Source organism: Xyrauchen texanus, chromosome 27 (assembly GCF_025860055.1).
Source record: "Xyrauchen texanus isolate HMW12.3.18 chromosome 27, RBS_HiC_50CHRs, whole genome shotgun sequence".
Lineage (NCBI taxonomy): Eukaryota > Metazoa > Chordata > Actinopteri > Cypriniformes > Catostomidae > Xyrauchen > Xyrauchen texanus.
The window spans coordinates 38,360,360-38,432,448 of NC_068302.1; the positions used below are offsets into that span (position 1 = coordinate 38,360,360).

General features: G+C 40.5%; 1 protein-coding gene across 1 annotated transcript; it reads left to right on the top strand.

Moving 5' to 3' along the window:
* The first annotated feature begins 30,497 nt into the window (after positions 1 to 30,497).
* LOC127621170 (leucine-rich repeat transmembrane neuronal protein 4-like) lies at positions 30,498 to 47,744 on the top strand. Its single transcript, XM_052094672.1, has 2 exons — positions 30,498 to 30,554; positions 46,198 to 47,744. Exons 1-2 carry the CDS (start codon positions 30,551 to 30,553, stop codon positions 47,742 to 47,744), a joined length of 1,551 nt encoding a protein of 516 aa, XP_051950632.1. The 5' UTR covers positions 30,498 to 30,550.
* Positions 47,745 to 72,089: the final 24,345 nt, after the last annotated feature.

Genomic DNA, 72,089 nt, shown 5'->3' on the forward strand with positions numbered 1-72,089 from the left:
GCCTGAAATAACCACTCGTTACAACCGAGGTATGCAGCAAAGCATTTGTGAAGCCACAACAGGCACAACCTTGAGGCGGATGGGGTACAACAGCAGAAGACCCCACCGGGTACCACTCATCTCCACTACAAATAGGAAAAAGAGGCTACAATTTGCAAGAGCTCACCAAAATTGGACAGTTGAAGACTGGAAAAATGTTTCCTGGTCTGATGAGTCTCGATTTCTGTTGAGACATTCAGATGGTAGAGTCAGAATTTGGCGTAAACAGAATGAGAACATGGATCCATCATGCCTTGTTACCACTGTGCAGGCTGCTGGTGGTGGTGTAATGGTGTGGGGGATGTTTTCTTGGCACACTTTAGGCCCCTTAGTGCCAATTGGGCATCGTTTAAATGCCACGGCCTACCTGAGCATTGTTTCTGACCACGTCCATCCCTTTATGGCCACCATGTACCCATCCTCTGATGGCTACTTCCAACAGGATAATGCACCATGTCACAAAGCTCGAATCATTTCAAATTGGTTTCTTGAACATGACAATGAGTTCACTGTACTAAAATGGCCCCCACAGTCACCAGATCTCAACCCAATAGAGCATCTTTGGGATGTGGTGGACCGGGAGCTTCGTGCCCTGGATGTGCATCCCACAAATCTCCATCAACTGCAAGATGCTATCCTATCAATATGGGCCAACATTTCTAAAGAATGCTTTCAGCACCTTGTTGAATCAATGCCACGTAGAATTAAGGCAGTTCTGAAGGCGAAAGGGGGTCAAACGCAGTATTAGTATGGTGTTCCTATAATCCTTTAGGTGAGTGTAAGTTAAAATTAAAATTAAACTGTGTATTGCACATCATTATTGCTCAATGGGGCAATTTAATTGTTCATTAGATGGATGGCCTGAAGGAAAAAACTGTTCCTGTGTCTGGCGGTTCTGGTGTTCAGAGCTCTGAAGTGCCGGCCAGAAGGCAACAGTTCAAAAAGGTAGTGGGCAGGGTGAGTGGTATCCAGAGTGATTTTACCAGCCTTTTTCCTCACTCTGGAAGTGTATAGTTCTTGAAGGGGGGGGCAGGGAGCAACCAATAATCCTCTCAGCAGACCGAACTGTCCTTTGTAGTCTTCTGATGTCTGATTTCGTAGCTGCACCAAACCAGACAGTTATTGAAGTGCAGAGGACAGACTCAATGACTGCTGATAGAACTGTTTCAGCAGCACTGGTGGCAGGTTGAACTTCCTCAGCTGGCAAAGGAAGTACAACCTCTGCTGGGCCTTTTTCACAATGGAGTCGATGTGTATCTCCCACTTCAGGTCCTGTGAGATGGTAGTGCCCAGGAACCTGAATGACTCCACTGCTGCCACAGTGCTGTTTAGAATGGTGAGGGGGGACAATGATGGGGTGTTCCTCCTAAAGTCCACAATCATCTCCACCGTTTTGAGCGTGTTCAGCTCCAGGTTGTTTTGACTGCACCAGAAAGCCAGCCGTTCAACCTCCTGTCAGTTACAGTGTGTGTGTGTGTGTGTGTGTGTGTGTGTGTGTGTGTGTGTGTGTGTGTGTGTGTGTGTGTGTGTGTGTGTGTGTGATGTGTCTGATGAACTTGGTCATGAACAGTAGGTAAAAGTCAAAGTGCGAACTGTCAATTAATGTTCGTTGGGCTCACTGATAACAAAATGAATTTATATTTGAAGTCAGAATTGTGGCCTGCCTTTTTGCTTTTGTACCCTGATGCAATTAACATTAAGCCTTACATTCTTCCTCCAGACATTACTTTTGGGTGGAGGGGGGCCCTTGGAGATAATTGTCCCCAGGGCCTTCGCAATTCATAATCCGTCCCTGCATAAAGCCCAGATCGGCAGAGTGATGCAGTGATGATTGTCCTTCTTCAAGTTTCTCCCATCTCCACACAAGATCTCTGGAGCTCAACTGGAGTGACCATCGGGTTCTTGGTCACCTCTCTTATCAAGGCCTTTCTCCCCATCAGCAAGCTCTAGGAAGAGTCCTGGTTGTTTCAGACTTCCATTTAAGAATTACGGAGGCCACTTTGCTCTTGGGAACTATCAATGACCTTTGACCTCATGGCTTGTTTTTTGCTCTGATATGCATTTTCAGCTGTGAGACCTTATATAGACAGGTGTGTGCCTTTTCAAATCATGTCGTCAATTGAATTTGTCACAGGTGGACTCCAATCAAAGTGTAGAAAAATCTCAAAGTTAATCCAGAGAAATGGGATACACCTGAGCTATTTATTTATTTATTTAAATGAGAAGAAAATGTTGTGTCTATTAACAAACGTTCCTGGGCTTCAGCCCTATCAGCCAGGGTCTAGCTACACCGCTGCTACACCGCTGCTTTAAACTCCTTTTACTGATGTTGAATACCACGGACAATAATTTTGTTCAATCTGGTCTTGCTGTACTTGCTAGTAGATGTGCTGCAACAATTACTTTTATTTCCTTTCATTCAAATCACAAGTAAAATGTTAGAATATTAGTTCACAAACACTTACTTTTCACTCTGTTCCTCAAACAATATTATATAGCACTTAACTTGTAATGTGATAACAATTAACATATGAATTACATAACCAACTACATTTAAAAGCTTGTTCAAGTGTGATCAAATTGCACAGAAGCTCAACTCTAGAGCATTGCACTTGCGATGTATACGACCAATGTACGAGTCCTGAAGAGCATACAGGTGTTTATAAGCCGAAAGTGTCTTATAAATACCATTAAATTACATGGATGCTTAAGCAATTGTGTTTTTCATCTCACATTTGCTTTTTATGACACTATCCGTTAGTTTAGGTTCAAGGTTTAGGGCATGGAGGTCGGTAATGATGATTTAAAACTCAAAAGATCATTATTCTTAAAAACCTCATCTACTTGGGAGAATGTTTAACTCTCTTTTATTGACACACAGTGGACATTTCACCTCATAACTGTTAGGAACCATGTATTCAAATGTTGCTAAAATATCGCCATGGTCCCATATTTGAAGCTGGACTAGTTTGCAGACTGTCTGCATGAGTTTAAATAATTTTTCTGTGTTAATAACTGCATGCCATGGATGTTCAACTTGTATTTAACCTGGTTTATTCCTTTAATATTCAATCCAAGGATACACCATCTTTACCTGCTAAATGCTACAATGCTCCATGGGAACCCCTAAAAAAACATACATGTCCCTGTAGAGTTGGAGTCTCACATTTTTGCCAACCTGTTCTAATGACCACAAACTTGCCAGACTAAGATGCCTCACTTTCACACATTTTATTTAAAAAGCACAAATCACGGCCAGAGGGGAGAAAACTAATTCGGCTGCATCACAGAACACTGGAGTGGCTTTCTGTTTTTTGCACCTTACAGCACGCTGGCCTTTACAAACTCCATGCAATTATCAGCGGAGCAATGCCTTGCCGCGAGCTTTGATGCTCAATAATGAGCCTGTGTGGCTAGATTAACTTTGTTTTATGATGCAGAACATGAAGTTATGAGGCTGCTCTGACTGCCTCTAACACTGTAATTATTAAGGAAAGGTAAATCATGATAATGGCTTCAGTGAAATGCCACAAGAGAACTTCTAGGATTTATTTATAAATGTATTTGTGAAGAGAATACCCTTCAAAACTAATGATACTTGTGAGGATGAAGTGAAGTGTACTGAGCAGAACTTAGTACAGTTTGCATCATATCGGTCACAAATTTGGTGGTCAAAATGCGGAATTATGATGTTGTATATTTCACATATCAGAGGATAAAGACACAGTTTATTAAATACAAAACATTTAAATTACATTTTATGAAATGATGATGTAGTATGTTTCTTGTTGAGATTATGTGAATCAAAGTGTAGACTCAATGCACATTTGTTCTTTTCAAAGCTGATCAAGAGAGACCTTGAATTTTATTATTAACCAATCAAACAATTGGTGCTAAAAACATTTGTAAATTATGGAACATTTATAAAGAATATTTAGCTGTATTTAAACAACGCTCTTTCAAAGCTGTCTGACAGAAATCAGAGTTGGTATTACAAATAGTTCAACAATTAGTGAATTTAATTGTGTAGCTGAGGAAAACTGTGAATGCAGAAAACTGTGCAATTTATTAGGCAGGTTTCTTAATTATAATAATCAAGTTAATGAGATTAATTATCATATTATATTTTCATATTATATTATCATATTATACATATCAGTATTTTCCCCATCTACATGTATGTATGTATAACCCGAATAAATGGAAACTGATCATGCACCCTCTTTTCATGGACATGTCCTCTTTTATGAACCTTAATAAAGCATCCGGTTGGATTTTTTGATTCCCTAAATGTCCGCGATTTGGGTTAGGGTTAGATTAGGGTTAGAGTTGGGTTAGGGTTAGATTAGGGTTAGGGTTAGATTTGGGTTAGGGTTAGATTTGGGTTAGGGTTATATTAGGGTTTGATTTGGGTTAGGGTTAGATTTGGGATAGGGTTAGATTAGGGTTAGGGTTAGGGTTAGATTTGGGTTAGGGTTAGAATAGGGTTAGGGTTAGATTAGGGTTAGATTTGGGTTAGGGTTAGATTTGGGTTAGGGTTATATTAGGGTTTGATTTGGGTTAGGGTTAGATTTGGGATAGGGTTAGATTAGGGTTAGGGTTAGATTTGGGTTAGGGTTAGATTTGGGTTAGGGTTAGATTAGGGTTAGGTAGGGTTAAGGTTTTCATATTGAAGTGCACAACAAGAAATACAATTAAACCTAGCGCATCATATTTGTGGATTCTCTCTCTCTCTCTCTCTCTCTTTCTCTCTCTCTCTGCATGCTGTATGTTTGTGTCTCTCTCTTTTTCACACACACACACACATACAGGGTGCATGCAGCGAGCGCTAGAGTCCAGTAACTTTACTATGCAAATTTGTGTGTGATTGTGTTCGCATCTATTCGGGATTGCCGTCAAAAACTAATGTCCATATGCAGACATTAGTGAGAAAGTGATTTACATTAAGTAAACACAGACTGTGCTTCCGTTTTCGACTGTTGTTAGTGATATTATAGTGCTGGGTAATGGGAATAAGCTGCGAAGCAGAAGTATGTTGGATACGCATTGAAAGAACATGCTAAGCATAATGGGTTATTTTGCTGTCTGTAAAAAAGGTGGATATATACACAAAGAGCCAAAACGTTATGACCAAAACATAAACCACCTTTCCTAATATGCTGTTGGTCCTCCGTGTTCCTCCTTCACAGTGCCGACCTGTGGAGGCATGGACTCTACAAGACCTCTGAAGGTGTTCTGTGGTATCTGGCACCAAGACATTAGCAGCAGATCCTTCAAGTCCTGTAAGAATGTGAGGATTGGACTTGTTGGTCCAGCACATCCCACAGATGCTCAATGTGATTGAGATCCGGGGAATTTGGAGGCCAAGGCAAAACCTTGAACTCTTCATCATGTTCCTTAAACCATTCCCGAACAATGTGTGCAGTGTGGCAGGGCACATTATCCTGCTGAAAGAGGCCACTGCCATCAGGAAATACAATTGCCATGAAAGGGTGTACTTGGTCTGCAATTATGTTTAGGTAGGTAGCGGGTGTAAAATTGACATGTACATAACTGGCTGGACCAAAGGTTTCCCAGCAAAACATTTCCCTGTGCATCACTCTCCCGCCACCGGTTTGTCGTCTTCCCACAGTGCATCATGGTGCCATCGCTTCCCCTGGTAAATGGTGCACACATACTGAGCCATCCACGTGATGTAAAAGAAAATGTGACTCATCAGACCAGTTGACCTTCTTCCATTGCTCCATAATACATTCCGATGCTCTCGTGCCCACTATAGGCTCACAATCCTTGCTTCAGAGATGCCCGGACCCAGTCATCTGGCCATAACAATTTGCCCCTTGTCAAAGTCGCTCAGGTCTTTACTCCTGGCCATTTATCCTTAATTCAACATGATGACTGTGAGAACTGATTGTTCGCTTGGCATCTAATCTACCCAGACCTTGACATGTTGCCTGATTATCAACGTAATTCGCTTCACCCGGTCATAATGTTTTGGCTCATCAGTTCATCGGTGTGTGTGTGTGTGTGTGTGTGTGTGTATATATATATATATATATTTACACACACATACACACACACATACTTTTATGAAAAACAAAATAATAAATACATTATAACACAAGTAATACTTCCATTCATCCATCCATCCATCCTAACAAAATTACACTCTCACTTTAATCACTTAAAGGTCACTTTAAAGTCTGTGACCATGAATGCATTTCATTACAAACCCTTATCTTAATGCTAGAGACAATACACACTGTGATCACAGATGGGACATTTCTAATCAGTCCTGGACCTACATGTAATTACTCTGGGACTGCTGTATCTCATTTCTGTGGCCTTGTTGAAGACTCTGGCCCTTCTATTGGGGTAGATAGGAAAATGATTAAAAGGGCTTTTTGTGCTTGATGGAGCAAAGCTGAATCAATCCACACTGATGTATCACCGGGGTGTAATTAGCATGAGTCCATAGGGCAAAGAAGATAATTTAGGTTGATGCAAGTAGGTGTGCTCCATCTGAAACACTACGGTGCCTCTACCGCCAAATCTACATGAGTTAGCTACCTCTTTGTGCTGACTGTCCCTCGTCACTCATCAGCAGGGTTATGAAGAACCTGCTGTCTGGCCATACTACGTGCCATAGTTACAATCTCTAATGACTACAAAAGACACTCATTTAAAATTGAATGCAGAAAAATCTTTCATGTTTCTTGATTGGAGTTTTTTTTTTTTTTTGCAACCACATTGTCTTAAAGTTAGATGCTTGTAGAAACAAAACAGTTTGAAGAAATGTAATCTTTGTGTCACTGCTGGTTTCATAGATTTTTCAAAGAAATGTATAACATTTAGCACAAAAAAATTATTTAAATGACTTTAAAAATGTCAAATTGTGCAGCCATCAAATAAAAGGTATTACAAAACTTTCCTTACTCCTTTAATACATGTTAGTGAATATAAATTAATCATTGATTAAAAAAAAATAAAAAAAATACAAAAAAAAGGTTTCTAACATAAGGTAAAACATACAAAAATAAAAATACATAATCAAGAATTTTTGACTCACAAATATCACATTTTCTTAGGGTTACTCAAGGTTCAATGATCATTCCCAAAAGGTTTTTCAAGAAGGGGGGGGGATAACCAAACTAGATTGACTGCCCCAGGCAGTCAAGGGCCCCCTGGTAATCAATGGCACCTGGACACAGGCCCCATTGGCCCGGTCGGTAATCCATCCCTTAATGAAATAGATATATCCTTAATATATCCTGGTCCAGAGCACTCAGGACCTCAGACTGGGCCCTGAAAAGGGCTGTACACTGACGGCTCCCATCCAACCTGACAGAACTTGAGGGGATCTGCTTTAATATGAGTCCCCAAATACAGGTGTGCATGGTCAAGCGCCCATCCGGGAGAGAAAAGCGGTAAGGGCGCTTACACCTGAGCTAAATTATGTCTAACACCTGTGTTTATTTGCAGTAAGCATGAGGAGAGCGGCATAAATAGCAGGAGCCACAGAGCCTCGAGAGAGAGTGCCTACACCCAGACCAGTCATGTTAGAGAAATTCTGCTGTACAATTCAAAAAGTGTGTACATTAAATAAGTCTTACCGTGAGCAAGAAGCTGTTGCCCGTGTCATCCTTTGGGGAAACCTTGTTACATACCCAAAAAGACTTGAGGCAGTAATTTCTGCCAAAGGTCCTTCAACTAAGGCTGCAACAGAACAAAATATGAAAAAAATGAAGGGGTCTGAATATGCACTGTATTATATATATATATATATATATATATATCGGGGCTGTGGCTCAGGTGGTAGAGTGGGTTGGCCACCAATTGCAGGGTTGGCGGTTCGATTCCTGGTCCACATGCCGAAGTGTCCTTGGGCACATAACCCCAAGTTGCTCCCAATGGCAGGCTAGCACATTACTCTGCCATCATTGGTTTGTGTGAGTGTGTGAATGGGTGAATGAGTCACAGTGTAAAGTGCTTTGAAAACCGCTAAGGTTAAAAAAGCACTATATACAGTAAGTGCAGACCATTTACCATATATATACATACCCATACATACATACACTACATATCTTTTTTCATTCTTTTCATCTTTTAGTATAAACTTTTTAGTAAAATTTTTATTAATTTAGTTACTTTCTTATTTATTAATTTCTGTTACTAGATGTGTGACGTGGGAGATAAGGAATGAGGATATAAACACAGCTTTTAATGAAACGAAAGATAAACAAGGTAACTTAGAATAAAGGGAAACAAAACACAGGGAACTAGGCACAGAACATGACAGCATATGTGAAGACTGACAAAGACATCAGGGGAAACAAGGGCTTAAATACACAAGGGCAAACAAGGGAAGGAGGGACACCTGGGGAAAACAATCAGGGGAAACCAATCATGAAAGGAAACTACAAAGGACTACAAAACTAACAGGAACAGGGAACTAAACACATTTTTAAAAATAAAAGTATAAGCACAAAAACAGGGAATACGTGACAGGATGGTTACACCACTTAGACAATTTTTTAACTTTAAACCTCAAAAAAAATATAAAAATGACTTTGAACATGTGCAAACACATATGACTAATACACATCATAATAGAGGTGATTAGAGTAATTTTTTTGTGTGAACTGCATTTTTTTATGTATTTTTTGAATAACTCAATAGATCTGGACAAGATTTTTATAATATAAATGTATATTTTATTTTACAGTCTGAATTATGCACGGTTATACTGTATGGTTAGTTCCATTTTATTATTTGCATTTATTATAGTTTTTCTCAGCTGTCCAAAACCATTTTTGGGTTGCGAGCCATCAGTTAAGAGCCATTGTTTTTCTATTCAGTCTATGCCATATTAAAGTGACAGTTAACCCAAAATTGTCATCATTTACTCCCCTCATGTTTTTGTAACATGTATGCTGTTCTTTCTTCCATGAAACACAAAAGGAGATGTTAGGCAGAATGACAGCCTACACATCTCCACATGACAATATTTGAGCGAGCTGTCCCTTTAATAATTTTGAATATTGTTGGGCCCATGCAATTTATAATAATGGTGACACTTTACAATACGGTTCCATTCATTAACATTAGTAAATTCATTATTGCATATTATACAGCATTTATAATTTTTTGTTAATGTTATTTAATAAAAATGAAATTGTTCACAGTGCATTAACTAATGTAACATATACAACTTTTGATTTTGAAAATGTATTAGTATATGCTGAAATTACCATTAACATTAAGTATTGTTCATTGATAGTTAATGTTAATTAACGTTGTTTACTATTGTTAACAAATGCAGCCTTGTTGTAAAGTGCTACTATAAAAATAATACATTTGTAAGGACATTTTTGTTGACATTTCATACAATTTTGGTAATGTATAATCTAGGTTGTGAAGCATTAAGAACCATTGTTTTAGAAAACCTCTTCAAGCAATCAAAACAACATTATTTTACAATGAATTATTTACATAGCCTCTTTTCTCTTTATCTGTAATGCATTGTTTTTCTTGGGTGTTACATATTGCACAGGAAAGTCACAGATGCCAGAGGAGTGTTGCCACTGTAGGAGGTTTGTGCGGCTAAAGCAATGTTGAAGGAGCAACACAGAAACATACTCACATTAGTGCTGTTGCCAGGGAGATTGATAGTCCCTGTAGAAACGTAGCTGGCAGTTATCAAGGATGTTATGTTCCCACATGCTAGAACAACACTGAAATCACAGAGGGCACAGAAACACAGCATTATGCTGCTGCAGTGATCAAAGTGCTCACATAGGCAGAATAGAAAAAGTAAATAAATAAAAAAAGCAGGCATATAAACATCTAAATTAAGATCATAAAGTAATTATGAATTCTACCAATAAAATTAGTTTTGGATAGTAGGATATGTATAATATGATTAACAAGATTTACAACTAAATAAATACTGTTTGAACAGTTTAGTAGTTTTGGAGATTTAATGGAGTTCTCATTTGTTTTTCAACTCAGTTGTTTCTCCCCTAGGAAAAATATAAAAATATACACAAATGAGACTTTTGATGCACAGTAAGAGTACAAAAATATCAAATGCATGTGTATAGCATGGCTCAGATCATTTGCCATTAGAGGAATTTGATGCATTTGATGAGAAATGTTTGGGTTCACATTGAAATCTCTAACATTGCACTGCAGATTTTGGTGTCTCAGCAGATCTGAGCACAGTTTGAGACATTGTTGAGATCTCCTATGAAACTCTTGAGACACATATGAGTTTCCCTTCTGTCGCTCTCTCCACGTTGTGTAGGAGAAGCGACACTAGGGGTCTCTCTTGAGCGCCGATATTCACCTCTGACCTATTGAAAAGGGCCAATGAGAGTTGGCAGTCAGTATTTGCATACCCCACCCCCGCATACGGGTATTTAAGCGGGGCAAATACGGAAGTTTAGTCAGAAAATTTCTTCGGAGCCGATGGTCTGTTTGCAGTCTGCTGCGAGAATACACACCCTGAACGTTCCTGTATCTCTGACGATCTGCTTGCTGTTGGATTTGACGGCGCACAATAGCGGCTTTCTCTGTACTTTGCACGGCGTGCATTGTTGCCCCTGAGCGCTTCGACAGCGCAGACACACACACACTGTGTATTAAAAGAGTGATTTCCTTTAAAAGAGCAAATTTCTCTAAAAGAGCAAACACAGCGGCGTTGAACGTCCTTTTAAGGACGCGTCTTTTTCAAGATGCCTTTCCGCCCCTGTGTCATTCCTGCATGCGATAGAAGTCTCTCTGCTTCAGACGGCCACAGGCGCTGTCTCGTGTGTTTGGGCCGCGATCACACCGAGGCAGCATTTGTGGATGGTTCATGTTCTCACTGCGAGAACATGACCATGACCACGTTGCGGTCGCGGCTTGCTTTCAATAGAAAGCAAGCCACCCCAGCCGCACTCCGCATTGCTCCTTTTTCCCACGGGATTGAGGACGATGCGGTTGGCGCTGGGGGCGATTTGGGGGCGGCAGCGGGTGCGGTTTCGCCGGGTAGCCCCCCGCGAACCTCCCGTTCCCCGACACGCTCGCTGGTCCCCGTCCAAGCTCGCGGCGATAGCGGCTCGCCTCACGGCCTGGCCGTCTATCCTCCCGAGTCCGAAGCAGATGAGCTCGCCGCTGCATCGGAGAGTGCGGTGTCTGATGCCGAGGACTCCCCTGGACTGCCGCCTTCTGGCCAGCAGGCCCAGGCTGAGGCCGGCAGCTCAGATGTCCAACATGCTTTCCGGGCGCCGTGAGCGTGGGGTTGGATTGGAACCCTCCGTCCTCCCCACAGCCTTCACGGTTGGATGATTGGTTCCTGGGGCAGCGCCGTTCGCGACCTCGCATCCCCGGTCCCGTTTTTCCCGGAGGTGCATGATGAGCTGACGTCTACGTGGAGAGCCCCGCTCTCCGCTCGTCTAGGTGCCACCCGCTCCACTCTCTCCACCCTCGATGGCGGAGAGCGCCACGGATACGAGGCGATTCCCCAGGTCGATAGGGCAGTTGCGCACCATCTAAGCCCCGGTAGCCCTACCTCCTGGCGCGGTTGCCCCGTACTCCCATCCAAGCCCTGTAGGACAACATCCTCGCTCAACGTGAGAGCCTACAGTGCGGCTGGACGCACTGCCTCCGCCCTGCATGCGATGGCCCTCCTGCAAGTCCACCAGGCCAAAGCTCTCAGAAGCATGCACGGGGGTGGACCTGATCCTGATGTGCTGCAGGAACTGCGCTCAGCGACCGACCTCGCCCTGAGAGCGACGAAGGCCACAGCGCAGGCACTCGGACAGACGATGGCCACCCTAGTGGTCCAGGAACGCCATCTTTGGCTCAATCTGGTCGAGATGCGTGAGGCTGACAAGAACCGCTTCTCCCAGATTGGCCTTTTCGGCGACACCGTCGAGGACTTCGCCCAACAGTTCTCCGCGGTGAAGAAGCAGACGGAGGCCATCTCCCATATCATGCCCCGCCGCAGACCTGCCGCTACGGGCCCTGCCCTGTCTGCCCGCCGAGGGCGTCCCCCTGCGAAGAAACCAGCTCCTGCTCCGCCTCAACCCAGGCCCAGCTCTCAGTCCCAGCGTCGAGCACCCCGCAGGCGGCGCACGCCCCCTGTCTCACAAACCCCCTCTAGGACCCGGAAGGCTCCCAAGCGTTCCTGAGACAGCTGACCCAGAGCCCAAGACGTTAGCTCCGGAGGTGGTAAGACCGCTCCGTCCCCCGGTGGAGGGCTGGGAGGAGAATCCTTTGTTTTTTCATTTGCCACACCCCCTGACGGGGGCTGTGGTACCCACATTCTCAATAAAAGAGCTATTTCCTTTGCCTCTGGGTCACCTGGCCCGCAAATGCCGTTCTCACGGCAATCTGCTTTCAGATTACGACAGTCCCGGTACACCGGACGCGTTCAGACGAGTCCAGAGGACGCCAGCAGACCTCCTCCTCAGTCACGAACCCACCCCTGCCGGGTGTGCGGAACAAGGTAAGTGCTTTGAGTCTATTCTCAGCACCCCAGCCTCAGGCCGCAACGAAGCCGCCCGACGCTGCATTACCTGTTCCGCCCCGCTGTGAGGCCCCGCCGGGTACGTCCAAAATACTCGTCCCTTTGGTGCCCCTAACGCAGAGCTGGGAAGCGTGGTTTTCGCTTCCCAACGCATCACGCTGGCTGCACCGGACCATTCGACTCGGTTACCCAATTCAGTTTGCCCAGCTCCCGCCCCCCTTCAGGGGCGTCCGCTTTTACCGCAGTACACGGCGAGCATGCCAGTTCCCCTGCGCACGGAAATCGCGACCCTCTTAGCCAAGGGCGCGGTAGAGCCCGTCCCTCCAACCGAAATGAGGAAGGGTTTCTACAGCCCTTACTTCATTGTACCCAAGAAAGGCGGCGGCTTACGACCAATCCTGGATCTGCGAGTTTTCAATCGGGCCTTGTTAAAACTCCCGTTCAAAATGCTCACGCAGAGAAATATTCTGGCTGGCGTTCAGCATCTAGATTGGTTCGCAGCGGTAGACCAGAAGGACGCATACTTCCACGTTTCAATTCTGCCATGATACCAACCCTTCTTACGGTTCGCGTTCGACGGCCAAGCATTTCAGTACAAAGTCCTCCCCTTCGGCCTGTCTCTGTCCCCTCGTGTCTTCACGAAGGTCGCAGAGGCGGCTCTTGCCCCGCTACGAGTAGCCGGCATCCGCATTCTCAACTACCTCGACGACTGGCTTATCCTAGCACACTCTCAAGAGTTACTATGCACACACAGAGACCAGGTGCTCCGGCACCTCAGCCGCTTGGGGCTTCAGGTCAACGGGGAAAAGAGCAAGCTCACTCCGGTTCAGAGCATCTCTTTTCTCGGGTTGGAGTTAGACTCAGTCTCAATGACAGCACGTCTCACGAGCGAGCGTGCTCAGTCGGTGCTGGATTGCCTCGCTTCCTTCAAGCCAGGCACAGTGGTCCCTCTAAAACTTTTCCAGAGGCTCCTGGGGCATATGGCGTCCTCCGCGGTGGTCGCGCCGCTGGGGTTGATGCATATGAGGCCACTCCAGCACTGGCTCCAGACTCGAGTCCCGAGACAAGCATGGCACCACGGCACGCATCGGGTAAGGATTACCCCCGCCTGCCTCAAAACACTCCGACCCTGGACAGACCTCTGCTTTTTACAGGCAGGAGTGCCCCTGCAGCAGGTGTCCCGACGCATTCTGGTCACAACTGATGCCTCCCGGTCCGGGTGGGGTGCCGTGTGCAGCGGGCACGCAGAAGCGGGCCATTGGAAAGGGGCCCCGCTGCGTTGGCACATCAACTGCCTGGAGTTGCTGACCGTCCGTCTCGCCCTCAGGAAGATCCTCCCGTTAGTTCGGGACAAACACGTCCTTGTGAGATCGGACAGCACCACGGTGGTGGCGTACATAAATCGCCAAGGTGGCGTACGCTCCCGCCACATGTCACAACTCACCCGCTGTCTCGTCCTATGGAGCCAGCAGCGACTCAGGTCGTTGTTTGGAAAGGGAATGCCGTCTCCAAACAGAGGCTCACCCACTGGATTGTCGAAGCCATCACACTGGCTTATCACACCCAGGCCGTGCCCCTACCCTTGCGGGTCCGAGCTCACTCAACAAGGGGTGTTGCGTCCTCATGGGCACTGGCCAAGGGCACCTCCCTAGCAGACATCTGTAGAGCAGCGGGTTGGGCAACACCCAACACCTTCGTGAGGTTTTACAACCTCCGCGTTGAGTCGGTTGCATCTCGTGTTTTGTCAGGTCCGAGCCCGTAGAACTCGGTAACACGTAGACCGACCGGCCGGGTGGATCGCTTGCGCCCAGCGCCCTTTTCCTGACGTCAAGGTTAAGTAGTGCGCCTTTTTTCCCAGGGCGCCCCACTACGAGTCGGGACCCTGGTCGATTCCTCCCCAGCCCTCCGGGTCCACGGTTCAGCGGAGGAACTCGCCGACCCAAGCCACTGCGGGTACCCTGATGGCTACCCTGTACTGGTATAGGTGCTCCACAGGTAAGGCCTCCTGCTCGGACTCCCCCTGTGTGTATTTCCACGGTTCTGTCCCCTTACGAATGGACCCCCGTGTCTCCCTTAGGCAGTTACAGTTGCCCCGGTCGCCGTGCTGTAGCAACTCCCCCATTTCGAGGCTGGATCTACCACCGCACCATACTTTCCACACGACCACTAAGACGGCCGTGTGACGTGTCTACCACTTTTCCTCCCCAAGAAAAAGGGCAGCTGTGGTCTCCGCAGGGTCTGGGTAAGACCCCCTTCCCTATATGCATGTAAGGGCCCCGGCCGTGATTGTTCTATGCGAGAAACATAGAGAGAAAAGAGGCCCAGCCAGGCTGGCCCGTTCCCATGTTGGCAAACATCGCCTTGTTCCCCTCTCAGGGTAACTAGAAGGATCCCGATGTTCGTATGGGGCATTGGGGAAGGGTACGTGCAGCCGGGTACAGACGATGCATGGCACTGGATGAATCCCTGCCCGCCTCTGTATCGGCAGTTCACGTACACGGTTCAGCACATGGCAAGATTGGAATGGGTCCCCTAGTGTCGCTTCTCCGACACAACGTGGAGAGAGCGACAGAAGGGGAACGTTTGGTTACGTATGTAACCTCCGTTCCCCGAGGGAGGGAACGACACGTTGTGTCTTTCCTCCGCCATGTCGCTGAACCGAGCCACTGTTGTGGCCGGACCATTTCCTGACTAAACTTCCGTATTTGCCCCGCTTAAATACCCGTATGCGGGGGCGGGGTATGCAAATACTGACTGCCAACTCTCATTGGCCCTTTTCAATAGGTCAGAGGTGAATATCGGCGCTCAAGAGAGACCCCTAGTGTCGCTTATCCGACAAAACGTGTCGTTCCCTCCCTCGGGGAACGGAGGTTACATACGTAACCAAACGATTTCTGGGGTCTTCTTCTCAGTGAAACATCTGAGGAGTCATTTGGGTAAGTCATTCGCTTCGCTTTGGTTGAATGTATGCTCTGTCACATACAGAAACTTAAAGGAATATTTCGGGTTCGATACAAGTTAAACTCAATTGATAACATTTGTTGCATATTGTTGATTGCCACAAAAACATATTTTGACTTGTTTCTCCTTTTCTTAAAAAAAAAAATGAAAAAAGCAATCATTGAATTTACCAGCGATGCACTTACAATGGAAACGAATGGGGCCATTTTTTGGAGGGTTTAAAGGCAGAAATGTGAAGTTTATAATTTTATAAAAACATTTTGAAATGTTTACTTACTAAAAGTAAAATTACATAGACATGGTACACACGGTCAAAAAATTGTGTTGCTTCCACCATCTCTAACTTCAAACTAAACTAACTGCATCCCATAATTACGCTATGACGTAGTACTATCTGATTGGAAGCTCAAATACTGAAATGTTATCATACCTAAACATTACTAAATTATGCATTTAAAACCAATACATTTCCAATGAATTTTCATGAAATAGTTTCCCTTTTTACCACTTAACTGTTTTTAAATTAAACTATTACTTCAGATGAACTAGTTCCTATTTGGCTCTTACATGTGGGAAAAGTATAAATACATTTTTGTGGTGACCAACATTATGTAACAAATGCTGTTGATTGAGCTTAACTTGTATTGAACCAAAAATTCTTTTAATATTATTAAAATACTGCACTTTAATCTTCAGCAGAGCTTTCCATCATCTTTCATTTTAACAAAGTTTCCCACTAGTAAACATGACTTCGCTTGGTATTCATGTGCTTGGAGAATTATAACTGGGTGTTTTATTAACTAAATATGATAATCTAAATTTAGAGTGAAATCAACATAATCCATTTAAATATAGTATTTATTGTGTGAAAATAATTTCATAAATTTTTTCATCATTTTATTTTTTTTCCAAAATTATGTCTGTCCCTCAGTTGGGGCGTTATTTCTTCCACACCAAAATATTTTGTCCCTTATAATTATAAATTTTTTTTTAAGTTAGTGTACTTGTTGGACAAAGGTGTCAGTGTAGAGCATGCTTGAGATAATATGAGACAAGAGAGGTCTGAAGAAAAATAAAATGTAATTCATGGAAAACATCAATTTGTATCAGGCATCATTTCCAATAAAAAATGTATTTAAAAAAATTATGCAAAATGTGTGAAAATATGATTTAATTGTATGTATTTAGGATACATAACATGTTAGCAATAAAATTAGCCTTAGCGAATCAAAAGAGTCAGACAGTTTATTTCAAAAACATTTCCATCAACGTCATGTCCACCACAGAATTATTAATCAATTAAACACAATACAGAATTTGAAATGTGATCGAAACGACACTGTGCTGGAAATGTACCTGTGATGCATGAACACTTTTGGACATTATTAGTAGAACCTTATTTTTATAATTGTGTCAAAGTGTGAAAACATTTATATCGAGACTTTGCTTTCTAGATGTCCACAGTGCTACAAGTGTACAATGTTGAAAAAAACGCCCAATTACAATATTTCCATCTCCACTTCCAGGCCACATACGTCAAAACTTTACGATTCCCCTTATTGGATAATAGCTCATGTGCAATTATTTGTTATGTCACGAGACAAGTTGATAAATGAGTGAAGAGTCTGAGAGGATGCAATGGATTGGAGGGGTCTCATTACCCTTGAGCAGATGGCAGCCCTCCATGAGGTCAATGGACTTGATGGGTACTTTGATTAGAGACATGATGCACAAATCACTAAATAGCCCACAATGTTTAAAGGCCACATGGAAAATCAACAAAGCCGATAAGATCACGAGGGCATATGTTCCTTGCATGGGTAACATTAATCTTGATCTGAATGGCACACTAATACTGTATATATTTTAATGTAACAGTCACATTTATTGATTTTATGGCATGAACAACAAATATAGACTGTTTGAAGGATGACAGAACAAGGAAAGGCCATATCTAGCTGAGATGTGCAAAGCAGAGCTACTCACATTTTATCATTCAGAGGAAGCTCTTTCAGATTTCTGGGGATTTAATATTACGTTTTGTTATCAACTTTGTTGAAATGTTTTTCTTCCTAAAATTCTCTTAGGAGAAATACAACTAGACACAAATGAGATAAATGTTGACAAAGTATGAGTATAGAGCTGCAAATGACTGTGGATAAAATCATTTGCTCTTGGAAGAACTTGATGAGAAATATCTGAGCTCATTTTGAAATAATTTGCATTATGCAAAAAGTTTTCGTAACTTTTGGTCGAATAACTACGCATCACTTTTGCACGCTTGCATTTTCTTGCACACCCAACACAAGTGGGTACAGTAGGTTCCCTTAAAGGGATATTTTGGGTTTAACACAAGTTAAGCTCAATTGACAGCATTTTTGGCATAATGTTGATTACCATAAAAATTAATATTGGCAAGTCCCTCCTTTTCTTTAATAAAGCTAAATCTGTGTTCCACTGTGGCACTTACAATGGAAGTGAATGGGGCCAATCCGTAAAAGTTAAAATGCTCACTGTTTCAATTTTATAGCCAAAAGACGTTAACAGTATGCCTTTTAACATTATTTTAGTGTGATAAAATTGCTTACTAACTTTTCTATTTAAAGTTACAGCATATTAATAAACCAGTCCAATAGTACATGAGTAAACCATCCAAAAAGTGCCTTACTGTAACATCAATTCTTGATTTTTTTTAAAGATGAGGGACGAATCCAAATACATTTTTGTGGTAATCAACACTTTGCCAAAAATGATGTTGATTGAGCTCAATTTGTATTGAACCTGGAACATTCCTTTTAGGAAAAGTTTGTCTTTGCTCTCTGTTAAAACTCATTCCTAAACAATTTTGGTATTATTTGCTATTTTTTTCTTCCTATGTGTCAAAAATCCACATAGTTCACTACCACATAGTTCACTTGCTGAATCCAGCATGAAGCAGTTGTAAATCATAATCTGCTTTTTTAGTTTGTTGTCACCAAAAACTGGTAAGTTTGCCAGCAGATGTGGTATTTTTCCATTATGTGTATATTTGTAAGCAGTGTATAATGTTTTGTTTATTCTGGGCTGGAGTCTGTGTACGTGTAATGGATGCATTGAATTATACACTGCACACTTTTCCCATTTAAAGAAAACCGTTCCTCTAAATTTCATAGTATTTACTCACACCTATCATGGTCCACAATTACCTCCACATTTGTACACGACCACGCTGTACTGTTTTTTTGCTGGTTTATGCTCTATCTTTAGTCACTGCCCCATATGTGTGTTAGAGAATGAATATAGAGCAATTTCAATCTACATGCATGCACTATAAGCCTTGGCTAGTGACAGCTTCTGTGTTGAACATAAGGCCAGAAATATCTACACACAAGTACATAAACTCAGATGTGAATGCTTGCCCAAAGGCATTGCAAGTGCATTAAAGGTGAAGTATGTTGCGGACTGGGTAGCTCAGCGAGTATTGATGCTGACTAACACTCCTGGAGTCTTGAGTTCAAATCCAGGGTGTGCTGATTGACTCCAGCCAGGTCTCTTAAGCAACCAAATTGGCCCGGTTGCAAGGGAGGGTAGAGTCACACATGGTAACCTCCTTGTGGTCGAGATTAGTGGTTCTCGCTCTCAATGGGGCGTGTGGTAAGTTGTGCATGGATCGCAGAGAGTAGCATGAATCTCCACATGCTGGGAGTCTCTGTGGTGTCATCCACAATGAGCAACATGATAAGATGCGCATATTGACGGTCTCAGAAGTGGAGGCAACTGAGACTTGTCCTCAGCCACCCGAATTGAGGTGAGTAACTGCACAACCATGAGTTACCTTCTAAGTAGTGGGAATTCGGCATTTCAAATTAGGGAGAAAAAGGCATAAAAATGTGAAGTGTGTCATTTCTTCAATGTCATTTTTTTTAAATACTCTCCTATCCAAGTGTAAGATGTAGAGACAACTATATGCATTCCCTGAAGGGATGGAGTCTGTCTCTCTTTAGCAGGTCAGGTCTACCCCAAAAACTCTTCCAATTGTCTATAAATCCTATGCTATTCTCAGACATCCAGCCATTCAGTGAGACTAATCTACCACCACGATGAGCAGGGAGGGGGTCAGACCATATTACAGTGTCTGACATAGTTTTTGTAAGTTCATACGCCTCTTTAACTTTATCTCTAGTGATCTCCGACTGGCGAAGCCAAACATCATTAGTGCTGACATGAATAACAATTTTTGCAACATTTAGCATTAGCCAGCACTTATAAATTTGATCTGATGTCAGATACCCGAGCCCACAAAATGCATTTAACAATAGTGGCTGGAGTCTCTATTTCCACATTCCTTACAATATAATCTCCTATAAAAAGGGCACTTTGAACTTGATTCTCAGTGGGTGCATCAGTGGGGAGAATCGATTGGAAATCCTAACAGGAACGGGAGAGTGGTGTTGCTTTGCTGAGCGAGTATGTCGTTGAGACGTCACCTAAATGCACTGCTGCGGAGGCTCTACAGCCGAATCAAAGTGTGTGGGTTGCTCACTGTTTTACCCTCTTTCTTACTGACCTCCTCTAGCGTTTGGATGCGTGTCTCCAACTCATTAACCTTCTCAGTCAGCCTGACTAATTCTAATTGTAATCACATGTAAATACCTCACTGCTGATGGAAGAAGCAATAGTAAACATGTGGCATGCAATGCAGGAAGCAATAACATGAACGGAATCCGTGACTTACCGCAAATGTTTGTTGTTGTTGTTGTCATGGTTGTTCTTGAGCTGCATGGGATTGATGTGAATCCCTCACAAAAGAATTTACTGTTTACTGAAAGTGTAAACAGTAGAAAAGCAGAAAAGAATTTAGCACATGGTCAAATAGCAAAGGATAAAAGTGAACGTAGAGTATTAAGCAATGCTAAGCAGACTAGCGAGCTACAAACAAACACAGACTCATGCAGCGTGCTGGCAGCAACTGGAACAGGAAGCCCAGGAGTACATCAACAGGAAGTCAAAACTGTCAAAATTAGTAAAGTGTAGATACTGTAGAGGGGAGTGGAACCAGTGGCTGTTCTTTATGCAAACAAAAATGCACTGAACTTGATATAAAAACAAACAATGGCAGCCTTCTTTAGTCAATCGAATGGTCATTTCAAACAAAAGTAAGAAAATGTATATTTTTACAAAGGTCTCTTCCATAAGACTGGATGGGGCTCAAGACTTGAGGTTGTCTACACTGGACGCGTCAAAGCAAACGTTCAAAATGCGACGTGCCTCATTGGACACATTGCAATGGACATGTCCAGTGTAGACTAATTAATTTATTAATCCATCTATTTTCTTTGAACACGTGTTATACTAATGTCCGTTATAGTGCCCTTTGTGGCAACGCTCAGAATGGTACTTGCATTTGATTATAAATTGCATTCAAACACATTTCAGAATGCAATGACGCATGATATTGAGCATGCATAACTAAAAGTGTTTGCGCTCACATACATGGAAAATGTTTATGGCCTAAGGGTTTGCATCAGTTGTATTCTTGAGAATGCAACAAGAGGTGAAATTAAGCATATGTAACTCAAAATATTTGCGTTCACATTATGTTGAATATGTTACAGGCATTAGCTATTTTGTCACACTTTTTGTGACATCAAGCTAGTGAAGCTGTTAACACACTTTTGTAGAATGTGTTTCTGGCCTTAAAGTTTTGATGCAGTTGTATCCTTTGGAACACAACAACGGATGAAATTAAGTTTGTGAAACTCATACGTCTTAGATGGTCTTAGATGTTTTGCATTGGTTCTTTTTTCTAAATGCAACAATGTGTGACATCGAGCTTGCATCGCTAGAAGTGATTGCATTCACATACTTGCGCTGTATGTAGAATGTTTCGGGCCTTAGAGTTTTTGATGCATATTTTTTTTAAACGAAACAACGGGTGAATTTAAGCTTGCTCAGTGTAATGATGCGTGGAAATAGGAGAATGCAGACGGGGTGTGGATCCAAGTGCGGCCTTTATTTCAAGAAAACAGAATAAACAGAACACAGGAACAAAATAAAGTCCACAATGGGAAAAGGCAAACTAAATACTAGGGGATACGGAAGGCGGAGAACGAGAGGGTAACCTCGAATGGACAGACAACAGGGTAACCTTGAGCGGGCTGACAGACAGGCAGGGAAACACGAAGAGAGAGTGGAACCATACACGGGCGAAGACATGGAACATCAACGATCGACAGGGGAAGGAGAAAACAGCGGGGTTTAAATGGACAGACACGACAACAAGGGAGCGTGATGCGGACGTGACTAGTGACGGGTGAAACAGAAAACACGGTACAGAAAACAAGGGATCGTGACACGGAACGTGATAAGTGAAAACGGAGAACACAGGACGGACAACAAGGGATCGTGACACGGAACGTAATAAGTGAAAACGGAGAACACGGGACGGACAACACGGGATCGTAACACTCAGCTAGAAGCATTTACTCCAGAAGGGGTACTTGCATAGAATATATTTGTGGCCAAGAAGTTTTTTAACAGTTGTATTCTTTGGAACACAACCACATGTGAAATTTAACTTGCGTAGCTTGAAGCATTTGTACATATCCTTTTTTTTTGCAGTGGTTATATATTCCTCTTCAGCAGTGTCATCCTTCACTTGTTTGTGTCCTGTACGTGACACATCTGCCCCTCTGGAGGGCCTGTCGGACTCAACAACAGGAGGAAGAGCTGTTTTGGGGCCGCTGGAGAGGAATCCAATCAGGAAAGTATAATAAACCATTTCACCAAGAACTCCCTCACAGAGCTGTGCACTCTGACAGCTGAGCATGCTCATTTTAACCTAGCGAATACACTCTGCTTCTTCTGAATGTGTCTTCACGTTTCAGGGAGTCTCAGTGTTTGTGGCTCTTTTTGCTTTTTGACAGCCGATTCAGAGGGGAGGTGTGCACGTTAAATAGCTGCCATGGCAGATCCAGGGCCTGCTGCGTGGAACCGTATTTTGGCATTTACTTGTCAGGCATATACAAACACAGATAACACACCTGGACACAATTGGCGAAGGTTTGTTTGTCCGGAATGTTTTTTTTTATGGAGAGTTTGCTAAAAGCTTGTTTCTCTAAACGACATTACGGACCTTTCAAAAATGAACATCTTTATAATCAATCTTATATTCATTCTGGAGAACCTTGAGACTCAAACTAATGGAACAGTCAGCTAATTTGGCAACAGATGCCTAAAGTGAAAATCGAACACACACAAAATGTCTCATTCTGTCAAAAATTCCCAGAAGTCTTTCTTTATAAACAAGGTTTTTCATTGCAGTATCTTTTGTCTAAGCAGTATATTGCAAGGATAAAAAAGTTGGGATTTACAATTCAGTATAACCATTCTCATCCAACATATCACATTTAATCTTTTGTGCTTCGCAAACTTCTCGTCTATGAACAATGAACTAATTGAAAATGAAAAAAATTAATTGACAGCCTTTGTGACATGTCTTTTGTCAGATGGAGCCAAATGGTTTAGCTATTAAAGTGGCAGTAGTATGTAATTAAGTGAAAAATCCTTCTGCGAGAAACCGAGAAAAAAAAATAAGTTAATTTATAATTCCGGTAACTTCCAGTGACTAATTTGTAGCCCATGACGACTTTTAAGGGCACTCATCTTCACCTTTTTTAATGAGTGCTAGCTCTCCTGCATCATCTTTCTAGGGTAGCTGCTTGGTAGCTCAACTAGCATTCTTTTTAGTATAATAAGGTTAATTAGTGTGCTATGCTATTGAAAAAATGCAATTTTCTGGAGTAACCTTAGAGAGGTTTTCATGCAGTTCACCGTGTCACGTTGACGGCCAAAAGCAAAGCTGAATTGGTCAGAGCAAAGGTATAAACATAAATCTGATTCGGAATTACTAGAGATGTCCATAATTACAAATTAAATCTGACAGAGAAATTAAGTGAGCATTGGTGGGCATCTTTTCATTTTTCCATTTTTGTTCTGCAGAGTGTTATATAAAAAGACATCTTCATATGCCATATGCAAATGATTTCTTACCGAACAGTCTGCACAATAGAAAACATTCAATAAATTACAATCCTAATTTTCACCTGACTTTTTTTCCAATGTAGATTCTTTTGTTCAGATGAATAAAGGCAAACGCAATGAAAAGACCAGATATGCTGTATGCAATTGTGGTCATTGGCAGATCTATTGAAATATTGTATTTTAACAAAAACAAAGACAGATTTTATTGTTTTCTTTTGATTAAGCCAGCTTCATCATCCTTGAAAGTTTAGCTAAGTTTGCTGTAAATCATTTCAGCCAGTTTCATATAGTAATATTGCCTTGTAACTTCAAAACATATGTTTGATAAGCATACAGTAAATCCCTTATGTTCAGATGTATCAGTTTGTTTACATAGTGTTTGACCTATTGAGAGTGTATTTAGTTGGCTGGTGCAATCCTTCAAAACAAACAATCCTTCATAGATGCTCACTTACTGTACAAGTTGTCTTGTCCAATTAAAAACTTTTCACACAAAGTTATGAGGGTCTAAAATGTTTGTTTTTTTGGCTACCTACATATGGCGTAAAAAGGGCACAGAATACCAAAATGAAAACATCATCCTGACGGTGAAGTACGGTGGAGGGAGCATCATGTTTTGGGGCTGCTTTGGGGCCTGGGCCGTTTGCCATTATCTAGGGAAATACTCATTTCCAAGTTTATCAAGATAATCTACAGGATAATGTCAGGGTGGCTGTGTGCCAGCTGAAGCTTAATAGAAGTTGAGTGATGCAGCAGGACAAAGACCCTAAACATCGAAGTAAATCCACTACAGAATGGCTTCAAAAAAAGAAAATCCACCTTTTGGTGTGGCCCAGTCAGAGCTGAGACCTTAACCCAATAGAGATTCTGTGGAGGGACGTTAAGAGAGCCGTTCACACCAGACATCCTAAGAATATGGCAGGTGCAGCAGTTCTGGTCCAAAATTCCTTCTAATCCGCAGATACCTGAATTACTTGTTTGAGGTAAATGGTCTGTACTTATATAGCGCCTTTTTAAGCCTTAATGGTATTCAAAGCACATTACACTGCGTCTCATTCACCCATTCATACACCAATGGCGGCAGAGCTGCTATGTAAGGTGTGCTACATTGGGAGCAACTTGGGGTTCAGTGTCTTGCCCAAGGACACTTCAGCATGTGGAGTCGTGTGGGCTGGGATTCGAACCACCAACCCTGCAATTAGTGGCCGACCTGCTCTACCAACTGAGCCACAGCCGCCCCTACCTCCCTGGTTATTGCTGCCATAGGATGAAAGACTAATTATGAAATCCTTGGATCCACTTACATTTTCCAAAGCACTGTGAATGTTTAATGGGACGTGTTCAGTAACAACATGAAAGATTATAATTGTTTGTATTTTGTTAGCTTTAGGACATTGTGTTTGTCTATACTTGAAGATGAGATCACATTTTATGACCAATTAATGCAGAAAACCAGCTAGTTCCAAAGGGTTCACATACTTTTTCTTGCCAATGTATTTTGTTTGTAACATTATCCAACATTAGTAAATGCTGTAAAAGTATTGCTCATTGCTAGTTCATGTTTATTTACATTGTTAACTAATGTTAACAAATGGAAACGTATAGTAAAGTGTCAAAAGATCTTTTTTAATTCTCAAAATAACCATATAACAACACAAGATCTATATACAGCCAAATAAAGTTCTTGATAAGAATAGGTTTCTTTGGTGAACCTAAGGTTCTGCTTAGAATTACTGAAGAAATTTTATTTTGAAGCGTGTATAATTTAATTTGTACTTTTAAACATTGGTTTCTGATACTATTTAATCTAGTTTACATCTCCTGTTTTCCTCCAACATGTTTTTTATTTTATTTAATGTATCTTGCTGTTGCCAACCACCCATGAAAATGTGGCTTTGGTACTCATTTGCATTTGTTTTCCATGCATCACTGCAGTGTGTACGGAGCACATAGGCACAAGAGCGACCAGCCTTCCGCATGCCTTAATGCACAGACAACAGACGCACAACACAAACAATCTATTCCTCAGAGGCATGAACCTGCTGTCGCCTTATTGTCCTTGATCATCTGTATCCTCAATTGCGATGGACAGCCTCCCTCTCGTATGTTGCAGAGTGGCAGAATCTGCGTGATTGGTGCTCCCATGCTGTATTGTCAAGACCAACAGCAGCACATTATAGCTGAGCTCAAGTGTCCATTATCTCTAATTAGGCAGGCTGTATAGGGCAGACACAGACAGCCACTTTGGAAATAATGGTGTTGACCCTGGTTCAGAGTGACATTAGGAGGTCACATGCTCTTCAAACTTTTGTTTATTCATTAAGTGTCTCATAAATTGAGTGGGATGCTGTTAAAATGGCTGATAGAAATGAATTGCTTATGTAAACCAATGAACACTCCAATTAAGAAATATCACTCAAAGAGAGTTCTTGTACTGAATATTTGGCAACAGGTCATGGACCGCATCAGTTGGTAAAAATCATATTAATTTTTTTCATAGGGCAATTGATTATAAACGATAACGTATAACCCTTTAAAGTCAGACCTACCGTGAGCTCTGAGGTTGTTAATCGATGGTAAATGCTTTTGTTGAAGCCATCAGTCCATGCTATTTCAACTTAATTTGAATTTTAAAGCAGACTTGCTGGTTAAGAACTACACAATTCATAATCCTGAAGAGAATCGACTCACCAATTAGAGAATATCGCAAAACAAAGCGCACAAAAATAGCTCTGCAGCAACCGCCCACTCCAGTGACGCGCTGTGAATGACGCAATCAAGTCGGTCTCCCTACAATCTCAAGTTACTTATGTATTTTTATATATCTGAATATGCACCGAAAAAAACGATTTGTTTTGGTGAAGTAAATATTCAATGAAGAAAGTGTTTATTATTCTCTGCTAAAAGTTAGTTTAAGCTTGAACTTGAAAATATGAAGTAAATTCTACATTTGTACTCAATTAAAGCATGTCATGAATATGCTAGATTATAAGTACAGTAAATACTATTTATGATTGTTTGTTATCTTTACAATGTGTCAGCATGTACTTTAGCAATCCTAAAGTAGAAAACCTTGTCATATTTAATCGCTAATTTAAGTATATTTCAGAATTTAATAAAATAAGTAAATTTTGCTTAACTTTTTGAAGCTGATGTTGCATGCAACAGGTTTGAATAATTAATGAGCTTGCATGATTTCTCTGTGTGCAAGTTTATTTACACCATTTTTATTGCTGATTTTGTTGTTTCATTTGGTAACTTCTTGTTTTATGAACTCTGAAGTTCATTTTCTATTCAAAATTATCCATTGATGGTTACCGTTATCATGTTTCAGCTCCAAGTGTTGCTTACGTAGCCCTACATTGTATTACTATTACCAGTAATGAAATGTGATGTTGTCTAATAAACCACATAGCATGCATTGAGCTTACCTATGGAAGGCTTTCATGTGTCATGTTGTACATGATTTAAAATGTGTTTATAAGTGACAGACCATTAAATGTAAATGGTTTGCACTTATATAGCACCTTTTTAACCTTAACGGTATTCAAAGCACTTTACACTGTGACTCATTCCCCCGTTCATACACCAATGCAAAGTGCTAGCCTGCTATTGGGAGCAACTTGGGGTTCTGTGTCTTGCCCAAGGACATTTCAGCATGTGGGCTGGGATTCGAACCACCAACCCTGCAATTAGTGGCTGACCCGCTCTACCAACTGAGCCACAGCCGCCCATTAGATAGCATTGTGTGAGGAGCAGAGTGAAACTGAAGATTTTAATCATTGCAAATCTTCCCCCTCCATGAAGGGAGCGCTCTCCAATACCAGTCAAACACATCTCATCTGAAAAGATACATTTGAACTTGAGCTCATCGTAATCGGTCACGAGATATGCAAGAGCCAGTGTCGTTTGATGTTGCTAAGGGCGTAGATTTGCCTTGAATATTGGGGGGTTGCAGTGTGAAGCATTTACATGTTTCCATTGATCATGGTATAAATATGTGTGTGTGGGGGGGGTGTACTTGCTTGTTTTGATTATTGTGGGGGGACACCTTACCCCTATTTCCCCTGGAATCTACACCCCTGGACGTCACACTGACACCTTCTCATTGCGTGGATTTTCAATTTTTTACTAGAACGAGTCGAGAGCTGAATGTGCACAGTGGACACCAGGGGACCGTAAAATAAAAACCTACATTGGGTCTGTTTTTCACACAAAGAGATCGGAATACATGGAATACACCCGTAACTGAAAAGGTCACTTCAGCAGAGCAGATGGTCCATATAAAAATAACGGATTTAACATTAACCACTGTAGAATAGTACATGTTGCTGATGAATCATTACCATTGTGAATAAACGTGGCTGATTCAAACATAAAATCTGGGAGCTTGTGGGCTCTTGCACCAGCGGCAGAATCTAATGCTTCAGGAGTGTGAACAGTTTGTAATTTTGAACAGGATATTTATTGTTAATCATTTAAAACACGTCTTTATGTGTAATGTTTAGTTTGAAATGTGAGCCTGTGCTATTGTTCTTCAAAATGAATGCGATTTGTTTTGATGTTTTGATATCAAATTCAATGGCATTCAGACATTTTGAAGTGATCCTCAGCTATCCAGATACATTTTAAAGGGCCACTGTATGAGAAAAGAAAAAAGTCAGACCAGTTTTTAAAGCTACTGTATACAGCAGTATGGTATTACACTTCTTTATTTATAATCAAGGTCTGTGATAACCCGATGTTTTTGACATGTGTCATAGTAAACCTTAAGTACCTTGGAGTACCATTACAGTATCATCAATTAATATAAGAATCATTCAGTACCATGGTATTACTCTTGTAATGACACAGCGTCTTTTTTGTTATAAGGCTCTAATGTTTTCTTGTCTCATCACTCTTTTCACTTTCTCTCATCTCTTCTCCTTCACTTCATCTCATCATCGTAACTGACACTTCATGTATTACTTTCTCTTTATTTCTTTTAATGTTCATTTAATGTTATTTTACTGTATTCTGTCATTAATATGTATAAATATACGGGACCTTACAGCAATAATATGGCGGATCCATGGTACAGTGATGGTGTCAAGATGGTACCATGGCTTTGATTGGTTATCATAGTAGACAACATGTCTAAAAATGTTAATCCCATAGTATTTTTCTGAAAGTGATTAGACGAATGGCTTATTAGTTTCAACAAAAAACAAACTGGCTTTGGCTGAACCAGACAGCTCCTTCAGTTAATCGGAGTATTCTACAAAAGACTAATTTAATTTATATCACTGAAAGCGACGCAACCATTTATAATCCCATTATAATTAATACATCTGTCTACACTGCAGGTGCGTGATGTTCGAAATGCAGTATCAATCGAGTATTATTCTTTTGATGAACTTACAGCACAAAACATGGAGTGCACATTTTATCTGACCTGTTACCTGTCTGAGGTAACGGCACTTTAATGCTCCGGGGGAATTCAAAACTGCATTTCTTTGCTCCCTTGAAGGGCACAGCAGTGGGAGGGGATGCCACTCGAAAGCTCAAAACAAAAGTGATAAAATCAATCTTTCCTTGAAGGGTACATTCATACAGTACCATGTTTCGTTCAGAGTACCCACTTCAAGGGCTCTGCACTTTGTAGTGAGTATATAGCATAGGGAGGATCACTTGCGATGGTGTCTGCCCCCAATCTGCTATTGTGTGCATCCTTAAAAGATCATTTCATTAACACGCTCGTGAAGAAATCTCATAACACATTATTCATTTTATTGTGAGATTATTACTCTGATTTTATTTAGTTTTAACTATTTTAATTTAATTGTTATGCTGTCATCCCTTTTCTGGATGACCATAAGGGCACCTTTAGATTTGTGAATGAAAGGGGCAGGGGCTTGTGCACATCAGAGGTATACAGTAGCTCTGCAATTCCAGTAGCCTATCTAGTGCATACGCCACACTGTAACCAAGCTTAATTAAAATATAATTTTATTTTTATTTTTTTACTTTCCTTACAATTGTCTCATGAGCCATTTGCAATCTTTGGTTAATTAAAACATTTAAAAGAAGCATTACAAAATAAATGCTTCACACTTACAGACTATAAGGAACGTTAAGCCTATACATTTGCGCCTCTAAGTATAAGAAGACATAATTAATCATGTGTGGCCCTGTATAACTGCAATTACCTCATATTAATATTTGATGTCATCATTTAAAAGAACCATTCAAGAATGCTTAGCTTCACTTACGGGCAAATGCTTTGAATGGAGGAGGAGGGATGCATGTGGCTTAGCTCCCACCAGAAGAGGGCAATCCGATGCATCGCACTTGCAGAAGAGGGTTAAGCAATGGTGTGACTGCACCAGTTCTGAGTGCAATCACACACGCACGCTCCTCTTAAAAAGCCGTCTTTTCGTGACAGATTTTCGAAGAAAGAATAGCAACATAAATGTGTTTTATACATTGCGTCAGACAGCACAATCTCTTCTGAGCTCCTTTAAGATCAGCTGATATCTGGAATACATCACTCATCCTCTGCGCACAGCGTTCCATCTATACAGGACATAAAAAGAGAGCTTTTTTGACATCCTTTAATTGGCTTTCTTTATAGCTGTGCACCTTGGCGAATACCGGATGCCGCGCTTTTGCGCAAACCTCTCCAAACTTTCCGGCTGTTTTGATGTCTAGGATATACACGCACACAACTATATATGGTCTGGAAATGTTCTATGTGTTGGGTCATTCCCATTAAGAATATCTAAATGGTCGTTTTTTATGCTGGGAAGAGCTCGTAGGATTGGCGTTCCCTTGGACATGTTGCTTAATAGCGCAGCTGCGGAATTGAAATAACGCTCCTGTTGCCGGAGTTTTCTCAAGCTCGTCAGCATCTCGCGCGGCGCAGCTTTGGGCAGGTGCTCCTTTTTGCGCGTTTAAAGACGGTGCCATGCGGGATCGGGAATCAAACACCAAAAGGCTGTAAAAAACCTGCTGGAATCCGACAATTACGTAGAAATGGGTAGGTTTCAAATGATTTTGCTGTGGCTCTATACTCCGATTTAACTCCGTGTGGTCTGTTTGCTCTTTGGCAATATTTAACAGTTCTGTGACGATATATAATGAATATCAGAGATCAGAAAACCCGCACACATACGAGATAATTCTTTAAACACTGTAGCATTGCACCGTTAATTGCATTAAGGAAGTGATGCATGTGTTTAAGGTACATACATGTCTCTCTGAAAACGTCCTTGATGGTTGCGCGGCAACTTTCATCACGCATACCTGTACAGACATCATATAGACACTGAATTCACGTGAAAATGTTGTATTGCGTGGGTGTTGTGCATGCATTGTAAGATCAACAGGCTGCCTCTGTGTGATGCTTTGCTACCCTGATTGGAGTCGATGATGCTTATAAATTCTTGTGATCATAACTCGCATCTATATTGTGCAATGCCTCATTTGTACTTCTTCGTAAAAGATCAGACTGTTAAAGCAATGTTTATTACACTGCACTCAGTATCCACTATGTGAAATACTAATAACTAACAACATGCATTGTATGATGGACATATGCACTGATATATATATATATCAAAATGCATCAATCAAAAGTCTTCTTTTTTTTTTTTTTTGCAAGTATGCAATGTATGTATATATATATACATTGCATACTTGCAAAAAAAAATAAAAAAAGAAGAAGACTTTTGATTGATGCATTTGGGACAAATAATCTTGCAATAATGCAATACTATGATTTACTCTTTGAATACATTGGGTTTATGCAGTTATTTGTTTTGCATGGAGCACAGAGGTCTTGATTCTGTTTTAACTGTTGCCTGTCCGTTGTTTCCCTAGTAAATGTTAGAAAACTGAGACTTTCATCCCACGGGATACCTCTGAAATCATTCTGTAATTCTTGAGAGCACAGATGGTGCTTTAGCCCCCATCATAAATAATCATAATCAGATCATAAATAATACTCTGCCTCCCCCATTTCTCAGTGACCACCCTGCATACTGTATGAAAAACAATCATTCATAGGAAAGAAGTATGACGCAAATGAATAGTTTGCTCCTAAATTAATTACAATTGTATCATTATTATTACTCACCCTCATGACGTTCCAAACCTGTATTACTTTCTGTCTTGCATTGAACTCAGAAGGATCTAACAGAATGTCCAATGAAGGTTTTTAAGGGAAAAGAGCAGCTTGGACATACCATTATGACATTAATTGCATACTTTGATTACTGTTGTGCAAAAAAATAAATAATACATATAGAGAGAGAGAGAGAGAGAGAGAGAGAGAGAGAGAGAGAGAGAGAGAGAGCATTACTGTAATACAGTAATGAAAATAAGCCATGAAAATAATGCTAAATATTATGTATGACCATATAAATTTTAATGGTCCCTAAAATAGACTTAATTTTCTTAATGCTTGATTTTGGGTGAAATAGGACCTAGACATGTCTTGCAAGTTTGAATTAAAGTCACCTGTTTACAACATAAATGTGTTTCTTTAAGTCTGAAGTGTTAATATAGTATGTAGCCGCGGATTAGACATTTCTGTCATAATATTTACCAGAATGTAACTGTCATGTCAACATCATGTTATGTTGCATTACCTGTCACTCATTTATTTTGATACTATTGTCCCATGCTGTCATGCTTAAACAAGACTGTACAGAAATCCAAGATTATAATACCACAGCATGAAGAACAACTCTCATATTCCCATTAAGTACTATACTGCAATATTATAATGCTATAGAACAGATAAGACTCTAAGCTAATTTCCAAAACCCTCTCCCGTTTCGTGCTCTATCTACCTGTCTCGAAGAACACAGCATATGAATAGGCATCTGGACACAAGATTGTCCCAAATTAAATGCCTGAGAGCTTTCTCATGTAATAGAGTGAATAGGGTGTCAAAACAGATAACTGGAGAGGCAGAGACTGAAAACATATCACACAATAAGAAATGGACACAGTAGCCGTATGTTATTCTCCGTTTTGATTGGCTAAACTGTGCTAACGGACTCTATTGATATGACCCATGCTGTCTGGGGGAAATTAAAAAGTGGGTAATGGAAATATCATTAAGCTTGAAAGGAGGAATAAAGAAAAAGTTTAGATGTGAAATCTCTTTTGTGGCTTTTGGATTTAGGCTCTGATTTGAATGTTATGGGACTGCTTTAGAGCTCTTCAATTTTGTGTCAGATTATCTTTGATTGAGATTAGCACTGCTGGTTTTAGATTATGCTTTTCCTGCTCACACAGAAACAAATCACAGATGGGATTATCACTGAAAAGTTGGCTAACCATTGTTGTGATATTTTCTTAGGCTTGTGGTGATGCTGTTCAGAATTTAGGCTTTTAGTTTAGTTGTGTTACAATTTGACTCTATATTGTATCATTTATACTCGCAATCATAAATTATATTAAAGGTGTTGTAAGCAGTTTTTCATGGAAAAGCAAACAATGTTCCTACTCCCTTAGAGATATTAATGAAATGAGTGTCCTGAGATATCACACCGTTCTGTGACAGCTGTAGACTTTGTAAACAGCAAGCAAAAATGTGACATTGATGCTTTTCACCTGTCAATCATTTTGCTCGTTCTCCTAGTGTTGATTTTAAAGCAGATGATTGAGGCTATGATTCATAATGTTTGTCAGTTGAGGGCGCTATTGTGCAACTGTTGAATTTGACAGCCACAGGAACAAACAATGATGCTCTTTTCCTCGGTTTTGGTCTCAAAATTATCTTTGGAGGGCAGGGTTTTGGAATGAAGGGGCGTGGCTAATTCAATGGCTGTGTCACGTGAAAGCTTCAGAACACTAAAATCGTTTACAGCACCTTTAGGTATATTTTATATTGCAGTGTTTACTGTAAGATTTCGCTTTTCATTTTTTTTCTCAAGAATTGAGAAAATTAGTCTGGAAAACCTGGAATCAGAATCAGAGTTGATTCCAAATCAGCCCTACCTAAGAAATTGCTTAATGTTCGAAAACGCACTTCCTGTGTTGATGTATTTTCTACTGAAACAGGAAGTTTAGGTGGGACATATTGAAGGCCTCATCATATTATTTAAATGGTAAATACACTTTTGTTTGCTTCACACCCATGAACTGTAATTTACTACCTGCTAGTCAGTTGAAAGGGGTGTGGCATTTTCATTCTAGAGAGTATTTGATTGGACAAAATCTATGTAGTGCAAAATGAGTGACCAAAATATTTGGTCCATCTTTCTTGAAGATAAAGTATTTTAAATGTGTATATCTGCTAATAGTGAAATTTGTCTCTGTTTAGGAGAACACTAGCATATAAATGACTTTAACGCTAACACTCATGGGCGGACTCTTAAACTTATTTTGATTTTATGGGGTCTTTAAATTGAGAAAATTGCAAGAAAAAGTACATTTCATATACATTTTTAACAAAAACCATATTGTCTAAACTATGCTGGGAAATTAAAATAGAAACTAATGAAACAATTGTTGACTGTAAGAATAAAATTACTAAGTAATAAATATAGATAGTATTGCGGAGATCATTTTGTCTCAAAAGATGTTGATGAGAAGTTTATTGAATTTCATATTGAAATGTTAGAACTATAGAAAAATAGTAAAGTAAGTAGTGGTTATGTAATATTTACTCCACTCAATATTTGAAATCAGAAAATGTAAATTATCCATGTACACGGCTGTCAGCAGATTTTGGAATAACCACCAAAAATCATCTTAAAAATCTGACAATGCAAGAAAACCTTGTTTACATGCAGGGCTGGTTCTAGACATTAAGGATGTGTTCACACTTGGCAGGTTTGGTTCGATTGAAACGAACTCTGGTGTGATTGCTCTGTTAGTGCGGTTCATTTGAACAAGTTTGAACGCTGTCACCCGAACCTTGGAGCGCACCAAACAAGGGGACCGATACACCTGAAAAGTGGGTCTCGGTCCACTTCCAAATGATCTCTGGTACGGTTCGATTGATATATGAACGCAACATGGACCACAGACATCTAAACAGACCAAAAACAGGAAGTAATTTGCCTAATACTGACCTCAAGCATACCTGGTTCTTCTCATCAACTGTCCTTGCAGCATATCTTAATTTGTGTATGCAACGGAGGAATTCCTGATGCTGTTTTGTGTCCTTTACACATTGTATTAACTCTTTGTTTGTTCTCAGCTGGTAAAAATACCACCATATATACATCCAATGAGCGCATTTCACCAGCATTGTTTTGGATGTTCGGTAAATATCCGTTATAAATATATGTTATAAAAGCTGTCCAATCAGGTCGTGACATTTCCCTGATGCCTTTGGTTTTGTATCGTTAGGTTCATTGTTAAAAATGCCAGTGTGAACGCTCAAAGAACCAGGACTAAATGTATCATTTACATTTTTAGTCTGGACCAAGGGGACCAAGAAAACTGGACTACAAGTGTGAACACACCCTTAAATCTAAGGACAGTTTGAGATTTTCTAAAATTCTAGAGAGACACATATGAGATAACTGAGGTCTTTTTCTCAGGAGAACAATCCGAGAAGCAGGACACTTCAGCAAAAAGCCAGTTTGCTCTCCATTTCATCTAACTGCTGTGTAGGAGAAACTATTGAGATTGTCATATCCCTTCATCTCAACTTTCCTCATGTTCACAGACTTTTAGTTTAACCCCTTCATGGACCTTCATGTTGTAGTTGTTCCCCACACTACAATTCCCAGCAAGCATCCTCATCATTAGTTTAACCTGTTTTCCATCAGTGTTCACAGCTGTTCCTCGTGTTGTTAATTCCCATGCCTGTAGATATTCCCTCATGTTTCTTCACTCACTGTCTAGTCTCGTCCATTTTAGCATTGAGCTAAGTAGCTCCATTGTTCATCAAGCCTTGTGTTATTTGTTTTGGTATTAGGGTTGCCACCCGTCCCGTAAATTACGGGATCGTCCTGTATTTAAAGATAAAATGATGCGTCCTGCATCAAGCTAATACGGGACTCGATTTGTCCCATATTTAAGCTGGTCAGATGGCGTCACAGTGAAATTGTTCCAGATTGCTAATTAAACATTGATATAAATTGGAAAATGTGCCTATGGTGGGTAAATGACCGTCCAAAATGTCCACAAATGGTGTTAAAACTGTGGATGTTTTTCTATATAAATGTTCAATACAATCAATCTATGTATGAATACAATCACTGAGTCATAAAGAAAGTACAGGTGAAGGAAGAAAAAAAAAAAAAACATGTATAAACCAACCAAAATGTGTACATAAATAAGGCAAAGGAGACAAATTATCGAAAAAATAAAACTAAATATATTTTTAACAAATAAAAGGTCTATGTAAGTCATGGGTCAGGAAAGTTGTCATTTCAGCATATAAAAAGGTTATACAATTTTTATTAATAATGCATATTAACAACACATTTATTGCTATAACTGTGGAGGATGTTTTAGCAACATCCTCAACATCCCCATTTAAGTGTCCCTTATTTTAAAACTTCAGAAGTGGCAACCCTAATTGGTATAGTCGTCGTCTTCATTAAATACTACATTTGGGTTCACTTACTTCTCTCTCTCCTTGTTCATATCGAAGGGATCTCATTTGTGATTTGTCTTTCACAGGGGTATCTAGCATGCATACCATTAGTCAGATTGCTCTACCAAAGGACGACTTTGCAGAAATTGTGGTTCTTATATCAGAATGTGTTTGGTAGAGGGTTGATGAATGAGTTTTAGGATCAAGGGCTGGTTTACACGCGCTATTTAACTGCATCTTGACTGCTGTTCCTTTATCATGATGAATTGAAAGGATGATGTAGGGGGAGGGCAAAATGCAGTTATGTTTTGTGCATATACATGAAGAAAGATATGAGTTGTGGGTGACTAGCCAGTACACCGTGAGAGTTAATTATAACTTTAAAAAATGTATTGCAAATGCTTTCGGGTTTGTACAGTTGCTCCTTGTGTCCTTGCATACCTTTTGAATAACTCAGCATGATCTTGCCCACGGTGTACCATGTAGCTGGTAACATTGCAAAGAGCAAATTGATTAACCCACCCCTCTTTTTCTAATTAGGCTGTCCTGGCCTTTCCAAGCGACATGCCGAACAAAGGCTGGAATTCTTTGCCTAAATGAAGAAAAAACAGTATTGTAGAATCATATTTACTACATGTATATCAATTCTGAGCAACCATGTAATGTGGCCATGGAAAGGTTTCCTAATTAGGTAAAAATTTGAATACTGTATTATTATTTCTTAGCTAGCGTTATTAGTGGTTTCTGCTAAGGCTAGAATCTCTATTACTATAGCTCATGCTTAAGCTTATGGATTTAAACAAACCCCTAATCCTTATCGTTAAACTTTGTTGCATGACTCGTCTCATACCGTTTGTGCTACCTTAAATCATAGCTTAATTCTAAATTATAGTTATAGTATATTGGTTCATTTTTAGCCCAGCTGCTGTTTAAATATGGGACAGAACACACGTTGGGCTAAACTAACCCAGCAAGTTGAGTTGTTAATTTTAACCCAGCAAATGGTTTATTATTCTACCCAAATGAAGGTTCATTTTTAGAGGAATGCTGGGTTTATTTGAGACCATAAGATTGTTTTATCCTTAAAAACATATAGTAAATTAAACCACACCATAAACAAATGTGTAAACATGGTAGCTCCTTTATTTTTGGATGAAATTGAATGTATTTATTTTCATCCAAAAATAAAGGAGCTACCATAAGTAGATTTCAACTATTTTACAATGTTTCAATAAACAGCACACTCAAAAAAATTATTCTTTAAAAACTTAATTTAATTATGGACAGTGGTTCCACACAAGCAAATTGCTTTTTATTAACGTTAATGGAATTTTTTGAATCTATGTAAACTCCTTGTGTTGGGACAACACAACTGAATGGGGAAGAATCTATGTGAAATATTAATGTTGAACTAACTCAATGGAATTGCTTCCCTGTAACTTAAATCGGTTAAGTGAACATGCAGTAGTTTATTTAAAACTGTCCAAATAGGTTACATTCAACAAACACAAGGAGATTTGTTTCAAATAACTCATTTAAATTATGGACAGTGGTTCCATCCAATTAGTTCTTGTTACTTTAACTCAGTAGTATCTATTTAAAGTTACTCCTTTCAAAGCAGCATTTGTTTGTCTGTGATTGTTTTGTAGAGTCATAAAAAGACAAGATATGTAACAAATTATCAAACTGTATTTGTTCAACAGTTGCAATAAACAGTTATTAACAGCCTGCTCACCCATACATTCAACTCTTTAAACTTGTGCAAATGTATTAACATCATCAAAAATTACTTTTACACATTGTTCAAAAAAATTCAAAAGACTTCTGCAAATTCAGTGTAAATTAAAATTCTATAAAACTTGGTAAGAGAAATACAACTTTTTTCTTTTTTTTTAACAAATTCACACAATACAATAATATAAAAAAATCCTCCATGCAACCAAAACGTCCAGATGGCAATGTGTCTAACGATACGTTTAACAATTATCAAATGACATATAACTGCTAAAATGTACTAGACATCTTTCACAGAAAATATCACATGCACCAAGCACCAAATAGGCAGCTTGCAACTAAGTTCAACAATTTTGAACATTGAAAATACAACAAGTGTAACCTGCAATAGAAAATCAAAATATTGCCCTTTTTTAATATTAAGGACTGTTCCTGGAATGCCAGAATGTTAGAGTCCTTACTCAAACACATCAGAGAAGAGCTTTGTCTTCAGTGTTTGTACTTTATTGGACAACTTGTTGCCATCTAGCTCCAGAATTATTTTTTGAAGGACTTCGAATGTGTACCTTAGTTCAGGAGGGTAGCTCAGGTTCAGTCCATAAATCAGTCCCAGCAACATGGCTGCTGCATATGGGACACTGGTAAGGTCCTGAAGAACCTTTTGACCCTCTAATACCACTCCAAGATCTGCTGGGCTGTCTTCCATGTCTGCACCTTCATGTCTTATGACATAAATTCCCATAACAGTCTTCTGGATCACCTCCTCAGTGCTGGCAACGTCTGTATCCTAGAAGGGATATTAAAAAAAAAAAAAACAAGTACTCTTAAATTCCTGTGTATTAACTTTAACAAAACATTAAAAGGTTAGTTCACCCAAAAATGAAAATAATGTCATTAATGACTCACCCGAGAATACTTTTTGTGCGCAAAAAGTAAACAAAAATAACGACTTTATTCCACTATTCATTTCCTTCTCTCTGGGCCTCGAGTGAGTTCACGTAGTGTAATAGCGTAGCGTGTCTGTGTTGTACGTCGCACGTAGGCTCACTATTGGCTGACGATGGTCATGTGTGTGATGCGTGTGTACAACACAGATGCGCTACGCTATTACACTACGTGAACTCACTCGAGGCCCAGAGAGAAGGAAATGTATAGTGGAATAAAGTCGTTATTTTTGTTTACTTTTTGCGAACAAAAAGTATTCTCGTCGCTTGATAAACTTAAGATTGAGCCACTGTAGTCACATGGACTACTTTGATGATGTCTTTATTGCCTTTCTGGACATGGATAGTATACCGTACATACATTTTCAATGGATGGACAGAAAGCTCTCAGACTAAATCTAAAATATCTTAAACTGTGTTCCGAAGATGAACGGAGGTCTTACGGGCTTGGAACGACATGAGGGTGAGTCATTAATGACATAATTTCCATTTTTGGGTGAACTAACCCTTTAAAGGGGTGGTTCAGGATTTGACATCGGACCTCATTTTCAAGTGAGCCTGGTTGTTATTTATCAATGGAGACAGTTTTAAAATAAACTCATCCAGTCCTTACTTTTGGATAGTTCGCCGGTGCTAGGCTAGCACGAGTCAACGGTGCACGTTAGCCTGCCATTAAAACAGTTTTACCCACTCCACAGTACACCAAAAGCAAATAAATTATAACGCCAGACTATCGATGTAAATGTCTGTTGAGAGAATAATGTTAGAAATCAAAGTACTCTTGCATCTCAATTATCGCATTACATTTACAATACACTTGCGTGATTGTTATGTGGACCGGCTCTCTCGGTTTCCTAGGTAACCAAATATAACTCCGCCGCTGCTGTAGACTGCTTATAAATACAGGGAACAAATTATAACTAATGCAATGTGATGAAAGGGTAGTTTGATTTCTAACATTATACTCTCAACAGACATTTACATCGATAGTCTGGCGTTATAATTTATTTGCTTTTGGTGTACTGTGGAGTGGGTAAATCTGTTTTTAATGGCAGGCTAACGTGCACCGCTGACTTCGCTAGCCTAGCACCAGCGAACTATCCAAAAGTAAGGGCTGGATGAATTTTTTTGAAAACTGTCTCCACTGATGAATAACAACCAGGCTCACTTGAAAATGAGGTCCGATGTCGAAAATCCTGAACCACCCCTTTAAGCATCTTTGAAAATACAGCAACATTTTAAAAAGCACATACTCACCATATACTCCCAAACCAGACTGCTAGGGTCTTCGTTCAGGTATGCACAGAGAGATTTGATTATGCATGCTCTCCTCACTTCAATGTCATCAGTCTAAAGATGCAAATAACATTCATCTATTATTACTTGCCTGATTATTTACTTCTATTACTTTACCAGACAGTCATCTGGTCCCATTGACTTCCATAGTATAAAACATTTTTTATATGGAAGTCAATGGGACCAGATAACTGTTTGGTTACCGACATTCTTCTAAATATCTTCCTTTCTGTTCAGCAGAAGAAAGAAATTCATACAGGTTTGAAACAACATGAGGGTGAGTATATGATGACAGAACTTTCATTTTAAAGTGAACTATCCCTTTAAGGGTAATACAGGCAAGCAGTCAAGATGTACTTCTAACAAACATTAGCCACTTTTCCAACGTTGCCAAGCGTTATTAAACCGTATATGGTTATATAAACCATATCCATACCAGCTGGGCAGGATCGGCACAGAATGGAACAGTTAAACAAAGAGAATGGTTTGGTCCAATGGTGGAAAAGCAGCTGTTGGAAATGTCTTTCAATATGATGAACAAAATGTTATATGTAACATCTGTCAGTTTACAGTAATACTTTGTATTTATTGTATTTATCATGGTAATAAACCTTATCTTATTAAGTCTGTGGGTTGTTTTTATGCATGCTCATGAGCATAACCCCAAAAGTCAGTGGCCAGTGAGAGAATAATGTTTTAATAAAAGGTTTTGTTGAGTGCAGTTTTTCATACCCGTGTAGTGGGCACGAAGAGGTTTTTAATTCTTTGTCCAAGGACGACTCCTCGGTTTGCAAACATCTTCATTAGTTTTCCGGAGTATCCATCCAGCTTGGCAAAGAATGTTGACACCAATGGGATTGTCGTAATTCTCTCAAATTCTGCACAAACCTACAAACACATGAAAATGAATTTGTTATACCCAATATAGTGGCCGAGGCATAAGCCATTGATCATCTGGAATCTGATATGGAACTGATAATTGTTTTCCTTAATTTAATTTAATAATTGATTTAATTTAAATAACATTCCAACTTTGTTTTTTCTCATTTATAGTCACTCTTTTCTACAGTGCATTGATTTACACTGTCTGCTCACAGCTCAATCAGTGCTTTAGCGTCATTCGTAAAACTTTAAATACTATCATTGTGCAAAGCCGTGGGTTGTAACAAAGTTTGCAAAATTATTACTACTTTTTATAAATCCTAAAAAGGAGCTTCACTTACCTTAGCCAAAACGTTGTTTTTTCAAATCAGCAAAGTTGTGGCATTCCTTCATTTCACCAAATTTAGGCAGTGATGAACTGGAAAAACCATAATGAAAAACATACTGTCATAAAAAAAGAACATCAGAAAACATGTAAAAATATATCCGTCTACAGGCGAATGAGCTTCAGCCAATTTTACTGGGACTGTAGCTTAGATTAAAGCACTGGGATGTTTTGTTAGACATTCTAAAACGCTTAATGTGTTTAATGTACTAATACTAACCATACTACACTAATAAAGCATACTATGTACAGAAAAGCAAATTTACTCACAGGTTATAAATGCTTAAGCTGGCTAAATACTTAATACTGAGAATTTAATATTAAAAGATCAAATTCTGTAACATTAAGTTCCATACCTTATTAATAAACTACAGGCTGACGTTATAAACAGATTAACCCAGAATATGAACTAAACGCGTTGCATTCATATGCTGGGTTCATCTGTTTATCTGCACATTGTAAGGTTTATCATATATATATATATATTATTAGATTTGTATAATATCACTGTTAGCCACATTAAACATCTTAGAATGTCCCTCGTTAGTCATTTCATTACTTCGACTGAAAACCATTTTGAATTATTGTAAAATAATTTGTTCCACGAGCACACATACATATTAAGTATTACACGACAGAGAATCATGCGTTTTCCACAACCACAATTAAACTCGCATCTTTTTAATCGAATGCAATCATCAATTAATACCGTAATCAACACATTCAACACAATATTTGATAGTTAAACAATATTAAAAGCATCCCAGAACAGACTTAACGAAACACTAAAAGAAATTAAACACTTTGCATTCGGAATAACTTTATAATTAACTTTTCTTACCTGGATGATACTGACACCATGCACCTCGTTGTCACCTCGTTCGCGCGCGCCGTCTTCATCCAATACGTTGGAAATCGTCACATCCGGTTTTTTTGACTCGCGAAATCAAACCACTTACTTTAATTTAACGCTTGATAATTAAGTATAGTGGACCATTACACAACTTAAGTTACTTAAACGCAATACAATAGTGTTTTGATGGGAAAATAAATATATGTGGGTTATTTTAACAAAAAACATTTGGGTAGAACGAACAGTGCCCCAAAACCATTTTTTTTGAGTACATGCAGAACAATAAAGAGACATTTATAATTAATGTTAAATACACTAGGCATTACAAACATTAAACACCCATTGTATTATTAAAAGGATGTGTACGCCTGTCTGCTGCTTCTAAAATTACTTGTTTTTGTTCCGAATATTTCAGCACTGTTGGTCCATTATATGCAAGTGAATAGTGGCCAGAACTTTGAAGCTCTAAAAAGTACATAAGGACAACATGAAAGTAATCCATAAGACTCCAGTTGTTAAATCCTTATCTTCAAAAGTGATATGATAGATGTGTTCTGCAGAAGATAGAAAGCCATACACATCTGGGATGGAATGGGAGTGAGCAAATGATGAAAGTATTTTCAATTTTAGGTGAACTAGCCCTTTAAATGTTACTTATAATTCAAGTGTACTGTATATTACTAGAACACTATTTATGTAAGGAATTAATACAATCCATAAAATTAATACAATTAAAATAAGAATTTCAATGTTCTATGTGCAGGCCAGTTTTGGATATAGAGGAACAAGGACTTAACATCTCAGCCTGATGGAGGTACTCCACCATATTTGTTCCAACCTACAAAAATAGAATAAGAAAGAAAAGAAAAAAGGTTAAAGAAAGATATCAACCCATAATATTAGCAATCTAACAGCCATCCGAATACTGGAAGCATGGTTAATAAATTTAAATGTTTCTGTGCAAAGACAGGTCGAAGTTTGCACCAGTTTGTGATTTTTTGGCCTCACTGGTGATGTTTTTAAACTGCAAAGAAAACCTCAGATTGCAATGTTTACCTTTCAAGTGTTGGACAAAGCACGGCATGACGCTTGCCTAGAGCAGTGTGTTGAAGCCCTGAAGCCCCTGACACGAGTGTTGTGAAATGGCCTTCATATCTGCAATGCATTGTTTTGTATCACCCTGTCTACACTCGTGTCCGATGTAGACAGGGTGATACAGGGTATGAACTAAATTAATCAAGTAGGTGATATATTTTGGATTCAATTTGGCAAATTTTGCAGAAAGGAGCCAGTAAATAAACCTATTCAGCGTCCAGTGGGCAATACAAGCTAGCAAAGCCAAAGCTCACGAAGCTAGCGTGACATTTATAACAGTTGATGTCATTTGAGCTGTCAAGTGCTGATCATGGAACGGTATCTTCGCATTTTCTGGTGAACACAGTTATGATTTTATTGATAAAAAATACTGACACAAACCTTATTTCCCCGAATAAACGCTCCGATTTTTCCGCGCTAACTCCTGAAGGCGATCCAAAAAGCCTGCTTCAGGTAATTCAGCAGCTGGGCAGTTCTGATGCCGCCGCTGGGTTGGGTGGTGGAAGGGATGTATAGTTCCAACTGTCAGTGAAAATTACCCAGCCATTAACCCAGAGGCTGGGTTACACAAAAAACTACCCACAGAGAGAAAATAACCAAATAAAATGACCCAAAAGGCCCAAGCCAGCATTTGGGTTGAAAACAAAATAACCCAGCATTTTTTAGTGCAAGTATGTGACTTTTTATAACAGTTCTGGACACCCTGGACAGGTGGCCAGTCCATCTCAGGGCCATTATGTGGCACTAAACTCTAATACTTTGGACTTACAAGCAGCAGTAACAAGGTCTTTTATTGTAGAATTACTTTTACAACCCTTTTCACAGAGTTTGATTACATATTTATGCTTTAGTTTAGCAGGGTAAATATAGCAAACTTCTCCATTCTCGCTTAATGTAGGCTACATTGTTCAATGTGTATTAACAGTTTATGACTGTACTTTGTGTTAGCAAACTAGTCTGCTGCAGTGCCGATTACTTCATCACTACACAACCTACCCCATAACATTTAAATGAAGAAAATATCAGAAGCTAAAAGAAAGTAAAAATTATTGTTTGAGGATGAATCTCATGATGGTGAGTGTGATTATCTACTTGATGTATTTGCTAGCTAGCTAGCTTGCTTCCTAGCTATTTTGTTGAATGAATGAATGAATCAATAGTTTGTATATTAATTCATGTGAACTGTGACATTACATTGCTTAGAAGTGTTAACAAGAATTTACTGGATAACCTATACATACCTTTCAACTATAGCACCATTATGTAAAGTTTTAAATGCTGCTGAGGAATTGACAGTAAAGTTAGCATCTCCGACTCTTTCCTCCTAATTTTCCTCTTTCGTAAAGTTGTGGACATGTAATAGTGGATTTAGTTTTTTGTTGTTGGATCAAAAGGGAACTCTTTAATAACTTTGACAATGGTCTGCCACTTCTACACGCCAGCTCTACTGTTTCTCCTGCAATTGTTTACTTTTGCAGTACAAACCTGGAAATGTGAAAAGGGTCCATGGTTAGCCCTTAAACTAACCTTGAACCTCTGCTACTTTGCGCTCTAACGCACCTACTACAAACTATTCAAAAATACATTAGGGACTATGTTTGTCTCATTATTTGAAATTAATTTGAAGTCAATTTGCAAAGCCATACTGAACTGATTGTCCTGTAGATAACAGGTTGTTTGGCCAGCCCACGCTTGGTCTTTGAGACTATTAGATTAGACTATTACATTCAATTGACCTACACAGAATGCTCAGATTAGATCAGGAGGCCAGTAAACAGTTGCTGGGCCGGATGATTTAAACGCATTGCTGCTCAGCGCTGCACTCACTATTGTAGACTTATACAATTACTTTTATATTTACTCAATAGGTGTAATATGATTAAAGGTTCGAATGGTGTGGCTTTGTGCTAGCCACTAAAGATAAACCAATAATTTCCTGTTGTTCCTCTAAGAACAGTAGTGAGATGTTGTTGTCAATGTTGGCTCATGCTTGGCCTGTAAAAAGCCCCATCCATCGCTTACCTGAGAAAAAGATCCCTCAGATAACAGCAAGAGAGCTGAAATTCCTGCTTGTCTACTTTTGCTTCCATCTATTAAAAATTATTGCTCCTACATGACATCTTGAAGTTTCTTAAAGTTCACCCTGTTGTTCCAATTTGTCACAGCAGCCCTCATATGAAGATAAATGAAGATGTTGCATGTCCTTTATATAATGCACTGTACATATGGTTATTTCTATTTATTGTGTTGATTTAATTAGAACCATGAACATGGAGTGCAGTAATTTTAGGATTAACATTGTTTTTACTCATCCATACGGTTTCTCTTCAGCAGGCTCATGTGTTTGTTGGGGTGGGGGTGGGGGGCGTAGTTATTGACTCCTTATTAATTTTTGTTTTGTAATTGAGTCAATGTGTAATGGTTATTAAACCAACCTTGAAGGAGTGTGAGAAGTTGTATTAACTCCTTTATTGGAATAAAGTTACTCTTGCCTTTTAAGCTGTATTGGTTGCTTCAAGGTAAAGGTGTATATTTGCTTTCATTTTTAATTAAAGTACATAAACTCATTACGCACTGAAAAATTAATTGACATTGGCATTTTTGAAAGAATACTGTTCAAGCCGAACAATTTGCATGGTAATCACATTAATGTAAAATGAAGAGGAGGGAAATTAAAATTTGAGGGCAACACGAATAAAGTTCTTACTTCCCTCCTACATGCAATATTTTATTCAGTAAACATCGACTATGTAATTTGATAGTCTGTTTCATACAAACTGTGTTGCAGGAAACATTAAGTATTTTTTTGGTATTTATTTTTTATTTCTTTGACTAAATACAAAATGACAGACTTGAAAATTTACTAAGTAGGATCAGCTTTGACCAAACTGGCTTATCCCCTCTTTCTCCTTGTGTTTGACGCAGGATCCCTGGTGAGATCCCGTTGGCTTATGATCCCCCTGCTTGTGCAGGCCTGGCTCTTGGCTTCCCAAGGCAGAGTCAGAGAGAAACCATGTCCCCGAAGCTGTCGATGCGATGGCAAAATAGTGTATTGTGAGTCCAATGCCTTCCGTGACATGCCAAAGAATGTGTCCTTAGGATGCCAGGGCCTCTCTCTGCGTTACAACAGCTTGGCAAACCTTAGGGCTGGTCAGTTTGCCAACCTCGGTCAGCTTGTTTGGCTGTACCTCGACCACAACTACATCAATGTAGTGGACAAGCAAGCCTTTCAGGGTGTTCGAAGACTAAAGGAGTTGATCCTGAGCTCCAACAAGATCACACATTTGGAAAATAACACGTTTCATTCAATACCCAACTTACGCAATCTGGACCTCTCCTACAACAAATTGCAAGTCCTGCAGCCAAATCAGTTCCAAGGATTGCGCAAACTGTTGAGTCTCCACATCAGATCGAATTCCCTCAAGACAGTTCCCATGCGAGTGTTTCAGGATTGTCGAAACCTAGAGTTCCTTGATTTGGGCTATAATCGACTGAGGAGTCTTACGCGTAATGCTTTTGCAGGACTTCTAAAACTGACCGAGTTACACCTGGAGCACAACCAGTTCTCAAAGATCAATTTCTCTCATTTCCCAAGGCTGAACAACCTCCGGGCTTTGTATCTGCAATGGAATCGGATAAAGTCAATTATCCAGGGGATTACATGGACCTGGACATCTTTGCAAAAGCTAGATCTCTCCGGGAATGACCTGCAGGTATTGGATCCGGGCATCTTCCACTGTCTCCCTAATTTGCAGACTCTAAATCTGGACTCCAATAAGCTTACCAATGTGTCTCAAGAGGCCATAGCTGCTTGGATATCTCTTACTACAATCAGTCTTGCAGGAAATATCTGGGAATGCAGCCCCAGCCTTTGTCCCCTTGTGGCATGGTTGAGGAACTTCAAGGGGAACAAGGAGACCACCATGATTTGTGCTGGACCAAAGGAAGTTCAAGGCGAGAAAGTAATTGATACTGTTGACACACACGGTTTCTGTAAAATAACCCCGACCCCTTACATGCCAATTTCCTCCACTGTAAATTCTCCATTCAAGCCTGGACGTTTGCCCCTGCCCACTATGTTTTGGGTGAATGAGAAAATAACTCCCCAAAATCCTGTTGCTCCTACGCCAACAGCTGCGTTCCCACCTGTCCCTGAGCAGGACTTTGAGCATGTTTCTTTCCACAAGATAATAGCCGGCAGTGTCGCCCTCTTCTTGTCCGTGGCCATGATCTTGCTAGTGATCTATGTTTCCTGGAAGCATTATCCCAGCAGCATGAAGCAGCTTCAGCAGCATTCCATGGTGAGAAAACGCCGGAAAAAGGCCCGGGAGACAGAGCGAACCCTCAGTTCCCCGCTTCAGGAATATTATGTGGACTACAAACCAACAAACTCTGAGAACATGGACGTACTTGTCAATGGGACAGGACCCTGTACCTACACCATCTCCGGCTCCCGGGAATGTGAGGTATGATCCATCGCCACTCCTAAAATCCATTACTACTGCGGGGAACAAGAGGTAAATGTCTTGTCGATGTGAGGCAAACCAAAATGTGTTGTCTCCCCCCTTTTCCACCGCTAGCTGTTCCCATCTAATGGGTAGGAAATACGGGTCAGTGCATGACAACTTGAGTCTTGAAATTTTCATGCTTTTCAAAGTTTTGTGTACTTCATTTCACCTCAGGAAGAGTAAGATACAAACATTATTGAGATGGCAACACCTAGTTATACATCAAACAAAAGTATTTGTTTTGGAAATTTTATCTCTCTGCTAGCTTAGAGCAAAACATTGTGTGTTGCTAACTGAAATACATTATCGATTGGCCAAAAAGAAGTATGTACTTTCAAATACTGGATCCAAGTCTCCGTGCATTGGTCTTTTCCTATCCTCTGTGTGTTTGTGCAGTTATACATCAATGTGTTACGCTCCAGGCAAATGGCCTCTGGGTCAAATTAATTGTGGTGGCCTGCTTGTGTAGAGGAAGACAAAAAAGACATTGATGAAATGTGAGAGCTAATATATCGGTGTGGTTCCAAGATAAATATTTGCCTCATTTTGGATTCAAGGTAGCAGTGACCGAATTATTCAAAGATCTGAAAGAATGTCCTTAATCACGTACTTTGTCATACAAGTCACTAGTTCAGGATGTAATAAAATACTCAGATTGCTGATCCTCGTATGTATTCTGACCACATGGCCACTTCCGATGTTCAATAGGATCTGAGACATTCGTCTTGCAATTGCATCCCATAATGTATGCATTGTCATAGGTTCTCCCAATGAAATTCAATAAGACAGAGGTCTAGACACAGTGGATACTGAGAAAATAAACATTAAGCCTTTTGCCATTAAACTAGTCTTGGGAGTCAAAGTACACACAATACAAATAACATTTTAAGCAACAAAACGGCAAAAGCAAAGGCAATATACATGCTGGAAATATATTCAGAGACAGTTCTAATTATCCATGGCTTTCACTAAAGGTCATCTTGATTACTGTCTCCGTTTTGAATTTTATCACGTTGTTTACAATGTAATGAAATGTAAGGATAAGGGTCAGTTCTGCAGGCGGTCACACTTATGGTACAGCCAACATTTCTTGCTTTGTTGATTCAGTTGATTCTAAGTCAAATTCACATGGCAGTTATACTTCTAGTAATGAGCCAGCCCAAGGGAATGCTTTTGAAAAGATTCAAGAGCCTTGAAATATGATGGAGCTGGTTTCCTTTACATTGTAAATAGCACATATCCCAGATGGAGCTGGTTTCCTTTACATTGTAAATAGCACATATCCCAGTGGAGGTTGCTTGTTCAAAAGCTAGGAAGAATCTATCAGAGATTTCATTTAAGTATTTACTTTGTCTCTAATGTTTCTCTTAAAATTCCTTAGAAGAAATTAAAATAGTTTAGGACTTCAAATAATTTGGACTTCGATGAGAACTGTTTGAGTTATTGTTGAAATCTCGGACTTTGGTTGCAAACCTTGATATGTTGGCAAACTGACATTGTTAAGTGTGATTAGGAGAGTAGTAGTAGACTATAAGTCTCTATTTAGTCTCATTGCTGTCTCGGAAATACAACTGAGATATTAATGAGAATTTGTCTTTCCAATGGGATGGATTGTGACTAAACGTCAGCTGAGATAATTGTTGAGGTAAATTAATGAAATTAACAAATACACTGATTTTACAAGTGTTTGACTTAGCAGTTTAGGACTATCTGTTCTGAAATGCTATTCAGATTGTCTTTGCTTTTGCACTAATAGCTAATATTTCACTTTAGTGGCCTACTCTTAAATGTAAACGAGACAAGTGGCGATTCACGCTGTAGCTGTGCTTTGTCCTGCTTGTGTTTGTTTCCGTATTGATTCATTTGCTTTATGGTTGTTTTTTTGAGAGCATCCATCGTGTGTCCTCTGCCCTCTTCTGGTCCCATTGATGTGTTTTTCTGCCTTTTGACAACTGTGAAAACGAATCGGTTACTAACGTAACCTCGGTTCTCTCTAGATGAGGGAACGAGTATTGCGTAAGCTAGCTTACGCTACGGGAAAGATTCATCTTTTCTGAGATATTGAAGCCAAAAAATTATCCTTAATTTTGTATCCATTGTCAACGCAGTGCGGCAGCTGCAGACCTTGAGCGGGCTAGCTAGCGAGCTCATTGGTTGCTCTGCGGCAACTGCTGCAGCCTATAGACGAGCTTGGCGAACTCGCATCCAATGAGAGGCGTCCGCGCGCTCACTGCATCAAAGCCCGCCAAAAGGGTGTGACTAGAGTGCATATAAGCGTAGTTCGTAGGCTGGAACCATGGTTTTCATTGAATGAAGCGAAAAATCGCTCGTGGCGCGAGCACGGCCGGTTACGCAATACTCGTTCCCTCATCTAGAGAGAACCGAGATTACGTTAGTAACCGATTCGTTCTCTTACGAGAGGTTCTCTCGTATTACGTAAGCTAGCTTACGCTACGGGAACCCTTTGTCAACGCCGTGCACTCCAAGCATCCACTGCATGAGCCCCAGGGAATTAAGGGGGACCCGGGGGAGCCCTTGTGAGTGGGGAATTAATATTTGGCCGGCAAGAGTGCGGGCCAGTGTGTGTGTAGTACATAAGCACATAGACAGAGCGACGGTGCCGGTCTGTGTGGACTGTGTCCCATTAATGCAGCTCACCAGGGGAGCTGTAGCGTATTAAACCGCTAGCAGTTTAGCCTGCAGAGCGGGTACTTCCAGATTGTAAAATCTGACAAAGGTGGAGGGAAGCCCAGCCCGCTGCCACACATATGTCGTGAATGGAAATCCCGCTGGACCATGCCCACGAGGAGGCCATGCCTCTAGTGGAGTGAGCCTTAATGCCTAGCGGGCATGGTAGGTCTTTGACGTCGGCAGCAATAGCGTCCACTATCCATCTGGACGGTGTCTGTTTCGGCGGCGAGACCTTTGGTGCGCCCTCGAGCGAAGCGAAAGCTGCTCGGAGCTTCTGAAAGATCGCGGGCGCGCAGTATACAATCTCAGTGCTCTGACTGGGCAAAGGAGATTGGCGTCGCGTTCGCTATCAGATGCTGGTAGCGCCGACAAGGAAAATGATCTGTGCTCTGAAAGGAGTACCGACCACCTTGGGGAAGTTGCCGTGTCTAGGCTTTAAAATGACCTTGGAGTCACTTGGTCCAAACTCAAGACACGCAGCGCTGACAGATAGCGCGTGAAGGTCTCCCACCCGTTTAACTGATGATAGGGCAGTTAGAAAAACGGTTTTAAATGAGAGGTGTTTCACATCCACGGATTGAAGCGGTTCGAAAGGGGGGGCTTTCATAGCTTCGAGAACTATAGAAAGGTCCCAGATAGGAACCGATGGGGAGCGGAGGGTTCATCCTTCTAGCTCCCCTGAGGAAGCGGATGACCAGCTCGTTTTACCCTGTGACTGGCCGTGCAGGGGTTCAGCGAGCGCCGCGACGGCCGCCACGTACACTTTGGCGTGGATGGGGATCTGCCCTTATCCAGCAGCTCTTGTAAAAACACGAGCAGTGGCGACACCCCACATGTCCGTGGGTCCAGGTCTCTGTCGGTGCACCATTTTGAAAACACAGACCATTTTGACTCATAGAGTCTTCTCGTGGAGGGGCTCTAGCGTGTATGATGGTGTTTATTACTCCTTCTGGCAAAGCGACGGGTAGTCGTTGATCACCCAGCGTGTAGCGCCCAGTGCTCTGGGTGGGGATGCCAGATCGTTCCGCGAGCTTGCGAGAGGAGATCTGCTCTCACTGGGATGGGCCGCGGCGCTGTCAGTGACAGCTGCGTAAGCTCCGGGAACCATGTTTGATTCTCCCAGCGGGGCTATGAGGAGCACCGAGTGGCGCGTTCCCTGATCCTCTGCATTACCTGTGGCAATAGCGAGGCGGGAGGGAAGGCGTAAAGCGGGCGGTTGGGCCAGTCCTGGGCCAGCGGCGTCCTCGCTTTCGAGAAAAATATTGGGCAGTGAGAGTTCTCTTCTGGCGCAAAGAGGTCTATCTCTGCTCTGCCGAATATGCGCCATAGCGTCTGGACTGTTTGAGCGTGCAGGGACCATTCCCCTGGGGAATATTGTCTCTGGACAGTCTGTCTGGGCCGTCGTTCAGGTGGCCTGGCACGTGCGTCGCCCTCAGCGAGCGCAGGTGGCGCTGGGACCAACTCAGTATGCGTTTCGTCAGATGGAAGAGGTTCCTGGATCTGACACCGCCCTGACGGTTTAGATAGGATACCACAGACCTGTTGTCCGGCGGACCAGGGCGTGGTGACCCTGAATGATCGGGAGGAAGCGCCGCGGCGTACTCGACCGCTATCATTTCCAGACAATTTATGTGAAGGAGCTTTTCCTGAACTGACCATAGGCCAAAAACCGGAGAGCCCTCGCGGACCGGCCCCAACCCGTGTTGGGCGCGTCTGTCGAGATGACTTTCGGCGAGATACAGCTCCCATCATCACTCCCGCTGATACCACTTGGCCACTGTCCAGGGCTGCAGAGCTGAAATACAGGTCTGAGTCACTCTGATTGGCTGGCGGCCTGTGCCCCAAGCCCGGCGAGACTTGCGGGTGTTTAGCCAATGCTGAAGCGGGCGCATGCGCAGTAAACCCAGTTGAAGTACTGCTGCGGCTGAGGCCATGTAGCCTAGCACTCTCTGAAACTTCTTCAGAGGTGTGAGGCTGTTCATCTGAAATGACGCGGCTAGTAGCTGCACACGGCGCGCGCTGTGTAGATAAGCGAGCCGTCATTGCCACTGAGTCTAGTTCTATTCCAAGGAAGGAAATTGTCTGACTGGGCTGTAGTGAGCTCTTGGTCCAATTGACTGCAAGGCCCAAACTGTTCAGATGACTGAGGAGAACTGTCCTGTGAGACAGAAGCTCCGTATGTGATTGTGCCAAAATCAGCCAATCGTCCAAATAGTTCAGAATTCGCAAACCCTGACTCCGCAGGGAGTGCGGCGCCAGCGTCCATGCGCTTCGTGAAAGTACGAGGTGCTAAGGACAGGCGAGCGGAAGGACGGTGTATTGATAAACCTGGCCGTCGAGGCGAATCTCAAGAATGGCCTGTGGCGGGGATTTATCTGAATCTGAAAGTATGCATCTTTCAGATCGAGAGAAATAAACCAGTCCCCTGGCGCACATGCTGCGAGGAGTTTGCTGGTTGTAAGCATTTTGAACGGTCTTTTTGCAAGCGCTTTGTTCAAAACCCTGAGATCTAATATTGGTCTGAGGCCGCCGTCTTTCTTGGGGACAAGAAAATAACGGCTGTAAAACCCTGACTTCGCTCAGGGAGGCGGCACTCTCTCTATGGCCCTTTTGCACAGAAGGTTTGCTATTTCTGAGCGAAGCATGCACGCTGCTTCCGTCTTCACAGTAGTTTCGAGCGGCTCTGAAGCGAGGAGGGCGGCGATCGAACTGTAGTAAATAGCCCTGTTTTATTGTGCTTAACACCCATTCGGATATCCCTGGGATATCTTCCCACGCTTTGAAGCGTAATGTTAGAGGGTGAGTGGCCAAATCGCTCTGATTGCCGCACACAGCAGCTGAACAGAATGTGTGGCGGCTTACTGTGCTTATGCTGGACTGCTCGCAGACAGCATGGACAGGCTGTTCTGTGAGTGACTTCCGATTGAGGTGAATGGGGAAAGAGTCACGTCTGTTAAGTGATACGCAAGCATAGTCACGGACACGGGACTTACATACAGAGAAGTGTTTGCTGGCCGTGTGACAGAGCGGGCAGAGAATGGGCGCGCGCACGTATTCGTGAGCGCATTTATTGACTCTAACACTTCGAGTGGTTCAGTAACCGCTTTTGAGTGTGCTCTGATGGGGACATGGAGCGTGTAATGCTTGTGTGTAGAGGTGAACACTGGATTGTGGGCACATTTTCTACACATAAGACATGTTTGCTCTCTGGTATGGACACGGGATGTGTAATGCTTGTGTGTAGAGGTGAACACTGGGTTGTGGGCACATTTTCTACACATATGGCATGCTTGCTCTTTACCAGATTTATTTGGGTTGCCGTGAAAACGGCGTTTGGCGCAGAGCAAGCGGCGTTAACACTGGCTTGTTGGCTGCTGAATCTACCACTGTAGTAGCCTGAAGGAAGGGGACTGACAGGGGCGAAGCTTTGGCGGTGGTCCGGCCGCAGCGGGACTGATCCGTCGTTTTGTCAACAAAGCTAGGAGGACTTCGGTTGTTCAGGTTTCAGCGCAATTCTAGTCCGAGGCCCGCGGGGGGTGGCGGTCTGCGGCGGCTGGGCAGCCGCCCTGTCGACGCTGAGAAGTCTGGCTTTGTTGAGCTGGGCGCTGTGAAGAGGCTCGTGCAGGAGGCTCACGTGGGCGGCCTGCAGAGGAGCTAGCGCGACGAGGCAGAAAGAGATTCATGGCTTGTGTGGCTTTTTGGACCTCTGAAAACCGGTCAATGATACCACTCACCGCGGAGCCGAAGAGACCAGATGGAGAGAGCGGTGCGTTGAGGAACGTAGAGCGCCCTGCTTCTCCCATGTCGGCTAGTGTTAGCCACAGATGCCTCTCGGTCACAGTCAGCGCGGCCATGCACTTCCCTATAGCTTGGGCTGCAGCTTTGGTAGCACGGAGGGCGAGGTCCGTAGCACTCCGTATGTCTGCAACCGCCTCTGGATGCCTGCTTTCCTCATCTCACTCCCGCAGAAGTTCCACTTGGAGGATCTGTAGGACGGCCATAGAGTGCAGAGCAGATGCAGCTTGGCCGGCGGCGGAATAGGCGCGGCCAACACAGGCGGAAGTTGTTCTGCAGGCATTAGACGGGAGCACTGGTTTAGACCGCCATCTCACGGAGGGCGGGCAAAAGGTGTGCTGCTACCGCATCCTCGACAGTGGCGCCGTCCACCGATGTTAGTTCCCCTTCGACTCCGGCGCGGGTCCTGCTGGATTCCTGGGCCGAGGAGGAGGCGTGTGAGCCTGACCACTCCTCGCTGTCCGAAGCCATGATGGAACAGCCCTTATCCTCCGCTTCTTCGTCCGAGATGGCAGCAGAGCAGCCGCTCGCCGGCAACTGCGGCGTCCGGGTGGGCGGGGAGGGTGAAGGCGATGCTTTCGAGGGATGGGCTCGGCGAGGCAATCACTTCTACCACTGTTTCCGGCAGCCTTTGAGAGCGGCACTTTTTCTGCGCGGCTGAGCGGAAGGCGGCGCGGCGGCCGGTCCTGAGCGCTCGAGTCGAGCCTGCAGGGTCGACATCGGCAGCTCCTCGCAGAGATCGCATCCGCCTTCGGCGAGGGCGAGCTCTGCATGCCCCAGTCCCAGGCAGAGAGCGCAGATGATGTGGCGGTCTCCGGTGCTGAGAGGAGCGCGCAAGTGGAGCGAGGCATCTTAAAAAAAGACGCTCATACTCTTTTGTGAAGTTCTTTAAGAACTAGCTTGCTTTTAAAAAGGATACGTCGCCGGATGGTGTAGCTCGCAGGACAGCTGAAGGTGGCGAAGATGGCCGGCTTCTTCGAGCGCTGTCCACGCTTGCTTGATGCCCCTCGAATGGCGACGCGGCTTCCAGTTCAGTGATGCGAAGAGCTTCGCTGAAGAGATGAAAATCAGGGTTCTAGCCTACGAACTACGCTTATATGCACTCTAGTCACGCCCTTTTTGGCGGGCTTTGATGCAGTGAGCGCGCGGACGCCTCTCATTGGATGCGAGTTCACCCAAGCTCGTCTATAGGCTGCAGCAGTTGCCGCAGAGCAACCAATGAGCTCGCTAGCTAGCCCGCTCAAGGTCTGCAGCTGCCGCACTGCGTTGACAATGGATACAAAATTAAGGATAATTTTTTGGCTTCAATATCTCAGAAAAGATGAATCTTTCCCGTAGTGTAAGCTAGCTTACGCAATACGAGAGAACCTCTCGTAAGATAACTATTTTTTTTTCCCCTAAATGAAAACTGTTGAACCGAAGCCTGCATTTTACCCTGTGCATTCATGGGACATAAGTAACCTTTAACATCTATGTAAAAAGCAGTCATGTTTGGTGATTTGTGTACGAGTGAGAGTGTGACCTTGTGTGAACCATTTGTGTTCCCTGTTGCTATGTAACAGGAAGGAAAGCATATAAATTGATGCATGGTAGTATATCATCCATATAATACTGGAAAATATTTAAATAATGAATCATAATTTTCAGTTAAAACTATGTTGTTTTAATTGAAATTCTTAGTTGTTGTCTTGTTGTGCCATTTGTTTCTATTTGTTATCATTAATATAATTATAATTTTTATTTAAATCTATTTGTAATAGGCCCACATGTACGTACTGTTTTGATGAAGGACGCACCTATATGCCAGCTAAACAGTACATTCTTTAGGTATGCATTCGAGTAGTATGAATAGATTTTGGACATACTTTATCCGGGGACGTTGTCATTGTCTCGTGACCCGAATATATGATATAATAACAACAACTGCGAAAACGATCTGCTTTGGTTTTGTTAAACTAGCACCATTAAAGCACAAGGAACAATTATCTTGGTATGTATAGCACTTAAAGTTGAGAAGAGGTGTCCTTGCTTATTCACCGCTGTTCCTTTAAATGAACATGAGCCTTAGCTCCCAAGGGATTATGGGATCAGTAAGTGTCCAGTCAATTTGCACTTCAAAATCTAAAGCTGGATGTAGTATGTCATCCGGGTATTTCTCACTTACTGCTTCATGAATACTGTGGATATATTACTCCATTGCTATGCTGTTGTACTGGCATACTACATAGTAGAGAAGTATGGATAGGCTATTCGGACGCAGCGATTGAGATGCAACCTGTCTCCCAAATACTGTAATTAGCAGTTGATCAATATGGGGTTTTTAAATACTGATTGATAGTTCGGGAGAGTTCACCCAAAAAAAAATAGTTAATTTTTTTAATTATTTGTTGATTCTCTCTAAACTTATCAAGAAAATGTCCTGGTCCTATTTTACTCCAAAATCAAAAGAATAAAAATAAAACACTTTATATTGCATATAGAAAATTAAGCCTTTTTTTTTTTACACTGTGACAATGTTTTCATGACAGTTACGCACATTTTTTCACTCATTACCATAATATATATTTATAAAAAAAAAATAACTGTAAACAATGGGAATAGTTATAGTAAAACATGCATTATTAATGCATTATGCTAATGTGCATTGGGGGATAAAATGTGTTTAAAGAATGTTCCAGGTTCAACACAAGTTAAATTGTGTTAAACAAGCTAAATCAACATCATGTGTGGCGTAATGTTGATTACCACAATAATTTATTTCCACTCGTTCCTCCTTTTCTTTTAGAAAAAGCAAAAATCAAGGGTACAGTTACAATGGAAGTAAATGGGAAAATCTTTTGAATGGTTTAATTTAAACACAGAAATTTGAATCTTGTAATTTTTATAAAAGCACCTGCATAAATTCTTCTGTTAAAATGTGTGAGCTGTACAGTTGTTTAAATTGTAATTTTTACAGTACTTTTAGGGTTTGTTGACTACATCGTCATGGTAACAAAGTTGTACACATGGCTATAACATAAACAGAAAAGGTATATAAGTGATTTTATCACATTGAAATAATGTTCACACACATGTGATTTATACTTTTAAAAAATATGGACCCCTTCATTTCCATTGTAAGTGCCTCACTAGAACCTCGATTTTTGCTTTTGTTAAAGAAAAGGAGGAAGGAGCCAAAATACAATTTTGTGGTGATCAACATTATGCCACAATTGGTTTCAATTGAGATTAACTTGTACTGAACTAGGATCATTCCTTTAAGTGTCCTGAAAATAGTGTAACAATGCAAAAAAATCTTAAAATGATAGTTCACCCAAAAATGAAAATTCTCTCATCATTTACACACCTTAATGCCATCCCAGATGTGTGTGACTTTCTTTATTCTGCTGAACACAAATTAAGATTTTTAGAAAAATATCACAGCTCTGTTGGTACATTCAGTGCAAGTGAATGGTGGCCGGAGTATTGAAGCTCCAAAAAGCACATAAAAGCAACATTCAAGTAATCCATAAGACTCCAGTGGTTTTATCCATGTCTTAAGAAGAGATATGAGAGGTGTGGGTGAGAAAAATATCAATATTTAAGTCCTTTTTCACTATAAATCTACACTTTCACCAGCCCTTCAATGCACATTCATGAGAGGTTAAAGTTCTTGTATTATAGCCACCTACTGAGCAGGGAGGAGAATTAAATAAAATGGATTGATAAAGGAAAGGAAAAAAAATATATATTTGCATAACAGCCCAGAAGGTGGCGATAATGTGTACTAAGAATGCGAATTGCCAAAAAACAAAAGAAGGAGAGGTGTAACCCGCACAAGAAGAGACAGTCACAATGTCGATGAAAACTGCTTTTATTTATTAGCAGGCAAAAGTACAACAGGGTAATTCCAGAAGAAGAGTGGTCAGGGGGAGTGCAAGGTCGAGGCCGGGGAATCAGGATATGTTAAAGGGCAAATCTATGAAAGAGTGGTCGAGGAAAGCGTAGGGTCGAAGCCGGGGAAGTCAGAATAGTAGAACGGGTAAACAAGCGAGTTGAATAGACAGGGGAGCTAGGGGAACACTAGAGCTGGCAAAGCGAAGGGGTAAACTAAACAATAACCAACTAGAGTGAAACGAAAGGGTTGTGATATATATAGGTGAAAAAACGAGCGGTGCAGGAGAAACGAATAACCAGGTGATTGGGACGAGTACAGGTGAAACTAATCCTCTGGTGATTGGGAGCGTGCATGAGAGCCAGAGGGGGGTGATTGGGAGTGAGCGTGTGAGCTCGGGGAGCGAGCCTGTGAGCTCGATGAAGCAGGGAGAACTAGAGGAGCGGGGTTCGTTACAAGAGTTGGGCAGATTGGAGATTTAGGGTAATAAGGACTTAATAATTGATCACCCACACCTATCATAATGCTTCTGAATATATAGCTTTAACAACTGGAGTCTTATTAATTACTTTTATGCAGCATTTGTATGCTTTTTGGAGTTTCAAAGTTCTGGCCACAATTCACTTACATTGTATCGACATAAAAAGCTGAAATATTCCTTTAAAAATCTTTATTTGTGTTCAGCAGAATAAAGAAAGTCACACACATCTGGGATGGCATGAAGGTGAGTAAATGAGAGAATTTTCATTTTTGTGTAAACTATATCTTTAATGGTCCCGAATATAGGCTTAATTTTTTTTTGTATTTTGTTATTATTATTATTTTATTGACTTGGGGTTAAATATGACCAGGGCATTTTCTTGACAGGTTTGAGAATCTTTTGTGAGGATGAAAGTGGAAATGTTTGAATAATCTTTATGCATATGTTTCATGCAAAGATAATAGTGATCATAAAATCACCATAAAACAAGACCATACGACAATATAACATTACGACAAAGTGTTTACATAGTAACCAAACATGACATGCCATTCTGAAAACTATGAACTGTCATTTTATGGAAGGAGCTGCGTAAAGATTCTTCAAAAATAATAAATAAATTATGAATAATCTTACATTTTTCCCCTGTACTGAATATTATGTATAATGGATATACTGAAAATGCTACAGATTTCCTTCAAAGTTTTACAGTTCCTCTGACTATCCTTCTTTCTGTTTAATCGCACGGTTGTTCTACTAGTGAGTCCCTGGCAGCTTTTTGTTGACAAGGCAGAACCGCAGGAAATCCAGGCAGTGTGCCATTATAGAGGCCCTTGATGTTGGGAGCCGTCAGGCTGGCCATATTTACAGCAGGAAGGACCTTGGTTCTATCTCGGAAAATTGGAAGTGTCGAAGAGGGAGATCAGCCACATAAAGCTACAGCTGTCGGAAAGCAATTATTATTGTCCGCCGATAACCTGTGACCTCCACTGACCATGGTCAGTAGCATTGCTCGAACTCAGATAAAGGTACAAGGAAGAGACGAGGTGTAGAATTAGGCCAATGCAATCTGGAACATTGCTCTTATAATATTGTATGATTGGGGATGGAACTATTCCCTACAGTACACATAAAGCAAGAGTTTTTGAATGGACAGAAAATGATAAATGGGGGGGGGGCATCTCTTGGACCATTTTGAAATTGGTACTATGCACAAATCAATATATATGCTTGGCAGCCTCAAAGAACTAAATTATTCACCTCCTTTGTAAATTGACGGCTAATATTTTATAGTTCAGCTTTGGCTTCGATAGTTGATGAGGGATGTTTCTAACTGCTGTAATTGTAGTCATTTTTTCACATTTAAGAAATGAAATATATAAAAGTATACAACATTTTAAAATAAAATTAACATTAAAAAGATATATTCACTTAAAGATTTAAACATTCATAAAAAAGTAAAACAAAGTTAATAAAAAAAACTAACAAATACAAATTAATTAAAACTACATTTCAGCCAAATAATGAAAGGGGGTGTTCACTCAGGGTGCCATATAAGCTAGAACCACCATTGTTTGGATCAACATGTGGGTGACTAAATGATGACAGAACTTTAACTTAAAGCAGTAAACTCCCTTCTTTTAATGATAAACGTTTCATACACAGCTAACCATCTGCTGTGTACTTTAAATCCACCATGATAACTGTTTGACCAGCAAAACTACCTTAAAAAAAGTAAGGATCAAACACTCGTTTGGTCTTCAAATGTCATATCTGTCTTTGCTGAGTATTAATGAGAGTTTCGTATGTAACACCACTGTGAAATCCTGTCTATTCATTGCACGATGTTTTGGCATTCCTCCAGAAAAGGAGATACTGTTAAAAGCCAAAGGGGCTTTGGCAGAATTGTTTCAGTGCATTAAAAATGAACAAAAGATTTCCTGAAACTACAAATGTCCTCTTTAGCAGAACAGATCCCTCCCAGTGCTCACTGTGAGGTCAGCTCCATTTGCTCCAAATGGCGAAGGCTTCGTCCTTCAGTTCTGGAAGGTTTCCCGGTGCTTCTGGCCCGAGCAGCAGTGTCCTGGCCAATCCAACCTCGCTTGATGGGTCGCATTGGTTGTTTTATTTAGAGGTTGAGTGTGTTTGTATTAGTATGGCTGTGCATATTTCTTCAGAGACTATTGGCATGTGTTCTGACAAGCTTCCCTTCCTACAGTATATATCTATATATTAGGAAAAGTTTAAATTCAAGTCTCCGCTAATGTAATGATGTTTTTTTCTATGTGGTTTAAAAGATACTTTTTTGCAGTAATGTGATTCTAGTGATTTTTGGCATCACAGGTGCACTCTCAACACTAAGGCTGATCCAAAATGTAGGCAGCAAAATCGTGCTGTCTTTTAAGGCCACATTAATCAGGTTATAGAGCGTATTTTTTTAAATCTCCATCTGGCATACCGGCATTTTCCCGGTGGGCCGACGCACTTTGGTGCGGAGTCATTTACACGTTTGCAGCAGTTTATTTTACACATACGGAGTGATTCTACGCGGTCAATATGTTTTGCTGTTCATGACACACTTTCTTTGCTTGCATATTGCTGATTGCAGGTTTGCAATGTTTTTGGCCATATTTAGGTGCAAAAACAGTGTCAAAAGTTTAAGCGCTAGAAAAAAAAGTACGTCAGAAGAATACACACCAAATGTACTATGTGTTACTACAAAATTACAGGCTCAAAACACATGAATTACACTTATGCAAATCATTAAAGTAATGCAAAAAAATTTTCTCACGCTTGCAACTTGATTTATACCTTTACAAAATATTCTGTGCACATGCAATTCATTTTTATACTTGCAATTGAATTTACGCTTTCACAAATCTTACTCTGCGCAAGCAAATCATTTAGGCACTATTTTACCTTCATACAAATGCACATAGCCAGAAACGCATATTAACATGCAAATTAATTATGTCTTGTGGTTATACTTATAAAACAATAACATTTACGGATAGGCCCCATTCACGTCCATTGTAATTGCCTCACTGTAAAATAGATTTTATTGAAAGGAGGGACAAGTCGAATACATTTTTATGCCACACATGCTGTTGATTGAGCTTGGCTTGTATTAAACCTGGAATATTCCTTTAAGATGCTTTTTAAGCAGGGCATTCCTAGTACTCAGATCTCAAATCTTAAATGTCATGAAACTTCTCATAAAGTAGGCTGCAAGGTAACAAAATATAACCTGGGGGCAATACAGCTTGCGTTGTTGGTGTTTTTTTGTAAATGAAATAATGAATAATGCTTGTGAAGGATGCTTAGGGCTTTTCCTTTAGATCACAAAAACAAATTGGAATGGCAAACTAAATAATTTAGGACTTGTAATCATTGGCCTTGATCATAATACAGGGCCCGTACGGTAATAATGCATCCTGAATCGTTCTTCTTTGATGTTATGCTATTAATCAAGTTCTGTTTTAGGCCACTCCAATAGTAAATGTGTACTCCCTGTTATAAATAATCACCTTGAGGGCTATATATATACACACATATATATGATACTGCTTGTAACAGCTCATATAATGTACTTAAATCAATAATTCACATCCATTTATAATTTGTATTATTATTATTATTATTCATAAAGTAACTGTTTATTAAATATTTGCTTTATGTTGGCTTCTGATCACCCTGTTGGGGTTTATTTTGCAATAATGATGTCTGAAAATACATTATCCATTATATATTATTCATCTCCACCCACGTGGCCTAGGTGACATCAGCAGAAAAAAAAGGCAATTTCCGACGCAGAGCCATTTGTTACGTTTAGATGCAAGACTACAAAGATAATGGATAATAGCATGCACTAAAGCATCACGAACAATACATTTAAGCATGCACAAGCATATTTTTTCTTCTAAAATCTCTAGAGTTTTAACAATAACTTTTAAACCTTTAAAGACAAACCTTCCATGAGCTCTGGGGTAGTTGATAGATAGTATTTGATACCGTTGAAGCCATCAGTCTGCGTTATTTCTATATGCACAAAAGCAGTTACTGTTTCTTTTTTTCTTCGATGAAGTGTGGGAACAGTGCATTTTACTGCATTGACCTGTCTGGTCAAATAAAAAATGTCACCCTGATGTGTGTTTAAAGCCTGAGCTTTACTGGTGGCTCTCAGGCAAAGGCAGACCTCACGTGAACTAATGAATTGATAATGAAATTCAATTATACAGTTCCGTTTAGGCAGACGTTCGGAACAAAAGGTATCCTTCAGACGGCTGTCGTAAGACTTGACCTCCGATGACTGGAACGCTGCTGATACTGTCACAAAGACTCTTGAATCAGGATGAAAGCACTGGAGATATTGATTCTATGTGATTCCATAAGAGATTTGATAATCCACTCACTTGGGGTGAAAGAGGACAGGTTATACCTCATACCTTTACTGATGGGCCTAATGAGATGACACCATCTGTTCTCATTTATTTTGTTTCCTGCTAAAGTGATTTGAACGTTATTATCTCCTGAGAATCCCAACAAAAGAGTTTGCAGTGGGAAGAACAATTTGATCTAGACAATACATTGACCCCAGAAAGTTTTGGGACATTTAAAGGGAAAGTTGGGACATTTAAAATCGGAAACTCAGTCATTATTTATTCACCCTCATGTTGTTTCAAACCTGTATGGCTTGCTTTCTTCCAAGGAACACAAAATGAGCAGTTAGGGCAAACAGACAGACTCACTTTGGGGGTGGGGGTCAACTATTCCCAAAAAACCCTGTTAACAAAAAGGAACAGGAAAAGATCGTAACTACATCTCCTTCTCTCTTCTGCTGTGGCTGTCCTGGATTTGGTTGTTTTTGGAATGCACACATCATGGCAGACGGTGTGGTGTAGATACCCCTTTGTCTGTCTGTGCTCCCATTACAAGCAGAAACACACACAGCTCTGAGCAGGGCATCGCTTTAGCCTTCATTATTGCATTTGAGTGTAAAAGCTTTGTTTTGGATGAGCGCACGGCTCAGGTGGTTTTATTGAGTGTGGGACTGGGTCCAAACCTGCAGCTGTATGCATAAAGAAACTTAAGAGGGTCTTTTCTAGAACGGATTCGATTTTTGTGCATTTTTATGCAAACCAGTGTGGCATATATTAAGGCTGCACAATATGAACAATACAGGGATATTGCGATTTTACTTTTGACCAGAATTTGAGAAGGTTTTGCCTATGTACTACTGGAAATAAAAGGCTACAGTTTGAGGGTTCACATTTGAGCCTTCTTAAAAAGAACTAAATGTGAACCGTTATTCACTTTAGCCACAAACAAACAAATAAATAAAACAAAGATTTTCTTCATATTCACTTGTACCTGTCCACTGAGTACCTGTTTTTGTCCACTTTGTGATAGGTTCTCAGCACACTTTGCATCATCATTATTTTTGGAACCCAGTCAACTTGAATATTATATTAGTGTAATATTTTAAATCGATTATTAATTTTATCCAGGGCTGGACTGGTAATCTGGCATAGCCTACCAGGCATTTTCCCGGTGGTTCGATACACTTTGGGGCCAATCAGAGGCGGACTGGCCATCGGGAAAACCGAGCAGGCCGGAGGGTCAGCCGCGAAACGTGCCGAATGGGACGCGATAAGCTAAAATGAGCCGCCGCATTATGCAGAACGAACCACAAAACGGTGCCACGATATGCAGAAAAGGACAGTGAACAACAACCCCCCCCCCAGTTGCCATGAAAAATCCCAGGCTGATTTCTCTTCCCAGTCCAGCCCTGATATTTACTATGATACAATAGTAAAATATTTTTGTAATAAAATCTTAACTTACACGAGGCATTGCAATGCAAACTAGCTAAACCAGAGTTCTAAACCACTAAGCTTTTAGTTTGCCGACATCTGCATGAAGAGTTTGAACAGTAGCTGTGTTCACATTTACAACATCTGTATAATGTGCTCTTCATTTTAAAATCTCTTCCGTTGTCCACAAATACCCATTGCAATGGGGTGTATTATTATAGATCAACTTGTAGCAGTCAAACATATTTGGAATTACGCAAAAGTGAAATTAAAGGGAATCTGGAGCGTTTTAAATGTAACGCACTCAGCGCACATAAGCAAACCCTCGTGTTGTTCCAAACACTAATGACTTTCTTCCATGGCTCACAAAAGGAGATGCTGGCCTCAGTCACCTTGTACATTTATCTTTTTTTTCATACAAGCTACCTAACATATCCAAACATCTGCCTAATAAACAAACAAACAAAAAAATATATAAAAATAAATTGCAAGCAATATGTAAATCACAAAAATGTCATTGTATTTTAGTAGATGTTTAATCAGTGATTGAATAGCCTGCATTTGCTACTTTTTTATTTTAATAATTTTTTATGGTAAAGTTGCACGTAATAGACATTATAACTATATTACAATATTTTTGATAAAAATTTTTATTTATGTCAGATCATTTATGTCAGATCACAGCATAATTTGGTAGCACTTTATATTACGGTGTCCTTGTTCTACATATTACGTGTAATGACTATAGTAATAACAGTAAATTATGCATAATTACAAGCAAAGCAGAGGCGGATCTACAAGGGTAGCATAAGGTGGCAAAATGCCACCCTAAGAAAAAACATTGTCACCCCATCTGCCACCCCACCATAAATATCCATATATATTAAATAGAAATGTAAGTATGTTATAGTTGATGTTGACATTGTGTAGGGGTTTATTCATGTCGAACTGCCTCAACTCTCACCGTACGCACAGACCCACACCAGGCTCAAATTACAGCAGTAATCGCGTAATTGATTACAGCAGCAACCAATCACAGCATCGGACCAATCGGGTACTTGCTTGAGTACTTGAACTTGAATTTTACTTATTTTTTTCAACAATCACAACAGTGACCACATGGAGAAATACATGGAGAAAAAAAAAAGTTCAAAGATGAATTTCTCAGTTGTTTCACTGAATGATTATTAGATACATTGCTGTCAGTTATGGGTTGAACTGGGTGAGACATTTCCTCACCACTTTTTGTAATAGCTTTTCATCTGCGTGTGTTTTGACTGGCGATCCGGTTCTGGGATGTGTTATTTTTAATGTTATGATAAGTGTTAATTGCGGCTGTTATCAGTGTCATTTAGTGTCGGCAGTTTTTCCGCCTCTCATGCTCTTTTCCGTGTCCCCAATTGTGGTGGCTTTCTTGGCCATATTGTTTGTGTGTATGTAGAGTGTGTGTTGTCTTTTTCTCTTTCCCTCCCTCTTAATCGCTCTCATGTGTGGGGTAACAGGTGCTGATTGTTGATGGGGCACGCCGGTGCGCAGTGCGTTTCTTCCCTATAAAAATTGAATGTTTCATGGCTGGGTTGTGCGATGGCAGACGGGTGTTTGTGAGCTGTGACATCTCGTTCAAGAGCGCTCAGGTGCACAGGTGCACATTGACTTTTTTCCAGGTTACCGCTGCTGGTGTGGAGAGTTTGTGGTTGTGGATGTCACTGTCTGAACTTCAGAGTTCACTGTTTTTTCAAATACAGAACTGTCAATAAATGTGTCTGTGTTTCAGCTTCTCTTGTCTCCCCGCATCTTTTATTGCATTTTATTTTTAAAGTGTAAAACTGTCCATGTACACTGACATACAGATGCAATTTTAGTTATATTTGGGCAAATTAGAACACCGAACCTCTAAACACTAGAGGCAAACAGTTACCACTCGAAGTTCTTAATCAAAGTGCTGATCTATGGATTAATCTACTGACAAAAAAAAAATACCAAGACTGATAGTGGCAGATGAAGAGATGAAATTACCATATTATGTGAGTGCTTGAATCGGTCGTTATGAAAGACTGTTTATCAAAACAGGTCATTTAAAAGAATCTTTTACTGTGCATAACATAATTAATATTCATGAGTTTCGCAGCACTAACTCCAACACTACAATTTTCCAAACAGTTTATTTTTATTTAGACCTATCTTTGTGTTAATCAAACGGCTTATTCCGGCTGTTACAAAGGTGATAGGCCTACAGGACTTAATAAGTAGATAGCATGGGATATGCATGCATTCTCCATCTATGGATACACTTAACACAATTTAAAAAAATAAACAAATCGCCTGCATAAGATAGTGACATTTAATCTGAATTGACAGTTCTATATGTCAAGCTAAGGAACATGTAGAATTTGTTGATGTGTTTAATAGACATTGTCTTGGTGCTCTGGAGATAGACATTTTGTTACTTATTATTTTTTTATGGTGGCAAATCAGTAGCAAAATGGTTACTATGTGGTTCTAGCAAATTCCTGGGCATTTGCAATTTGATACTGACTCTAATTAATTAATTAGTAATTGTTTCAAGGAAGTTTGATACCTTAATCCATTAAAACCAAGCATGGGCGCTTGCTTTGTTGCTGCCACCCTTCATAGTCTGCATGCTACTTACACCCTTGCCACCCCATAAAAAATGTCTAGATCTGCCCCTGACCCTAAGTAGTAAGTACATACTGCTAATTAATATTACTCAGTATTTACATATGTAATTACACTGTAACAAGGACACAGTCAAATAAAATTGTATGAGATAGGGAACCTGAAGTGTCCAAATCCGGCTTGTTCCAGAACAAATTGAGCACTTGTCCTCTTTATATTAGACATATTCTTTGGACTCAATTGCTCTCATATGTAATTTTTCATCTTAAATCAGCATTACTTTCAGTTCTCTGCCAAAATCCGCTGGCTTGATTGACAGGAACGTTATTTCATTTCAATTTAGGGCCCAAACACCCGCTTGATCCGGTTATGACCGAAGTAAGTCAACTGTAACCGCTTTTGCCCTACTAAAGTCTTGACATGTATCTGATTACGTTTTCTCTATGGTCATGCAATGTCTATTCAATTGAATCCATGAATAGTGAAACGAGAATATCTGTGTGCTTGAAGGACAATATGATAACAATATTTTGTATTTATGCAGCGGTGTTGCATCTGAGCAATATTACTGGCATATACAGTCCCTGACAAAAGTCTTGTCGCTTGTGTACAAATTGACCTGAAGTGCCGCTGAAATATATTTCTAATCAAGATTTTTTTACAAGAAATGGCTCATTTTAATCCCAACAGTTTTTGTAATAATGTTTCAGTGCAAAATGAAACTGTTAAAAAGTATTCTAAAATTCACAGCTTGGTAAAGCCCATTGAGTCAATTTTTGCAAAGACATACAAAAATTAGCCTTGTCATATGAGCTTCACCTGTGACTAATAATGGATCAATTAGGTCTCAGGTGTGTATAAAAACAACCCCAGTACACTAGACCTTCACATCAACTGCAACTAGACCTCTGCAAACATGCCTAAGATTCACCCTGAGACTAAAGTTTTGATTATCAAGAGGCTGAAGACCAGATCCACTGCTGATGTGGCAGACACCTTCAATGTGTCTCAGCGTCAAGTACAGAGGATAAAAAAAACATCTGAAGACACTGGAAACATTTTTGACAAGTCCAGGTCAGGCAGACACCCCAAGACAACTGCTCGAGAGGACCGTTTGTTGGCTCGAAAATCCAAGGCCAGCCCATTTTCCACTGCAGCAGAGCTCCACGAGACCTGGTCACCTGAAGTCCCTGTGTCAACCAGAACAGTTTGTCAGATTCTGTCTCGAAATGGCCTCCATGGTCGAATCAGTGCCCAGAAGCCAGCACTAAACAAAAGACAATTGAAAAACCGTGTGGCATTTGCCAAGGCCCACAGCCTGCTAAAAGGATGGACGCTGGAAAAGTGGAAGAAGGTGGATTTTTCAGATGAATCTTCTGTTGAATTACACCACAGTCGCCGCAAATATTGCAGGAGACCTACTGAAGCCCGCATGGATCTGAGATTCACCCAGAAAACAGTGAAGTTTGGTGGCGGAAAAATCATGGTCTGGGGTTACATCCAGTATGGGGGTGTGCGAGAGATCTGCAGGGTGGAAGGCAACATCAATAGTCTAAAATACCAAGAAATCTTAGCTACCTCTTATATTCCCAACCATAAAAGAGGCCAAATTCTGCAGCAGGATGGTGCTCCATCGCATACTTCCATCTCCACATCAAAGTTCCACAAGGCGAAGAAGATCAAGATGCTCCAGGATTGGCCAGCCCAGTCACCAGACATGAACATCATTGAGCATATGTGGGGTAGGATGAAAGAGGAAGCATGGAAGACGAAACCAAAGAATATTGATGAACTCTGGGAGGCATGCAAGAGTGCTTTCTTTGCTATTCCTGATGACTTCATCAATAAATTGTATGAATCCTTGCCAAACCGCATGGATGCAGTCCTTCACGCTCATGGAAGTCATATAAGATATTAAATTTGGATCTCACGGCACCACTACTTCATTTGCTGACATATTTTTGTATTTGCAGTAAATTTGTTCAATTTCTGTATAGGCGACAAAACTTTTGTCTTGCCAAAATTTGACCTTTCTGTCTTGTTTAAATGATAAATCTTTTTTCAGTGAAACTAATTTATTTCAGTGCATTAATCATCATTTGGGAGGGTTTTAGCTTTTCATATGAGCTATTTCTAACACCAATTGATTAATTAAAAGTCAGGTTAATAGCAGGTGTTTCTACAAAATAGATAAGCGACAAGACTTTTCTCAGGGACTGTAGAACATCTCTCTCAATGCTATTCAGAACGGCATGATTATATCATGAACCATCACGTGCACTTTCATGCTAATGCAGAAACCATCACAAATGTGCTAAAGATGTTACTCAGAAATATTCTACATTATTTAACATGTGTGTAGCCACAGCAGCATCAAACGAGATGTCTCAGAAGCAACACGTTTAAAGTGCTCTGCGTCCAGAAGATTTCTCTGCGAGAACTGGCCTGTCTATCAATCTGTGCTTTCATGTGAGGCCTCAGCATGGGAACGGAAAGCATAAGACCCTAATCGCGTTTCCACTGGCTAGAATAGCTAATAGCTCCCTCGTTCAGCACATCTCTTGCTCTCCTCTGTGATCCACTGGCCATACGCCTCCTTAAGGGGCTGTTAAAACCTAATAGGATTTTTTTTTTTATCCTGAATGCTAGACAGTCTCATCAGTTTGGCCCGAACATGAGAGGCATTCACTTTTTGCCCCTGAAATGACGATTAAAGTTTTAATGGCACTTTATGCATGCACGACTGCCAGGTGGAGTGACATCATGGGCTCAAGCATTTCCAAATTGTTTGCATATATTTTTTGTGTTGACTACATTCGTCAAGCTTAAATCAAAACAATACTAATGGAAAATATAAGCCTATCAATAACTACTAATCAAATTTTGTCCCAAACTAGCAAGCAAGTACTAAGTAATATGAAAGCAGTTATGGTGGTGTAGTGGTCTAAAGCACATATCTGGTAATCAGAGGGTTGCTGGTTCGATCCCCACAGCCACCACCATTGTGTCCTTGAGCAAGGCACTTAACTCCAGGTTGCTCCGGGGGGATTGTCCCTGTAATAAGTGCACTGTATGTCGCTTTGGAAAAAAGCGTCTGCCAAATGCATAAATGTAAATGCAATCAGCTACAATCATGTGTTCAACCCAAATGCGTTATTATTCGTTTATTGACTTTTTATCTTGCAATTTTGATTGTATTTCTTACAATCGCTCGGGTAAAGTTGGCTTCACATTCACATATTCAAACTTTATTTTCAGTAGCTTTCTAATGTTGGATGCAAAAAAGTATATATTAGAATATTACAGTTATTGGCAAGTATGACAAACAGCTTTAGTGGTCTAAATCAACTGAAACGTGTTATTATCGGTTTCATGTTGCGTATCACGTTTATATCTTGCAATCACGACGAAGTCTATCAATCGATTAACATTTTTAATCAAATTAATTTAATGGATTTAATAGAATTAATCGCATACATAAATATTATACATGAAACTGGTGTTGAGCGGGTAGAATTCAATGAAGCTGTCAGCGGAGGACATGTGAGGCGTCTATTTCTCAAACTAGAGACTCTGATGTACTTATCCTCTTGTTTAGTTGTACATCTGGTCTTCCACATCTCATTCTGTCCTTGTTAGAGCCAGTTGTGCTTTGTCTTTGAAGACTGTAGTTACACCTTTGTATGAAATACAAAGTATTGGCAATTTCAAGCATTGTATCGCCTTCATTCCTCAAAACAATGATTATCTGACGAGTTTCTAGAGTAAGTTGTTTCTTTTTTGCCATTTTTGACCTAATATTGACCTTAAGACATTCCAGTCTATTGCATAATGTGGCAACTCAAAAACAAACACAAAGACAATATTAAGCTTCATTTAACAAAGCAAATAGCTTTCAGCAAGTGATTATCTAGTACTAAATTAGCAATTTAGCATGATTACTCAAGGATAAGGTGTTGGAGTGAAGGCTGCTGGAAATGGGGCCTGTCTAGATTTGATAAACAAATTACTGTATATATATAAAAATTTAAAATGATATATGTATAAAAATACAGAAAATGTAAATGCATTAAAAAGACAATACAAAAAGTGGCTTCAGAATGCAATATATTGTTTATTTCCATATTACTGAACATAAGCCTATCATTGGCCTGCAGTTCACACAGCAATCCATTTTGCAATTGAATTCGTCAATCAGAGATTTATTATAAGGGCTTGTCTAAGGACGCGTCCGGATGCTTCCGGATATTGCGTCATAACGATACAATTTGTAGGTCGTTTTGACAAGTTAAACGTATGTCTTGAGACCTCTGCCTTCGGATTTGCGCTCCATCAAGCTGTGTTTGAACGCAAGAATTTGTTCTCATCTTGTGCTGTCTGCTCTCGGTTTGTTCTCTGTCTTTATGAGCTGCACGTTGCCTATACAGCGAGTTTTGCTTACTGCCCCCTGGAGAAAGCACATGGTACTCCACGCTTGAATTACTTATATGGATGGAATAATCCTTATTACGGTCGGGGACATGGTACATTTTTTTAACATATAAGTAATTGCATTGAATTAACGCATTAAATCAGCAGCCCTAATCACAACATTATATTTCTACATTTTGCATTTATATCTCACAACTGCTGAGGTAAAGTTCATTTCACATTTGAATATTCAAACTTCCCTTTTCAATAGATTTCTATCAGTGGATGTAAAAATAATCATATTAGTTTATTATGACTATGGCGAGTAAGAAAATCAATTGCAACTTTATATCTCATAATTAAGTAAAAAATGTGAGACATACTGTAAAGTCAGAATTACCTTTTTTTTTTCTGTGGTTGGATCAAGGGATCATAGCGTGATACCATAATTGAGGATACATGTGTAAACCTGTGGATGTACTTTGTTTATTACATTTTTATTTATTTTTATTAAAATTATGTTAATATTTTTATTTCAAATTTTGAAAAAAAAAAAATATATATATATAATTAAAAAATATATATTATTTAAAACAACACAAATAAGG